The sequence below is a fragment of the Somniosus microcephalus genome, chromosome 26 (genome assembly GCF_052327205.1).
Source record: "Somniosus microcephalus isolate GS21.2 chromosome 26, FLI_Smic_1.0, whole genome shotgun sequence".
Taxonomy (NCBI): Eukaryota; Metazoa; Chordata; class Chondrichthyes; order Squaliformes; family Somniosidae; genus Somniosus; species Somniosus microcephalus.
Window position 1 is genome coordinate 36,623,102 of NC_141012.1, and position 72,089 is coordinate 36,695,190.

Sequence of the window (72,089 nt, forward strand, 5' to 3'; positions counted from 1 at the left end):
CAAATCAAATGTCGATGATCCCACACCCTGCCCGAAGCCCGTTCGGACTTAAAATCTGCCCCTACGTGTCTCAAGGATAGAGTGGGTGCGAGAGAGACACACGTTGACATATGTTTGCTTTAGGAAGTGAGCAAGAATATGTGAGTACAAAAGCAAAATACTGCACATGCTGGAAATCTGAAATAAAAACAGAAAATGCTGGAAATACTCAGCAGGTTAGGCAGCATCTGTGGAGAGAGAAACAGAGTTAACGTTTCAGGTCGATGACCCTTCATCAGAACTGGAAAAAACTGGCGATGGAACAGGTTTTTAAGCAAGTGTGGGGGCAGGGAAAGGGGGGAGGGGAGGAAAGAACAAAAGGGAAGGTCTGTGATAGGATGGAAGGCAGGAGAGATTAAGAGAGATTAAGAGATGGTGCAAGGCAAAAGGAGATGGTAATGGGATAAGTTAAGAAACAAAAGATGGCTCTGGATGAAGTGTAAATGGCACTGGCAGAAAGAAAGACAGTTGCCATGTGGGAGAGAGAAAAAAATAATACTTAAGCTTGGCCCAGAAATTCGGGTCTCCACGGGTGAGTACGCACGGGGTACTCACCCGTAGGCCCAATGGAAGTGCCGGTTTCCTGCATGCACTGCACATGCGTGGGAAACCGGCACTTCCATTCCCCTGAAAGAAGGGCTTCAGAGTTCGAACGCGTGTGCCGGAGAGGCAGCGCGTGCGCATCGAACTTAGGTTTTTTTTGCAGGTTTTCCCGGGAGGGTAAGTCTCCAGAAGTTACACATATAAAAAGCAGGTGTAAGGCCTGCTTTTTACAAGGTAAGTGGTGAATTAATTAAAATAAAAACATTTTTTCCACAGGTTTATTATTTTTAAATACTTTAAAGCAAGGTAAGTTTATTTTTAACCCTGTTAGGAAATAAAATTATTTTTTTCAAAAATTTAAATTATTGTTTAAAATAGTTATTTCATGTAATTTATAGTTTATTTAAAAAATGTGATTTAAAAAAAATGTATTTCAAGATTTAGTGATGTTTTGGGTCCCGTAGTATTTATAAGTTTTGACAGGTCTTCCTGTCAAACTTATGAATGGGCATTCCCTTCTACCATTGGCTCTCCATGGCCCACGTGATCCCAGGGGACGCATCGAACTAACTGCGCCCCTGGGATACGCAAGCACTGCACGCCGGCAGTTGGAGCAGGCCCAGGATCGGAATTCCACGCGGGCCCACAGCTCAACAGCCGGCGCGCAAGGTAAGTACAGGTCGGGGGCTTTCACCCGCAGGAAGCCTCCGACCCGAATTTCTGGGCCAATATGTAATAATAATATGAGTGTTCTTACCACCATTCCATTGCCTGCTTAAAGAAAGAAAAATTATCCTGTTTTCAGTTTGGAGTTAGTTTAAAACTAGGACATTGTACGGTGCCTGAAATAGAACAGACAAGATAAGGGTGCGATCCAGGAGGATGTAAATGAGCATCACCAAACCAATAATTTATAATGCTTGGGGCACACTACAGAAATGGCACTTGCAGGTTAATGAGGTATGCCAGTCTCAATCATATGCAAATATTGCCTTGCATTAGCAAAACATTTGAAAAAAGACATTCACAAAGCCTGGTGTCAGCTATTTCTTGATTTACTGGGACCAATTTTAGTGTCTGAAAGATTTGTTGAAATTATACAACGTTGTTTCCTGTCTCAGCGGGGGTGATTTTCTCACTGGAGGCGAGATGGAGGCGGGCTTCGGTTTGGGCATGTCTGAAACTCGCCTCCACTGATAGTTTTCAAAAAATTGTGATTTTACCATGATTGTCCACTTGATTTCAGAGGTGTGGGATGCCTTGCTTAATTAGTGTTTTGGGACTGAAACTCGCCTTTGTTGGCAGGACATTTCCAGTCTGATTTTATGGCTTCTTACTCCCTTGGCTCACTCCACAGCATTTCTGCATCTCCTGCACCACCTCCAACATCTTTTGAGATACGTATATCCAATTCCAAGGCAAGGGCCTGCCCGGGGCTCTCGGATGAGGTGCTGCAAATGTTGCTTGAGGGGGTGAGAACTAGCATGGAGGTGCTCTTCGACTCATCTCGGAGGAAGAGGCCTGCCAAAGAAACCAAGGCTGTGTGGGTACAGCTGGCAAGGGATATAAGCTCCAGATCTGTGTGTAGGTTGGGAGACTGTTTCTGTGTATTGATGAAGTGCCATCCCTGTTGGAAAGCATTAACATGATTTGATGCCAAAATGTTGGCGTTAAGCCATCTGTTACTTAGCCTTAGGCAGCTTCACATTGCGGGCAACGCCACACTTGCATTGTCAGGTTAGTGGCCTGACTGAAAGGAGGCCAGATAGTCATGTCCATTGTCAATGAAGTCCTGGCATGGAGCCAAGGACATGTGCCAACTTGGCCAACCTATACAAATCTGGCCATGATAAGTTCATTGCTTGCATCCCTGGCAGCCATGTTCTCGTGTGCTGCCACTGCCGCTGGTCGAAACACTGGCGCTCTGACCTCCTCCTGCTCCTCCTCCTCCTCCTCAGCTTCCTGCTCCTCCTCATCCTCATCCTCATCTGAGGAGGGCTGGAACTGAGCCGCTTTCTCATCAGGAAGCTGCAAGCCATGATGCTGTGTGATGTTGTGCCATGTACAGCAGACCACGATCACTCTGGAGACCCTGAATGGTGTATACTGCAGGGCTCCACCTGATCGGTCAAGGCAATGGAAGTGCATCTTCAGCAACCCAATGGTCTGCTCTATGATGGACCTGGTGGAAGTGTGGCTGTTGCTGTAGCGCTCTTCAGCCTCGTTATCTGGCCTCCTGATCAGTGTCATTAGCTACTTCTTTAGAAACATAGAAGATAGGAGCAGGAGTAGGCCATTCGGCCCTTCGAGCCTGCTCCGCCATTCAATGAGATCATGGCTGATCATCCAAATTCAGTACCCTGTCCCTGCCTTCTCCCCATATCCCTTGATCCCTTTAGCCTCAAGAAATATATCCAACTCTTTCTTGAATATATTTAATGAACTGGCCTCCACCGCCCCCTGTGGCAGAGAATTCCACAGGTTCACCACTCTCTGGGTGAAGAAATTCCTCCTCATTTCAGTCATAAATGGCTTACCCCTTATCCTTAGACTATGACCCCTGGTTCTGGACTCCCCGGCTATCAGAAACATCCTTTCTGCATCTAGTCTGTCCAGACCTGACAGAATTTTATAGGTTTCGATGAGATCCCCTCTCAATCTTCTAAACTCCAGTGAGTATAAGCCCAATCGACACAATCTCTCCTCATACGTCACTCCTGCCATCCCAGGTATCAGCCTGGTGAATCTTCGCTGCACTCCCTCCATGGCAAGAACGTCCTTCCTCAGGTAAGGTGACCAAAACTGCACACAATACTCAAGGTGCGGTCTCACCAAGGCCCTGTACAACTGCAGCAAGACATCCTTGTTCTTGTACTTGAACCCTCTTGCTACGAAGGCCAACATACCATTTGCCTTCTTAACCGCCTGCTGCACCTGCATGCTTACCTTCAGCAACTGGTGCACAATAACACCCAGGTCTTTTTGCACTTCCCCTTCTCCCAATCTATTGCCATTCAAATAATAATCTGCCTTCCTGTTTTTGCCACCAAAGTGGATAACCTCACATTTATCCACATTATAGTGCATTTGCCATGTTTCTGCCCAATCACCCAACCTGTCCAAATCATACTGGAGTTTCACGACATCCTCCTCACAGCTTACCCTCCCACCCAGCTTTGTGTCGTCTGCAAATTTGGAGATATTACATCTAGTTCCCTCGTCCAGATCATTAATATATATTGTGAACAGCTGAGTTCCTAGGACCAATCCTTGTGGTACCCCACTAGTCACTGCCTGCCACTCGGAAAATGACCCGTTAATTCCAACTCTTTGCTTTCTGTCCGCCAACCAGTTCTCTATCCAAGTCAATACCTTGCCCCCAATCCCAAGTGCCTTAATTTTGCATGCTAATCTCTAATGTGGGACCTTATCGAAAGCCTTCTGAAAGTCCAAATACACCACATCCACTGGTTCTCCCTTATCTATTTTACCAGTTACATCCTCAAAGAATTCCAGTAGATTTACCTTTTGTAAATCCATGTTGACTTTGTCCGATCCTGTCACTGCTTTCCAAGTGCTCTGCTATTACATCTTTTATAATAGACTCTAGCATTTTCCCCACTACTGATGTCAGGCTTACTGGTCTATAATTCCCCGCTTTTTCTCTACCACCTTTTTTGAATAGTGGGGTAACATTAGCTACACTCCAATCCATGGGTACTGTTCCAGAGTCTATCGAGTTTTGGAAGATGACCAGCAATGCATCTACTATCTCTAGGGCCACTTCCTTAAGTACCCTGGGATGCAGACCATCAGGCCCTAGGGATTTATCGGCCTTCAGTCCCATCAATTTTCCTAACACCATTTCCCTACAAATACTGATTTTTTTCAGTTCCTCCCTCTCATTAGACCCTATGTTCCCCGGCATCTCTGGGAGGTTATTTGTGTCCTCCTTTGTGAAGACAGAACCAAAGTATGTATTTAGTTGGTCTGCCATTTCCTTGTTTCCCATTATAAATTCCCCTGATTCTGACTGTAAGGGACCTATGCTTGACTTCACCAATCTTTTTCTCTTCACATATGTATAAAAGCTTTTACAGCTAGTTTTTATGTTCCCTGGTAACTTACTCTCATATTCTATTTTCCCTTTCTTAATTAATCCCTTTGTCCTCCTTTGTTGACTCCTAAACTGCTCCCAATCCTCAGGATTATTGCTTTTTCTAGCCAATTTATATGTCCTCTCCTTGGATCTTATGCTATCCCTAATTTCCCTTGTTAGCCATGGTTGAGTCACCTTTTTTGTTTTATTTTTATGCCAAACTGGGATGAACAAATTCTGTAGATCATCCATTCGGTCTTTGAATGTTTGCCATTGCCTATCCACCGTCAACCCTTTGAGTGCCATTCCCCAATCAATCCTACCCAACTCGCTCCTCAGACCATCGTAGTTTCCTTTATTTAAATTGAGGACACTTGTCTCTGAGTCAACTACTTCATTCTCCATCTTAATGAAGAATTCGATCATATTATGATCGCTCCGACCCAAGGGGCCTCATACAACAAGATTGCTAATTAATCCTTTCTCGTTACATAATACCCAGTCTAAGATGGCCTGATCTCTGGTTGGTTCCTCGACATATTGGTCCAGGAAACCATCCTGTAAACACTCCAGGAATTCCTCCTCCACAGTATTGTTACTAATTTGGTTGGCCCAATCTATATTCTGCAACTGGATCCTGGACTTCCTAACAAACAGACCCCAGTCTGTCAAATTAGGTAACCACACCTCCCCCCCCGACCCTGAACACGGGGGCCCCACAAGGATGTGTGCTGAGCCCCCTCCTCTACGCCCTCTTCACCCACGACTGTGTGGCTGTTCATGGTTCCAACACCATCATCAAGTTTGCGGATGACACCACGGTAGTAGGCCAGATCACCAACAACGATGAGTCAGCCTACAGGGAGGAGGTCCAGCATCTCGTGAAGTGGTGCGCCGATAACAACCTGGCCCTTAACATCAAGAAAACCAAAGAAATCATTGTAGACTTCAGGAAGTCCAAAGGCGGAAGTCACACCCCCATACACATCAATGGGGCTGTGGTGGAAAGGGTGGACAGCTTTAAGTTCCTCGGAGTCCACATCACGGAAGACCTCTCCTGGTCCCTCAATACCTCCTCTCTGGTGAAGAAGGCCCAGCAGCGCCTATATTTCCTAAGGAGGCTGAAGGGATGTAACCTGTCACCCCTGATCCTCTCTAACTTTTACCGCTGCACTATAGAGAGCACCCTGACAAACTGTATCACAGTATGGTATGGCAGCTGTAGCTACTATGACCAGAAAGCCCTGCAGAGGGTAGTCAAAACTGCCCAACGCATTACCGGCACCCAGCTACCGACCATAGAGCACATATACCAGAAACGCTGTCTACGGAGGTCACGGTCCATCATCAAAGACCCTACCCACCCCAGCCACAGTCTGTTTGCCCTCCTGCCATCTGGGAGACGCTACAGATGCATTTGCACCCGTACGACCAGATTTAGGAACAGCTTCTTTCCCAGGGCTGTCATCCTACTGAACTCCACAAATAAACTGTAAAGCCTGCACATCTGCCAATGCACTTTATTATGGTTATGTTATGTTAATATACTACAAGCCAAATGTATGTTGAATGTTTAAATGTCTTAATCCAAATGTACACTCTCGGGAGCCGCAAGCCTACATTTCGTTGTACTGCACTTGTGCACTAACAATGACAATAAAAGTTGATTTGATTTGATATGTAGATTAAAGTCATCCATGATGACTGCTGTGCCCTTATTGCACGCTTCTTTAATTTCCCTTTTAATGCCATCCCCAACCTCCGCCTTACTGTTTGGAGGTCTATATACAACTCCCACTAATGTTTTTTTCCCCTTAGTATTTCTCAATTCTACCCATACAGATTCCACATCATCAGGGCTAATATCTTTCATAGCCTTTGTCACCAAGGAGCCATCCATTAAGTTGGTTTGGCGGATTGAAAAGCAGAGGAACATTAGAGTGCCGCAGAATGAAAGAATCATGGCAACTGCCCGGGCACATGGCGCAAACATGCAAGAACTCCTTCTTGTGGTCACACACCAGCTGTACGTTGAGGGAGTGGAAGCCCTTTCGGTTGACAAAGATAGCTGGGTTGTGATGGGGTGCCCTAAGGGCCACATGTGTGCAGTCTATGACGCCCTGCACCATTGGCATGCCTGCCATATTTGCGAATCCAACCGACCGGGCGGTTATACTTTCTTGATCCCTTGTGAACTGGGTGTAATTGTGGGACTTAGCAAAAAGGGCATTGGTAACCTGCGTGATGCAACTGTGGGCGGCGGACTGGGAGATGCCGCTAATGTCTGCTGATGATCCCTGGAAGGAGCCTGAGGCAAAGAAGTTGAGTGCGGTGGTGACTTTGACAGTCACTGGTAAGGGGTGTCCACCCGTTCCTCTGGGCACCAGGTCTTGCTGCAGCAGGCCGCAGATCTCTCGGACAACCTCACGCAAAAGTCTCAACCTCCTTTGGCACTGCTGCTCACTCATGTTGAGGTAGCTCATCCATTGTCTGTAAACCCTCTGTGGGTGGTATCACCTGCGGCGAGGTGCCTTGATCCGCTGGTGCCTTCTGCCCTGTGCAGTATCAGGTGGCTGAGCAGGAGGTTGGGGCTGCAGCTGATGTTGCTGCTGAGCTGCCTGGTTCTGCTGCTGCCCTGGATGGTCCTCATCCCCATCTGAGGTCCAAGGTGAAAGGAAAAGAATGTTTCCCATTCTGCTTGCAGATGCCTCCTCTGGGGAAGCGCTTATTGTAAGCAGGGCGAGGGTCTTCACAGGAGGTCCCACAGTTGATGGATTCAAGCTGTAGCACCTCCGACTTCGGAAGGCCTTCTAAAACTGCTCAGAGACCTTTTAAAGCCAGGGTCTGGCACCTGCAAGTAATCCTTGCTGCAGTGAACGATGGCTTGTTAGACCTGCAGCAGTGGGGAGACCACCCACGAGTCAACCCGCCAGGTTTACCTGGCATGGTTCAGAAGTTGCGTGAAGCACGCCGAAATGATGGGAAATTCACGAGGGCCTCTCAAAATAGGATTAGAGAGGCCCTTAACAAGCATTTGCAGATGTTAATTAACGCAATGGCCAGCTGGAGGCGGGAGCGTTTCCCGACCTCCAAAACCGGCACCGGCAAAATCCCACGCAGGCGGGTTGGAGTCGGGTTTCGAACCTGACCTCATTGATTCTAATTTTCCCGCCTTTCCCAACTCCAAACCCGCCTCCTCCGGCATCAGAAAATCACCCCCAGCATGTCAGAGAGGAAACTAGGGATTATCTTATATTACATAGGATTACATAGAATATACGGCACAGAAACAGGCCATTCGGCCCAACCAGTCCATGACGGTATTTATGCTCCACTCAAGCCTCCTCCCGCCTTTCCTCGTCTAACCCTATCAGCGTAACCCTCTATTCCCTTCTCCCTCATATGTTTGTCCAGCCTCCCCTTAAATGCATCTATACTATTCGCTTCAACCACTCGCTGTGGTAGCGAGTTCCACATCCTCACCACTCTCAGGGTAAAGAAGTTTCTTCTGAATTCCCTATTTGATTTTTGGTGACTATCTTATATTGATGACCTCTAGTTTTGCTCTTCCCCACAAGTGGAAACACTCTCTCTGTGTCTACTCTATCAAAACCTTTCATGATTTTAAAGCCTTAATAGTGTTTAGTCATCAGCCTCAACTGGTACCAGAACTCCATGTGGGAGAACACCTGGGAAACAGGGACCACAATATTACAAGGTTTCAATTGGCTGGTAGAAACAAAGGGAGCGAAAATCTACAATTAATTCCGATTTCAGAAGGGCTTACTTTACCGAAATGACAGAGGATTTGGAGCAGGTTCAATGGTCAACCCTAGTGGGTGGGGATGAAACCAATGCAGAATATAAATGACAATTTTTTGAGAACAATATCAAATAGCTGGAAGCCATGTACGTGCCCAAAAGTGAAAAGAAGGGAGTGTGGTAATAAAAAGCCAAGATGGCTGACTGGTCATGTAGGAAGACAAATAAGACGTAAACAAAACTGTTTCCATAAATTAAAAAAAACACACGACAAAAACAAAGACAGATACTGGGAACAGTTAAAATAAAACTAAGGCTGCTATTAGAACAGCTAAAAAGTTAATGGAAGTGTGAATCATCGACAACGACGATAGCTATAGGGAAAAGATTTTTCAGCTATGTTAAGAGTCAGAGGATCGTTAAAGACTGTGCAGAACCATTGAAAGATGTTCAAGAACAGGTTAGAAACGACTGTCAGGATTTAGCAAAGATACTAACCGAGTACTTTGCATCTGTCTTCACACTTAAAGACGATGCACAACTGAATTACGTGGTGCTGTTGACAATAAAATTAATATTAAAATAGATGAGGATATTTTTTCCGCACATATTTGCCTGAAATTTCTTAATTTGCTGCCCGTCAGCCTTGGAAAAAGCAATTATTGGGTCGCGATGCTTTTGAAACTCTCCAACGGCTTCCCAATCATCATCTCGCTTTCATGACACTGTCCTTCAACTGTCCTCATCCCTTCAAATTTGACTTACATGCAATATGTCTGTCAATACTCTCAGTAGCAATGTATTCTCTGTACCTGTCCAAGTTTTCAGAAAAGCACCACTTTTTTTTCCCTACTATTTTCAACCCTGGTGCTGCCATGGATGATGAATTTTAATCTTTCATGTAGGCTTCCCATTTTCTGTGACTGATTGTGGTACATCATCTGTCCTCATCCTCCTTAACTGTCTGCAGGTTTCCACTTGGTCGATTACACCATCCTTCTCCAATTCCTTTCTTCTGTTGTCCAACTCAGTAGGACTGCCCTCATTTAGTTCTATACTTAACTATCCGATCATAGCCAGAGCATCTATACCAGTGGCTTCTCTACCCACCCCTGTACAATTACCACAGGAGTTCCCCCAACGATCCATGCCTGATCCCTCATCTAGTTGCTGCCATTTGGTGACATTATTTGCCAACATGAGATCACATTCCACATGTACCTGATGACACCTGGCTCTGCCTCGCCACCACCTTTCTTGACCCTTCCACTGCCTCCAACCTGTCCAATCTCCTGTTCAACAGTCAGTCATGAATGAGCTGCAATTTCCTCCTCTAAACATTGGGGTAATCAACGCCAACATCTTCAGTCTCCACCAGAATTCTGAATCCCAACCATTAATTCCATCTCCTTCCCTGGTTCCCAACACAGGCTAAACCAAACTGTTTGTAACCTCACTCATCTATTCAACACTAAACTGAACTTCTGGCCGCATATCCTCTTCATCACAAAGACCACCAACTTTCACCTCTGTAACATTGCCTGTCTTCACCTTATTTCAGCCCACATGCAGCTGAAACTCTCATCCATACCTTTTGTCACCTCCAGACTCGACTCCCACAATATGCTCTTGGCCAAGCTCCAATCCTGCACCCTCTGTAAAATTAAGCTCACTCAAAACTCTGCTGCATGTATCCTATACCACACAAAGTCCCGCTTACTCATCACCTCTGTCCTCGCTGACCTACAGTGGCTCCTGCTTCCCCCCAATGCCTTATATTTAAAATTCTCATCCACGTGTTTAATCCCCTTCATTGCCTTGCCCCTCGCTGTCTCTGTAACCTTCTCCACCAATACAAGTCCTCCTGAACTTTCAAGTTGTCTGACATTTAGCCTTTTGTACTGACTCACTTCCTTTCACCCTACCATTGGCAGCCGTGCCTTCAGCTGCCTCGGACCCTACATTTTGCAATTTCCTCCCTAAATGCTTCGGTCTCTCCCCCGAACTCTTCCTCCTTAAACAATCTACATTAAATCCACCTCTTCGATCAAGCTTTTGTCACTGCTTCTAATAGCTTCTTCTTTGGCTTGGCGTCCTTTCTTTCCTTATGCCTCTGTGAAATGCCTTGGGATGTTTTTTCTGCATGAAAGTCTCCAAGTTGTTGTTTCCGAAATCTGAAGAAAAATATTTCTTTTGGAGCATTTCTACTCTTCTGGGCTTATAGGAAACATTGTGCCGTCTAAAAGGAAATAAAGATCTGATCATGATCCAGGTTCAGTAATTGGGTAGTGATTTAATGACAGGTTGGCTATTTATTTGCACTCTAGACACTACAGGGCAACTCTGAGTAGTGATGGAACTACATGTGTGGCCATCAATGAAAGCGGCTTTTGTTATAAGCAATATCTCCATCACTATGGCAACACTAGGCTGCTGAGATTGTAATATTAGCTTCACAGAAGTGGGGCAGAATGTGGTATGAAGCCCAGTGCAAGGATCTATATTTTATATCAATATATTTATTGCCCTCCATTGCTTAAACAAGCTTGCAGGGAAAGGTGATTAGAACTTAATAGAAGAGATACTGAACAATGAAAGATCAAAACTTAGTGTTTACATATTGGCACATGCATGTGGATTCTGAGTTAGAAACATAGAAACATAGAAAAATAGGAGCAGGAGTCGGCCATTCGGCCCTTCGAGCCTACTCCGCCATTCAATATGATCATGGCTGACCCTCTATCTCAAGACCATATTCCCGTTCTCTCCCCATACCCTTTGATGCCTTTTGTGTCTAGAAATCTACCTATCTCCTTTTTAAATATATTCAGTGACTTGGCCTCCACAGCCTTCTGTGGTAGAGAATTCCACAGGTTCACCACCCTCTGGGTGAAGAAATTTCTCCTCATCTCAGTCCTAAATGTCCTACCCCGTATCCTGAGACTGTGACTCCTCGTTCTAACTTTGTTTGATATCAGTTGTGAAATTTAGATGGAATGGGAGAGTTATGTGGCTGAGAAAAAGGTCGACATCAAAATGTTTGAGCTGGATGTCATTTTGAGGGATACAGTGTGATAACTGGTACGGCACGGTGGCATGGAGTAATATAAATCCGAGGTATCTCTGCAAAATCTAGCGTCTCTAGAATTAAAGAAAGTCCTAATGTACGTCGCAGAAAGAGGGAGGAAAGTTTCACTGAGATCAGCTCCTGCTTTGTGGGATTGATATACTGGGGTAAATTTTCAACTTGCTGCCTGAGTGTAAAACTGACATTGCAAACCAGCTGCCAAATCTACCAGCTGATTTTCACTTCTACTGAAATCAATGGAAATTAAATCAGGCAGTTTCTATATCGGGTGGCCAATTCTCAACGCCAAGTGGCAAGTTAAAAATTGATCCCACCCTCTTTATTCTTCGATGTGTGGATTTCTTATGGCGTAGATCACAGGTATTGTGGTGTCTGAATCACAGTTATGATGTTTAGGTCCCGAGGTGGTCTGCTCCCTTAAAGACACTGATGGTGACCTGCCTATGAGGAAGTGGTCCAAATAAGCATTTCCAGTTAATTGTAGCCACTTGCAAATTTATTCCTGTAATGTATGTACCGTTAAGGGGAGAACTACTTTTTACAGCTCCTGTATACTGTAGTACCGGCAGTGACCACACCTGTATATAAACCCTGAGTAGTGATCTGTATACTTAGTTCTAGAGTAACCCTCATTCAGTAAACACCTGTTGATCGTTCCCTGCAGTCTTTTGTCTGATTATTGAAGGACACAACATTAAGATACACGGATCTAACATTGGCGACGACGCAGATTTGAACCTACCTGCAACTCTGCATCACCTCCCAGGGATTCGCTCCTGGAGAACAGTGGAAGGAGGTCAAGTCCAGAAGCACAGGCGTCGACCACGGGCAACCGCCCACTCATCCAGTGGAGATTTGAGCATCGCAGGGGAGGCTGTCGAGAGCCAGGCTTGGCTTTCCAGTCACGGTGGTCCAGCGAAACGAGCTGGCAACAGGTACTGCGAAGACCCTTCCCGGACAGCGGCGGCTAGAGCCCGATCGAGCGGCACAGAAAAAGGCCGAGCAGTGTCGACGGGGGAGAGAGAGAGGGCAGACTGCACAGGGCGCAGCCGGTGTTCAGGACCGAGCGGCATCAACGGGGAGAGAGACGAGAAAGAGCAGAGCGCAGCCGGTGTTCAAGGGCCGAGCAGCGTCAATGGGGGAGAGAGGTGAGAGAGAGCAGAGCGCAGCCGGTGTTCAAGGGCCGAGCAGCGTCAACGGGGGAGAGAGGCGCGTAGGAAAACGCGAGGCGCTGCCATTACCACAAGGACCGCAGAGAGTGGCATTGGCAGCAGCGCAGGAGCAGCGCATGAAACCCACAGGGCATCGCCATTTGCCACGAGGATCGCCGAGAGCGGCATTGGAAGCAGCGCGGGAGGCGCCATTTAAAGCCGCAGCGGGGAAGAAAGGAAAGCACGGGAGACGCCATTTTAAGCCATAGCGGGGAAGAAAGGAAAGCGCGGGAATGCCATTTTAAGCCAGTCGAACCACACTCAAAAATGCCGAAGAGTGGCAGTATCGCAGCGTTCGACAATGAAGTCGAATTGGACGACATATGTCGAACGCATAGAAGTATACTGCAAGGCGAATGAAGTGCCAGATGACAAGAAAGCGCTGGTATTGTTGAATTCAATGGGTACAAAAACGTATGGCTTACTACGAAACCTAGTAACCCCAGAGAAGCCAGTAGAAAAGGATTTTGAAAACACAGTGTCAATCCTACAGGACCACTTAGACCCCACACCGCTGCTGATAGCAGAAAGATTTAAGTTTCACAAAAGGAACCAGCATAAAGATGAAAGTAATGCTGAGTATTTAATTGAACTGCGCAAGCTATTGAAACACTGCCAGTTTGGAACGGGACTAGCAGATACTTTAAGGGACAAGTTTGTGTGTGGGCTTCAAAGTGAAGGAACCCAGAAACGGCTTCTATCAGAAAAGGATCTTACACTGGACAAGGCTTTCAGCATTGCAGTATCACACAAAGCAGCCGCACGGGACGCTGCAGAGATACAACGGAGACCGCAAGAATATGGCACAAATGAAATGTCATACGGAACAGTGAAGTGCTATCGCTGCGGCAGAACAACACATGACCATAATGATTGCTGGTTCAAGGACAAAGTGTGCAGACAGTGTGGAAAAGTAGGACACATAGCAAGAGTCTGCAGGTCGGGAAAGAAAACCAGCAGCAAGAAATCTCCACAGGAGAAGTACAAGAAGGTACATAAGGTGACGGAGAGTAGTTCAGACGAACAGAAAAGTGATACAGACTCCGGAAGCAAGGAGCTGGGTTGTCTGAAACTACATAATGTGATCAAAATGGAGGATCACCAAACTATCTGGGTCACGCTCAAGATAGCAGGAGTCCAAGTGCAAATGGAATTGGACACAGGATCAGCCCTAACAGTCATAAACCGAAGGGACTACAAGCGGCTATTCTCACATATACCCTTGCGAGATACAAAGATTGTCTTGAAGACGTACACGGGGCAAAAAGTCTACCCCAAAGGAAAAATAAGGGTGAACGTTATATATAACGGCAAGGAAACACCAAAAATGGACCTATATGTAGTGCCAGATGGAGGACCACCACTACTAGGACGTGAATGGATCCGGAAGATACAGCTAGATTGGCATTCCATACAAGCACTGACTGTAGATGCCAAAAAGGATGACGACGTCACACCTGGACGACTGTCAAAAATGCTAACTGACGCACAAGAAGTGTACCAGCAGGGACTCGGAACACTAAAAGGCATAATAGCGACGATCAAAATAGAGGAAAATGCAAGCCCAAAGTTTTTTAAGGCCAGACCGGTACCTTATGCGATCCGCCCAGCCGTCGAAGCAGAGCTGGAAGGTTTGGAACGTTCAGGAGTACTGTCCAAAGTGGACTGGAGCGAGTGGGCTACACCCATTGTTCCTGTAATGAAGAAGTCGTTGAGTAATACGCCTGGGGAACCAAAGAAGGTTCGCATCTGTGGGGACTTTAAGGTGACAGTGAACCCACTCCTTCACACTGTACAATATCCGCTTCCGCGGATTGAAGATATTTTTGCCTCGCTATCTGGAGGGAAACACTTCACTAAGATTGATCTGGTCCAGGCGTACCTGCAAATGGAGGTAGAAGAAGCCTCGAAACAGTACCTCACGATCAACACTCATAAAGGTCTCCACCAATACAACCGGCTGGTGTTCGGGGTAGCATCAGCTCCGGCTATTTGGCAAAGGGCAATGGAAAAATCCTGCAAGGGATTCCAGGGACCCAGGCCTAGAAATTCAGTTGGCGCCGCGCCAGGGCTTTAGCGCCGGAAAGTTAGCGCCGGCGCTAAGTCCCCCTGCGCGCGCCAAAAATTCAGTAGCGCCGTGCCCAAACAGCTGCCGGCGCTACTGAAGGGTGTTTGCGCCTGAAAATGGGCGCTACCTGCCGCATTGCGGCGCTATTCCGGTGCTGCGGCGCCCGATGCGGTGCGGCAGGCTTGGGAAGTGCAGGCCTCCTCCTTCAGTTAAGGAGGAGCTGCCTGCACCCGCCCGCTGGCCGGTAAAATCTTCACAAAAATGAGCCCGGCACCTCGGGGAAGTGCCGGGCTCACAGCCCAGAAGCATCTGTTCCGCGGGGGGGGGTGGAGGAGTCCGGGGAGGGAGGTGCGGGCAGGCGGCCGGCGGGAAAGCGGCCGGCCGCCGCGCGACCTTAATGCGCCGGCGCAAACTCCTGTAATACTCGGTTGCCAGAGTCTTAGTTGCGGCTGCCACGGGCGAGGCGGCCGCAACTCAATTTCGGCGCTGGGGCCCGTCACCACGGCAACCGGGACGCTGCGCACACCGATGACGTCATCGGTGCCGGCGCAGCGCAACCGGTCTACCGCCGATGGTAGGGCCCCAGGGAATTTCTGAACCGGCTGTAAGTCCAGCGCAATGACCTCTAGCGCCGCAAAATGGGCGCAAAGCCCACTCAATTTCTAGGCCCCAGTGTTATTTGGATGACATCCTGGTCACGGGCGAAAATGACAGCGATCACCTCGCCAACCTGGAGCAGGTGCTCACTAGATTGAAGGAATATGGGCTCCGAGCTAATCACCACAAATGCGAGTTTTTTCAGAAGCAGATCTCGTATTGTGGCCACATTATTGATAAAGAGGGGTTACATAAGTCCCCTGAAAAGATTGAGGCAGTAGTCAAGACTCCAGCACCGGAAAATGTGTCACAACTGAGGTCGTTCCTCGGGCTGTTGAACTACTACCATAAGTTCTTGCCGAATGTGTCTACCGTACTACACCCACTGAACACCCTACTGCAAATGGGGGTACCATGGAAGTGGAGTGACGAATGTAAACGAGCTTTCCAGAAGAGCAAAGCATTGATCACATCAAAAGACGTGTTGGCTCATTTCAACCCAGCACTACCAATTCGGTTGGCGTGTGATGCATCATCCTATGGCATTGGAGCGGTGCTGTCGCACTAATTCCCGGACGGCTCAGAGAGGCCAGTAGCCTTTCCGTCTTGGTCACTAACCTCAGCCGAGCATAACTACGCCCAGATTGACAGGGAGGCCCTCAGCCTAGTGTGGGGAGTAAAAAAGTTCAATCTCTATCTGCACGGGCAGAAGTTAACCTTGCTGACTGACCACCAACCACTTGTCTCCATCTTTAATCCAAAGAAGGGCGTTCCGGTGATGACTGCACAACGGCTAGAAAGATGGTCCCTTTTTCTAGGAGCGCACCAATATGAAATCGAGTATAAAGGCACGAAACAGCATGGAAACGCTGATGGGCTATCACGCCTGCCACTGCCTACTGCGGAGGAAGCACCAGCAGTGGATCCTGTCGAAATATTTCATTCGACTATAATTGAATGCTTGCCAGTAACTAACGCTGGTATAGAGAAGGAGACCCGAAATGACCCGACGCTGTCTCGGGTATATGATTTGACGGTGAAGGGATGGCCAGCACATAGCGACTCACTGTTGCCAGCATTCTCATCCAGAACAGCTGTCAGTATGCCAGGGGACCTTGATGTGTGTATCCCGAGTGGTAATTCCACCCAAGCTAAGGGAGAGAGTGCTCAATGAGCTTCACAAAGGTCATCTGGGAGGGGTGAAAATGAAAAGCCTTGCTAGGGCTTATGTGTGGTGGCCGGGGATCGATCAGCAAGTCGAGGACCTGACAAAGAGCTGCTCAGGATGCCAGAAGGTCCAAAATGCACCACCACATGCCCCTCTACACCCTTGGGAGTGGCCCTCATCTCCATGGCAACAGGTGCATATTGATTTTGCTGGTCCATTCATGGACTCAATGGTTTTAATAGCTGTGGATGCGCACTCGAAATGGCCTGAGGTGATCAAAATGTCCTCCACCACCACGGAGAAAACTATTGCAGTCCTACGGACCATCTTTGCCAGGAACAGCTTGCCAGAGCAGATTTGCTCTGATAACGGACCACAGTTTGTGTCCGAAGAGTTTCGAAGATTTATGAAAAGGAATGGGGTAAGGCATTACACATCCGCCCCGTATCATCCAGCCACAAATGGATTGGCTGAGAGGTTCGTACAAACCTTCAAAAAAGCAGTAAAGGCCATGTGCGATGACGACATTCCACTGCAGCATAAGGTGGGCAATTTCCTGTTAGCCTACAGAAATGCGACACATGCAGTCACCAACCAGGCCCCGGCCATGATGTTCTTTAACCGAAGGTTGAGATCTCGTCTGGATTTGCTCAGACCAAATGTACGAAGAGATGTTGAGAGTAAGCAATTCCAGCACATCAATGAGAAGCCGACAAGGAGCTTCAATGTAGGGCAACCAGTCTTAGCCCGCGACTACCGAACAGAGAAATGGCAACCAGGAATGATATGCACACGGCAGGGGCCACTAATGTACTCAGTGGATGTTGGGGAGAACATTGTGAGACGCCATGCTGACCAGATCCTAGAGTCACAGGAACGAGTCAACCCCATGTCTCGGCCATACGCACCTGGTGAGGAACCCGACGTACAGGTCGCATCTACCTCAGAAACAGTAGCATCGGAAGCTGATGAACCAACCGACGACAGGGGGCCAGAATCACCTCCGCACCAAGAGCAAGACACTCGGGAAAGGCGTTATCCACAAAGGATCAGGAAGCCTCCCCAAAGACTGAATTTATAAAAAGACTATTTTCAGCTAATGTTGCATGTTAAAAGTGGTAATTGTAATTAGTTTGATATTTAATTGTTAAATGAGTGTTATGTGTAGTGTATGTACCTTTAAGGGGGAGAACTACTTTTTACAGCTCCTGTAACCTGTAGTACCGGCAGTGACCACACCTGTATATAAGCCCTGAGTGGCGCTCTGTACAGTCAGTTGCTGTTTGATCTTCATCCAGTAAACACCTGTTGATCGCTCCCTGCAGTCTTTGTCTGATTATTGAAAGGACACAACATTAAGATACCCGGATCTAACATTGGCGACAAGAAGATTCGAACCTACCTGCAACTCTGCATAAGGAGGTCGAGTCCAGAAGCACGGGCATCACAGGGGAGGCTGTCGAGAGCCAGGCTTGGCCTTCCAGCCACAGTGGTCCAGTGAAACGGGCTGGCAACAGGTACTGCACAGACCCTTCCCGGACAGCGGCGGCTAGAGCCGACCAAGCGGCACAGAAAGGGCCGAGCAGCGTCGACGGGGAGAGGGGGCAGAGCGCACGAGGCGCAGCCGGTGTTCAAGGGCCGAGCAGCGTCAACGAGAGAGAGCAGAGCGCAGCCGGTGTTTGGGACCAAGCGGTGTCAATGGCAGAGAGAGGCGAGAGAGAGCAGAGCGCAGCCGGTGTTCAGGGGCCGAGCAGCGTCAACGGGGGAGAGAGGCGCGCAGGAAAACGCGAGGCGCTGCCATTGCCACGAGGACGGCAGAGAACAGCATTGGCAGCAGTGCAGGAGCAGCGCGCGAGGCCCACAGGGCGTCGCCATTTGCCAGGAGGACCACCGAGAGCGGCGTTGGCAGCAGCGCGGGAGACGCCATTTTAAGCCGCTGCGGGGAAGAAAGGAAAGCGCGGGAGATGCCATTTTAAGCCGCAGCGGGGAAGAAAGGAATGCACGGGAGACGCTATTTTAAGCCAGTCTAACCACACCCAAAAATGCCAAAGAGTGGCAGTATCACAGCGTTCGACAATGAAGTCGAAGATTGGACGACATATGTCGAACGCATAGAAGTATACTGCAAGGCGAATGAAATGCCAGATGACAAGAAAGCGCTGGTATTGTTGAATTCAATGGGTGCAAAAACGTATGGCTTACTACGAAACCTAGTAACCCCAGAGAAACCAGTAGAAAAGGATTTTGAAAACACAGTGTCAATCCTACAGGACCACTTAAACCCCACACCGCTGCTGATAGAAAGATTTAAGTTCCACAAAAGGAACCAGCATAAAGATGAAAGTAATGCTGAGTATTTAACGGAACTGCGCAAGCTATCGAAACACTGCCAGTTTGGAACGGGACTAGCAGATACTTTAAGGGACAAGTTTGTGTGTGGGCTTCAAAGTGAAGGAACCCAGAAACGGCTTCTATCAGAAAAGGATCTTACGCTGGACAAGGCTTTCAGCATGGCAGTATCACACGAAGCAGCCGCATGGAGCGCTGCAGAGATACAACGGAGACCGCAAGAATATGGCACAAATGAAATGTCATACGGAACAGTGAAGTGCTATCGCTGCGGCAGAACAACACACGACCATAATGATTGCTGGTTCAAGGACAAAGTGTGCAGACAGTGTGGAAAAGTAGGACACATAGCAAGAGTCTGCAGGTCAGGAAAGAAAACCAGCAGCAAGAAATCTCCACAGGAGAAGTACAAGAAGATACATAAGGTGACGGAGAGTAGTTCAGACGAACAGAAAAGTGATACAGACTCCGGAAGCAAGGAGCTGGGTTGTCTGAAACTACATAATGTGATCAAAATGGAGGATCACCAAACTATCTGGGTCACGCTCAAGATAGCAGGAGTCCAAGTGCAAATGGAATTGGACACAGGATCAGCCCTAACAGTCATAAACCAAAGTCATATACAAGCGGCTATTCTCACATATACCCTTGCGAGATACAAAGATTGTCTTGAAGATGTACACGGGGCAAAAAGTCTACCCCAAAGGAAAAATAAGGGTGAACGTTATATATAACGGTTAGATTCGCCTCCGCACCAAGAGCGAGACACTCGGGAAAGGCGTTATCCAGAAAGAATCAGGAAGCCTCCCCAAAGACTGAATTTATAAATAGACTATTTCCAGTTAATGTTGCATGTTAAAAGTGTTAATTGTAATTAGTTTGATATTTAATTGTTAAATGAGTGTTATGGTACTGTTAATCTAAAAGGGGAAGAATTGTAGTGTATGTACCTTTAAGGGGGAGAACTACTTTTTACAGCTCCTGTATCCTGTAGTACCGGCAGTGACCACACCTGTATATAAGCCCTGAGTGGCGCTCTGTACAGTCAGTTGCAGTTTGATCTTCATCCAGTAAACACCTGTTGATCGTTCCCTGCAGTCTTTGTCTGATTATTGAAAGGACACAACATTAAGATACCCAGATCTAACATTATGGTACTGTTAATCTAAGAGGCGAGGAATTGTAATGTATGTACCTTTAAGGGGAGAACTACTTTTTACAGCTCCTGTATACTGTAGTGCCGGCAGTGACCACACCTGTATATAAACAATGAGTAGTGATCTGCACAGTTAGTTCTAGAGTAACCCTTATTCAGTAAACACCTGTTGATCGTTCCCTGCAGTCTTTTGTCTGATTATTGAAGGACACAACATTAAGATACACGGATCTAACAATTCCTGTGATCAAACAGTGGATATATGTAACTCTTGTAAATATTAGGTTCCAGACCAATGACTAGTTTTTTTTTAAATATTGTTTTCTCCCTCTAACAAAGTGTAATATCTAGAACATAAGAAATAGGAGCAGGAGTCGGCCATTCGGCGCCTCAAGCTTGCTCCGCTATTCAATAAGATCGTGGCTGATCTTCTACCTCATCTCCACTTACCCGCCCTATCCCTATATCCTTTGATTCCCTTAGTACTGTATCCAAAAACCTATTGATCTCTGTCTTGAATATACTCAACAACTGAGCCTCCAAAGCCCTCTGGGGTAGAGAATTCCAAAGATTCACAACACTTTGAGTGAAGAAATTTCCCCTCATCTCAGTCCTAAATGGCCAACCCCTTATTCCGAGACTGTGACCCCTGGTTCTAGACTCCACAGCCAGGGGAAACATCCTCCCAGCATCTACCCTGTCAAGCCCCTTAAGAATTTTATATGTTTCAATAAGAGCACCTCTCATTCTTCAAAACTCTAGGGAATATAGGCCTAGTCTACTCAATCTCTCATAGGACAATCCCCTCATCCCAGGAACCAGTCTAGCGACCCTTAGTTGCACTAAGGCAAGTATATTTTTCCTTAGCTAAGGAGACCAAAACTGTACACAATACTCCAGATGTGGTCTCACCAAGGCCCAATATAATTGTAGCAAGACTTCCTTACTCTTATACTCCAATCTCTTTATATTAAAGGCTAACATACCATTTGCTTTCCTAATTGCTTGCTGTACCTGTATGTTAACTTTCTGTGATTCGTGTACAAGGACACCCAGGTCCCTCTGAATAACAACATTTCCTAGTGCCTCACCTTTTAATGTACTTAGAATGTGAGGGCCACAGTGAGATAGAAGATTTTTATGTAAGTAAATGTAAATTTTATAATGGCCCCGAATTTCCGATCGGAGGCTTCCTGCGGGCGGATGCCTCCGATCGCAAAAAAAATCGACGAACTTACCTGCTGGTTCCGTAGATCCCAAGGCTTGCAATCCTGGGCCAGCCCTCTTTGAAATGCGCAGGGCCCAGGTATCCTGGGGGCGCATGCGGTTCGCAAGCAGCCCTGTGATCAGGCGGGCCAGGCGAACCAATGGAAGAAGGGAATCCCCCTTCTTACTTTTAACAGTTCTCTACGCACAGAACTGTCAAAAGTATGAATGGGGATCACATTTAAAAACACATTAAAACATTAAATACATTTTTTAAATTACATAATTAAAATTAATTAAAATGCCATTTAATATTTTAATATTTTAAGTAAAAATGTAATTATTTGAAAAAATTTAAATGTTCTTATGGGGCTAAAAATAAACTTACCTTTATGAAGAGTATTTTTAATTTATAAATGAGTTATCAGATCTCATTTTTCTATTTTTTAAAACTCTTAAGCTGGTAATGGCAGGCCTTACGCCAGCTTTTACCAGGCATAAGAATTTGACAGTCATTCAGCGGGCGGATGTTGTGCAAAAAGCGCAACTCTCCACCCGCAGAGGCCCTTCTCCTGGGCAGGCGGATGATCTGTCAAGAGAATTCTTGACGGATCGCAAGTGCTGGGTTTTCAGCGCATTCGCTTCACATGCCTGAAGCCGGCACTCGCGCGGCCCCTTATGGGCACGTGCGCACCCCGTACGCACCCGTGGGGGTCAGAAAATCCGGCCCATTATAATGGTGAAAGGGAAGAGCTTCGCAGACCAGAGACATCAATCAGGAATTTGGATGCTGAGGTCAACACGCATGGCTCACACCCTGCACAATTGTCTGTCTATTGATGGAATGTCCCATAATCTAATGCACCTTCTGGTGCCATGATTCCATTGAGCCACTCTACACCCATCTCCAGTTTGGAATTGACGTACTCATTCGGTAAATGCTGTGCCAGGCGGTAACACTGATTAGATGAAGTTAGGTGAAGTAGGGTGGGAGGAGGCTCGTGTGGAGCATAAACATCAGCAGAGACCAGTTGGGCCGAATGACCAGTTTTGTTGCTGTAACTTCCATGTCATTTTATGTAACAGCTGTGTTGCAAAGTTATTCTGACCTTGCAGAATGCATACATGGCTGCACATGTTCCAGGAGTTTTGGAGGAAGTGAGAGTGTCAAGTTGTTTATGAGCTGGCTGCAGTGAGTGAGACAATATCCTTTAATCCATCTCACCCTCTCCAGCAGGTTTGTTAATAAGGGCATGAGCGCAAATGGAGCATTGATCCCCATGAAGTCACTTTAACGGAAATAAATGGTTTGAAGCATTAAAAGCAGATGGCCATGTCGCAGTGGAATGAATTGTTTATATATTTCCAGGACATGCTCTTAACTGGATGTCAACCAAGGGCAGTAAAATCTCACCCTGGAAAATCAATAGAGTGTTTAGCAAAGTGTGAACACACTGAATGGCTGGCAGTGTGTGGAATATGTCGATACTAAGGAGATTGCGATAAGAACAGGTCTTGACCCCGTAAATGTGCCAAAAATAATGATGATTGCAATACCGTTGGTTATGGCACAGGCATCAGTTAAGTAGTTAAACCAAAGGAAACATAATAATGTTTTATTCTAATAAAATGGCTTCTAAAACCCGTCTGAATGCTTTCTTTAACATTGTTAGGCATCTCAACTAACTTGTCACAGTTTTCACCCAATTAGTGCACTCATTTTCGAGCAATAGGACGATACTGATTCCTGAAAACACTTCACTCATAATTATTGTTAAACGGTGCATTTTATTTCTCCAATTTATGTTATTGACCAGAATACAAGCTGTTGTGATGTTGTTTTTGGCATCCGCTCTGCTTTACTGTTTAACTCATTGTATCAACTTGTGTTAATAATGGCTCTTGAAGTGAAAAATATAAAGCGTCACAACTTTGAGATTGAAAAAAAAGATAATTTGCAGCTATAGTCCATGAACACACGATCCTTTCCCCTCTGGGGCCTCGGGTTAAATCTAACTCAGGCTGATAACCTTAATGTCCCCCCTCTTTAGGGCTTTGTAAGAGTTCTAAATAAATGAGTTTGGGCAAAATCAATATTTACAAGTGGGTTTGAGTCCACAGCATAAAAGTGTCCGTAATTGGTACTGAACTGTTAATTTGGCTCAGAGAATACATGGATGAGTGATGTGGGAGATAAAAATGTTACACTGGTACAATCTTCTGGGAGTAGGCTGAAGACAGATTGCTAAGGAAAACTAAACTGCTTAACTTTAAATCTAACCTATGATGTGTTTGAATTGGGAATACTTAATGATGAAACTAGGTGCGAAACGATAGAAAGTTCTGTTTCTCTACACTGAAAATTCATCAAAAATAAAATAATTACATGATAAGTCATCACTGAGACTGGTGGAGAAATTTGTAAACAAACCATATCTAGTCATTGCTGCTGGAGGGAAGATCTGTAAATGTCCAGATATCGCACCAATCATCGAGAGCTGCAGATTATGGCCCGGATTTTGCGGTCAGTGGCAAATGAACGTGCCAGCCGTTACTTACACTTACACTCACCCACAGGCTTTCTGTGGGTTTTTGAATTGGAACTTGCGGGGATTAGAAATCAAAAACAGCACAGCACCCTCTACAGGGGATCTGTGACCTGTGTGAACAGGGCAAGCAACGGTTTATCTCCTTAACCAATCAGATTGAAGAATCGTTAATGAGGCACGCAGAGTCTGAGCCAGGAAGTGCAAGTGAGAATTCAACGCCAAATCATGTACAGAAAGCAAAATAAAAAGAGGGAAAGAAAGATGGGATTAAGAGAGAGAGCTAAAAGAGACAGAAAGAAAATTTAAATAAATATTTTTGTTTTTACATGTTGTAATTTAAAAAAATCTCCAACAATAATTAAAATCTGAGTGACTGAGACTCCACACTTGTAAAAGTAAATTTTCAGTGCCAGAGAGGTTGTTTGGCAGTAATTAAGACTCATCATGCTGTTAAAAATTCACTTACACTGGATTGGACAAGCCCTAACTTTTTCAGGTGCGTTTAGTGGGTATCTATCACCTAAGTACCCAGTTCAAAGCGTTGCATGTATTTGAATGCTGAGTATCTCGGCAAGACACTGTTATAGCGCAGCTTCTGGAGGAGCAGGGCAACTTGGACAGCAACTTCTTGATTTCCACGTTTAACTGCCCGTGTGCAGGGGCAAGATGTTGCTGTCTGATTTACTCCTGAATAATGGTGAGCACTGATAGCCTGGCCGTTATTTATACTGCAAAATCCGAGCCATTGGGCAATCTCATCATTGGCAGCCAAAGAGTAAAGAGATTTGGCTTCATTCAAAATTAGGCCAGCTCTATGTTACAGGTCCACACGCAACCTCGGTCTGCATTTCTTCTCAATTCTGCGCAGCAACAGTCACATAGATTTGTTTTGCATTTTAGTTGCTCTCTGTCGTGTGAAAAAGATTACAGGAACATTTGCATGTTGCAGCAGATTGCTAATGATTTCTATAGGTTACAACAACTATTTGTCATCAAAAGCATGCTTTTTTCAAACAACTATTGGGTTTTTTTTTCAGAAAAGGATGACATTTACCAAATCTTTGATCTGCTCCCCTGAGCCAGTTTATAGTGCTGTGTACAAACTGGCAAGTGCCATGTTGAAGGCTGAATGAGCTCCATCCAATACCGTAATAGCTGAGCGCACTAGAAGCAAGCCGAGATGTTGAAGCTGAAATGTCTGCACATGCCATAATGGATTTCATTAACTGTACTTGTAATTCAAGTCACAGAGTGTACAGCAGGGCAAAATTACAGTGCGGCACACCAACAAGAAAACAGGAAACTTCAAGGTAAAAGGAAATCTAATTCATTATGGTCATAAATCATAAATCCGGTGTCAACTGTCAACTCATCACAAATCATGAAAGACAACATTTATTCTGTTAAGAGAGTCTACTCCCCTGACTGCAGTGGTGCAGACCTGGCAATATCATTTCAAAGAAAGGGGAGGGTTGATAACTATCCTACTGAAACCTTCAATTCTGTGTAAGTGGATCTTTTACAAGTAAATATGTCAGTAACAGCTAGTGACACATCAAAACCGGTGAATACTGGAAACATCTAATAGAAAAAGGAAGTGCTGGAACACACATGCAGTATCTGGAAGGATGAGATAGGTTACAGTTTGGGCTGAAACTCCTCCATGAAGTATTGATGAAGGATCCAACCCGGAGTGTTAGCCTGTCTTTCTCTTTCAAATCCTGACTTGACATGTTTTTTTTTCCTTTTCAGGCCTCCTGCATTTATGGCATTTGTTTTCATATCTATTTGGAGAGAACAGCAAGTCGTCTGGAGGAGCTGGGCAACTCGGACAGCAACTTCTCGATTTCCACATTTTACTGCACATGTGTGGTCGCTGGAAGTTGCTGTCCGATGCTGAGGTGCTCAGAGGCCATGTAGCAATGTAGTGATCATAAGATATTGTAGACTATTGTAGGCTTTGTTCTGCTCTCCTTGTTGTAATGTATATACCTTTAAGGGGGGAACTATCTTTTACAGCTCATGTATACTGCAGTACCGGCAGTGACCACACCTGTATATAGCACTGAGTAGTAATCTTTACAGATCAGTTCCAGTGTGAGCCACATTTAGTAAACACCTGTTGTACCGTTCTCCTGCAGTCTGTGTCTTATTATAAACAGACACAACACTGGCGACAAGGCAAGTTCGAACCTACCTGCAACTCTGCATCACCTCCCGGGGATTCATTCCTGGAGATCAGTGGATTGGAGGTCAAGGCCAGAGACTCGGGCGTCGACCACGGGCAACCGCCCAGTCATCCAGCAGAGACTCGAGGATTGCGGGGGAGGCTGTCGAGAGCCAGGCTTGGCTTTCCAGTCGAGGTGGTCCAGCGAAACGGGCTGGCAACAGGTAGTGCGCAGACCCTTCTCAGACAGCGGCGGGTTAGAGCCCGACCGAGCGGCACAGCAAAGGGCCGAGCAGCGTCGACGGGGGAGAGAGAGAGAGGGCAGAGCGCACAGGGCGCAGCCGGTGTTCAGGGGCCGAGCAGCATCGAAGAGAGGGAGATAGAGGTGCGCAGAAACCCGCGAGGCGCCGCCATTGCCACGAGGACCGCCGAGAGCGGCGTTGGCAGCAGCGCAGGAGAAGCGCGCGAAATCTACAGGGGGCAGCCATTGCCACGAGAACCGCCGGGAGCGGCGTTGGCAGCAGCGGGGGAGGAAGGAAAGCGCGGGAGATGCCATTTTAAGCCATTGGGAGACGCCATTTTAATCCACACCCAAAATGCTGAAGAGTGGCAATATCACCGCGTTTGACAATGAAGTCGAAGATTGGACTACATATGTCGAATGAATAGAGGTATACTGCAAGGCAAATGAGGTGTCAGATGACAAGAAAGCGTCGGCATTGTTAAATTTAATGGGTGCAAAGACGTATGGTTTATTACGAAATCTAGTAACCCCAACGAAGCCAATGGAAAAGAGTTTTGAAGACATAGTAACGATACTACAGGAACATTTAAACCCCACACCGCTGCTGATAGCAGAAAGATTCAAGTTTCGCAAACGGAACCAGCATAAGGATGAAAGCAATGATGATTATTTAACAGAACTGCGCAAACTATCGAAACACTGCCAGTTTGGAGCGGGACTGGCAGATACCTTAAGGGACAAGTTTGTGTGTGGGCTTCAAAGTGAAGGAACCCAGAAACGGCTTTTATCTGAAAAGGACATTACGCTGGAAAAGGCATTCAGCATTGCGGTATCATATGAAGCAGCAGCACGGGGCGCTGCAGAGGTACAACAGAGACCGCAAGAATATGGCACAAACAAAATGTCATATGGAACAGAGAAGCGCTATCGCTGCGGCAGAACAACACACGACCAGAATGATTGCTGGTTCAAAGACAAAGTGTGCAGACAGTGTGGAAAAGTAGGACACATAGCACGAGTCTGCAGGTCGGGAAAGAAAACCAGCAATAAGAAACCTACCAAAGGAAAGAACAAGAACGTACATAAGATGACGGAGAATAGTTCAGACGAACAAAAGAGTGATAACGACTCCGAAAGCAGGGAACTGAGTTGTCTGAAACTACATAATGTGATCACAACGGAGGATCACCGAACCATTTCGGTCACTCTCAAGATAGCAGGAGTCCAGGTAAAGATGGAATTGGACACAGGATCAGCCCTAACAGTCATAAACCGGCAGGACTATGAGCGGCTATTCTCACACATACCCTTGAGAGACACAAAAATTATTTTGAAGACGTACACGGGGCAAAAAGTCTACCCCAAAGGAAAAATAAGGGTGACCGTTATATATAACGGTAAGGAAACACCAAAACTAGACCTGTATGTATTGCAAGATGGAGGACCACCATTACTGGGACGTGAATGGATCCGGAAAATACAACTGGATTGGCATTCCATACAGGCACTGACTGTGGCTGACAAAAAGGATGACGACATCACACCTGGGCGACTGTCAAAGATCCTAACTGACGCGAAAGAAGTGTTCCAGCAAGGACTCGGAACACTAAAAGGCATGACAGCGATGATTAAAATTGAAGAAAACGCAAGCCCCAAATTTTTTAAGGCCAGACCGGTACCTTATGCGATCCGCCCAGCCGTCGAAGCAGAGCTGGAGAGTCTGGAACGTTCAGGTGCACTGTCCAAGGTAGACTGGAGCGAGTGGGCTACACCCATCGTCCCTGTGATGAAAAAGTCGTTGAGCAGCACGCCTGGGGAACCAAGGAAGGTTCGCATCTGTGGGGACTTTAAGGTAACAGTGAACCCGATCCTTCACACCGTACAATATCCACTTCCGCGGATTGAAGATATTTTCGCCTCGCTATCTGGAGGGAAACGCTTCACTAAGATTGATCTGGCCCAGGCATATCTGCAAATGGAGGTAGAAGAAGCATCAAAAAAATACCTCACAATCAACACCCATAAAGGTCTCTACCAATACAACCGGCTGGTATTCGGGGTAGCATCAGCTCCGGCTATTTGGCAGAGGGCAATGGAACAAGTCCTGCAAGGGATCCCAGGGACCCAGTGTTATTTGGACGACATCCTGGTCACGGGCGAAAATGACAGTGATCACCTTGCCAACCTGGAGCAGGTGCTCACTAGATTGCAGGAATATGGGCTCTGAGCTAACCGCCCCAAATGCGAGTTTTTTAGAAAACAGATCTCGTATTGTGGCCGCGTTATCGATAAAGAGGGGTTACATAAGTCCCCAGAGAAGATTGAGGCAGTAGTCAAGGCTCCAGCACCGGAAAATGTGTCACAACTGAGGTCGTTCCTCGGGCTGGTAAACTACTACTTAAGATCTTGCCAAATTTGTCTACAATACTACACCCACTGAACACCCTACTGCAAACTGGGGTGCCATGGAAGTGGAGTGACGAATGTAGAAAAGCTTTCCAGAAGAGCAAAACACTAATCACATCGAAAGAGGTATTGGCCCATTACAACCCGGCATTACCAATTCGGTTGGCATGTGATGCGTCACCCTACGGCATTGGAGTGGTGCTGTCGCACAAATTCTCGGACGGCTCAGAGAGGCCAATAGCCTTTGCGTCACGATCACTAACCTCAGCCGAGTGTAACTACACCCAGATTGACAGGGAGGCCCTCAGCCTAGTGTGGGGAGTGAAAAAGTTCAATCACTATCTGCACGGGCAGAAATTCACCTTGCTGACTGATCACCAGCCTCTTGTCTCCATTTTTAATCCGAAGAAGGGCGTTCCGGTGATGACTGCGCAATGACTACAAAGATGGTCACTTTTTCTCGGGGCGCACCACTATGAGATTGAATATAAGGGCACGAAACAGCATGGAAATGCTGATGGGCTATCACGCCTGCCACTGCCTACTGCGGAGGAAGCACCAGCAGTGGATCCTGTCGAAATATTCCATTCGACTATAGTTGAATACCTACCGGTAACTAACGCTTGTATCGAAAAGGAAACCCGAAATGACCCGACACTGTCTTGGGTATATGATTTGACGGTGAAGGGATGGCCAGCACATGGCGACTCACTGTTGCCAGCATTCCCGACAAGGAGAGAACAGCTGTCAGTGTGCCGGGGGACCTTGATGTGTGGATCCCGAGTGGTAATTCCACCCAAGTTAAGGGATAGAGTGCTCAATGCGCTTCATGAGGGTCATCTGGGAGGGGTAAAAATGAAAAGCCTAGCCAGGGCTTATGTGTGGTGGCCGGGAATCGATAAACAAATCGAGGACCTGACCAAGAGCTGCTCAGGATGCCAGAAAGTCCAAAATACACCACCACAGGCCTCTCTACACCCATGGGAATGGCCCTCATCTCCATGGCAATGGGTGCATATTGATTTTGCTGGTCCATTCATGGACTCAATGTTTTTAATAGCCGTGGATGCGCACTCGAAATGGCCTGAGGTCATCAAAATGTCCTCCACCACCACGGAGAAAACTATTGCAGTCCTACGGACCATTTTTGCCAGGAATGGCTTGCCAGAACAGATTTGCTCCGACAACGGACCACAGTTTGTGTCCGAAGAGTTCCGGAGGTTCTTGAAAAAGAATGGGGTAAGGCATTACACATCCGCCCCGTATCATCCAGCCACAAATGGGTTGGCTGAGAGGTTCGTACAAACCTTTAAGAAAGCAATAAAGGCTATGTACAATGACAACATTCCGCTGCAGCACAAGGTGGACACATGCAGTCACCAACCAGGCCCCAGCCATGATGTTCTTTAACCGAAGGTTAAGATCTCGCCTGGATTTGCTCAGACCAAACGTACGAAGAGATGTTGAGAGTAAGCAATTCCAGCACATCCATGAGAAGCCAACAAGGAGCTTCAATGTAGGGCAACCAGTTTTGGCCCGCGACTACCGAACAGAAAAATGGCAGCCAGGAACGATATGCACACGGCAGGGCCCAGTAATGTACACAGTGGACGTTGGGGAGAGCATCGTGAGATGCCATGCTGACAGATCCTAGAGTCACAGGAACAAGTCAACCCCATGCCTCGCCCATACGTACCTGGTGATGAACCCAACGTACAGGTTGCATCTACCCCAGAAACAGTAGCATCGGAAGCTGATAAACCAACCGACGACAGGGGGCCAGAATCGCCTCCACACCAATAGCAAGACACTCGGGAAAGGCGCTATCCAGAAAGGATCAGGAAGCCTCCCGAAAGACTGAATATATAAATAGACTATTTTCAGCTAATGTTACATGTTAAAAGTGTTAATTTTAATTAGTTTGATATTTAATTGTTAAATGAGTGTTATGGTACTGTTACTCTAAAAGGGGAGGAATTGTAATGTATATACCTTTAAGGGGGGATCTATCTTTTACAGCTCCTGTATACTGCAGTACCGGCAGTGACCACGCCTGTATATAGCACTGAGTAGTAATCTGTACAAATCAGTTCCAGTGTGAGCCACGTTTAGTAAACACCTGTTGTCCTGTTCTCCTGCTGTCTGTGTCTTATTATACACAGACACAACACTTGTGGGGAGCCACACTCGCAGGGAGTGTAAGTTGGAGAATCAGGCCTATATGCTTGCAGCCTGATCTCTGACCCATGCTCCCATCAAGCATGGCTTCCCTGCTGGGAGCTTAGGATCACAGAGCTAGCACATAACCCCCAATTAATGCTAATAGGAAATTAGTTATTAATGAAGAAATCATTCGTTCGATGATGTGAAAGTGGTCAAATTCAAATGTCAAACAAGAGTGTGGTTTATTTTAACTAGTTGTCAGGATTGGTGCGAGGCTGGCCATGTCAAGTATCTTACATGGATTTACAAAAAGTAAATCGTGCTTGACTAATCTACTGGAATTTTTTGAGGATGTAACTGGTAAAATAGATAAGGTAGAACCAGTGGATGTGGTGTATTTGGATTTTCAAAAGGCTTTCAATAAGATCCCGCATAAGAGATTAGCGTGTAAAATTAAGGCACATGGGATTGGGGGCAAGGTATTGACTTGGATAGAGAACTGGTTGGCAGACAGAAAGCAAAGAGTTGGATTAAACGGCTCTTTTTCCGAGTGGCAGGCAGTGACTAGTGGGGTAACGCAGGGATCGGTCCTTGGACCCCAGCTCTTCACAATATATATTAATGATCTGGACGAGGGAACTAGATGTAATATCTCCAAGTTTGCAGATGACACAAAGCTGGGTGGGCGTGTGTGCTGTGAGGAGGATGCCGAGAAACTCCAGTATGATTTGGACAGGTTGGGTGATTGGGCAGAAGCATGGCAGATGCAATATAACGTGGATAAATGCGAGGTTATCAACTTTGGTGTCAAAAACAGGAAGGCAGATTATTATCTGAATGGCAATAGAATGGGAGATGGGGAAGTGCAATGAGACCTGGGCGTCCTTGTGCACCAGTCGCTGAAAGTAAGCATGCAGTTGCAGCAGGCAGTTAAGAAGACAAATGGTATGTTGGCCTTCGTAGCGAGAGGGTTTGAGTACAGGAACAATGATGTCTTGCTGCAGTTGTACAGGGCCTTGGTGAGACCACATCTTGAGTATTGTGTGCAGTTTTGGTCGCCTTATCTGAGGAAGGATGTTCTTGCCATGGAAGGAGTGCAGCGAAGATTCACCAGGCTGATACCTGGGATGGCAGGAATGACGTATGAGGAGAGATTGGGTCGATTGGGCTTGTACTCACTGGAGTTTAGAAGAATGAGAGGGGACCTCATCGAAACTTATAAAATTTTAACAGGACTAGACAGACAAATGCTGGAAGGATGTTCCCGATGGTCGGGGAGTCCAGAACCAGGGGTCACAGTTTAAGGGTATGGGGTAAGCCATTTAGGACAGAGATGGAGGAGGAATTTCTTCACCCAGAGAGTGGTGAACCTGTGGAATTCTCTGCCAAAGAAGGCAGTAGAGGCCAATTCATTAAATATATTCAAGAAGGAGTTGGATATATTTCTTAAGGCTAAAGGGATCAAGGGATATGGAGAGAAGGCAGGAACAGGGTACTGAATTTGGATGATCAGCCATGATCTTATTGAATGGCGGAGCAGGCTCGAGGGGCCAAATGGCCTACTCCTGCTCCTATCTTCTATGTTTCTATGTTGATACAAGAATCAACAAGCTAGTTTGCACTGGGGAATGGGGTAGTCATGCCTGGATAGACATATTCCTTTCACTTGAGGACATTAGTCGGGTTTTTACAATAATCAAGCATCTTTCATGGTCATTTTTCTTGAAACCAGTCCATGAATAACCGGATTGAATTTACTTGACCTCATAAGATTTAAACTCACACCGTTTGGGTTACTAGCCCAGTACCATAACAACACATTTGTTGGCATTGTGTTGACATGCGAGGGCACTGCTGGCAGTTTACCTACCTGCTCCAGGGTTTCTGTAGGTCGTATCATTGACCTTGCATTCGTGTAACTGTTCAAATACTCAAGCCTGCAAATATATAATGGGCCGTACCGTGCTGGAAAAATAATGGTGTGATAACGATGCACACCGTTACTAATGTGCAAATCGACCAGCAAATTCAGGGGGTTAAGGTGAGTTGCGAATCTCCAGAACTTGCTGGTCGAATTACGCCACTCCGCCGTTAACTTTGCACAAATGGCATCGGGCCCTTAGCGTCCCCATTTTTTGTTAAGAACGATCTGGATTTGCACATTAATTGCCCATTAAACTCGCCACAGAATGTCAAGTCTGGTAATTAATAGCGCAAGTATCCATTTAACAACATGATATTTGTTTATGCCAATCAACCTCTTTGGCCCATAAGGGGGACGATCAAAACTTTGGAGTCTCATTCCCTCAGGTAGTGAATTGTTCTTAGCGATTTTAAAGGCAACATTTTTTAAAAAAGACCTTTGTCTTTTTTCTCTCTCTTAATCCATTCTTTCTTTCCCTCTTCTTCTGTACCTGATTTGACTCTAATTTGCTCCATTTCCTTCTCAGCCATTCCTCTGTTTCTTTCTCAATCCTTAAATCTCATTGGTTAAGGAGATACACTGTTGGTCCAGCCATTCACTAAGGTCCCAGATGCCCCGGTGCGCTCACTGCGCCGTTATCAGCTCACACTTCCAGCAAGTTACAGCACAAACATTCTTTGAGCTGAAGGGTGCAGGAAAAAGTCAAACTAATGATGTACGCCGTGAGATGACCCGCTCCAGCAAGATCCAGATGAATGGTATATCTCTCATATAATCATATCACATAGAAACATAGAAGATAGGAGCAGGAATAGGCCATTCGGTCCCTTGAGGCCACTCCGCCATTTAATGAGATCATGGGTGATCATCCAAATTCAGTACCCTGTCCCTGCTTTCTCCCCATATCCCTTGATCCCTTTAGCCTCAAGAAGTATATCCAACTCCTTCTTGAATATATTTAATGAATTGACCTCAACTGCCATGTGTGGCAGAGAATTCCACAGGTTCACCACTCTCTGGGTGAAGAAATTCCTCCTCATCCCAGTCCTAAATGGCTTACCCCTTATCCTTAGACTGTGACCCCTGGTTCTGGACTCCCCCGCCATCGGGAACATCCTTCCTGCATCTAGTCTGTCTAGTCCTGTTAGAATTTTATAAGTTTCAATGGGATCCCCTCTCATTCTTCTAAACTCTAGCGAATATAAGCCTAAATCGACCCAATCTCTCCTCATACGTCATTCCTGACATAGAGTCATAGAGTCATAGAGTTATACAGCACGGATAGAGGCCCTTCGGCCCATCGTGTCCGCGCCGGCCATCACGCCCTGTCTAATCTAATCCCATATTCCAGCATTTGGTCCGTAGCCTTGTATGCTATGGCATTTCAAGTGCTCATCCAAATGCTTCTTGAATGTTGTGAGGGTTCCAGCCTCCACAACCCTTTCAGGCAGTGAGTTCCAGACTCCAACCACCCTCTGGGTGAAAAAGTTCTTTCTCAACTCCCCTCTAAACCTCCCGCCCTTTACCTTGAATCTATGCCCCCTAGTTATTGACCCTTCTACTAAGGGAAAAAGCTCCTTAGTATCCATCCTATCTATGCCCCTCATAATTTTGTACACCTCAATCATGTCCCCCCTCAGCCTCCTCTGCTCCAAGGAAAACAAACCCAATCTGCCCAGTCTCTCTTCATAGCTGAAGCGTTCCAGCCCTGGTAGCATTCTGGTGAATCTCCTCTGCACCCTCTCCAAAGCTATCACATCCTTCCTGTAGTGTGGCGACCAGAACTGCACACAGTATTCCAGCTGTGGCCTAACCAGTGTTTTATATAGCTCCATCATAACCTCCTTGCTCTTATATTCTATGCCTCGGCTAATGAAGGCAAGTATCCCATATGCCTTTTTTACCACCTTATCCACCTGTTCCGCCGCCTTCAGGGATCTGTGTACTTGCACACCCAGATCCCTCTGACCCTCCGTCTTGCCTAGGGTCTTACCATTCATTGTGTATTCCCTTGCCTTGTTAGTCCCCCCAAAGTGCATCACCTCGCACTTTTCCGGGTTAAATTCCATTTGCCACTGTTCCGCCCATCTGACCAACCCATCTATATCGTCCTGCAGACTGAGACTACCCTCCTCGCTATTTACCACCCTACCAATTTTTGTATCATCCGCAAACTTACTGATCATACCTTTTACATTCATATCCAAGTCATTAATGTAGACCACAAACAGCAAGGGACCCAGCACCGATCCCTGTGGTACCCCACTGGCCACAGGCTTCCAGTCACAAAAACAACCTTCGACCATCACCCTCTGCCTTCTGCCACTAAGCCAGTTTTGTATCCAACGTGCCAAGGCACCCTGGATTCCATGGGCTCTTACCTTCTTGACCAGTCTCTTGTGCGGGACTTTATCGAAGGCCTTACTGAAATCCATGTATACCACATCCACTGCGTTACCCTCATCCACACACCTAGTCACCCCCTCAAAAAATTCAATCAAATTAGTCAGACATGATCTTCCCTTGACAAAGTCATGTTGACTATCCCTGATTAATCCTTGCCTCTCCAAGTGGAGACTAATTTTGTCCCTCAGAATTTTTTCCAATAATTTTCCCACCACTAATGTTAGGCTCACTGGCCTGTAGTTCCCCGGTTTTTCCCTACTCCCCTTCTTGAATAATGGTACTACATTAGCGGTTCTCCAGTCCTCTGGCACATCCCCTGTGGCCAGAGAGGTTCTGAATATGTGTGTTAGAGCCCCCGTAATCTCTTCCTTTGCCTCACACAGCAGCCTGGGATACATTTCGTCCGGGCCTGGGGATTTATCCATTTTTAGGCCAGCTAAAACCACCAATACCTCCTCCCTCTCGATGTTAATATGTTCGAGCATATCACAGTCCCCCCGCCCTATTTCTATGTCTACATCGTCCCTCTCCATAGTGAAAACAGATGCAAAAAATTCATTTAGAACCCCTCCTACATCTTCCGGCTCCACACACAGAGTTCCACTTTTGTCCCTAATGGGCCCTATTTTTTCCCTAGTTATCCTCTTACCCTTAATATACTTATAAAACATCTTAGGATTTTCCTTTATTTTGCTCGCCAGTGTTATTTCATGGCCCCTCCTTGATCTCCTAATTTCTTTTTTAAGTATCCCCCTGCACTTTTTGTACTCCTCTAGGGCTTCCTCTGTCTTTAGCCTTTTGTATCTGCCAAAAGCCCTCCTTTTTTTTCTAATCCATTCTCGTATATCCCCTGACATCCAAGGTTCCCTGTGGTTTTTGGAACCACCCTTGACCTTTACGGGAACATGTTGCCATTGTATGATCTCAATCTCCCTTCTGAAAGCCTCCCATTGCTCCGATGCGGATTTACCTACAAGTAGCTGATCCCAGTCCATTTTGGCCAGATCCTGCCTTATCCTATTAAAATCGGCCTTCCCCCAATTTAGAACCTTTATTTCCGGCCCATCCCTGTCCTTTTCCATGACCACCTTAAATCTCACCATATTATGGTCACTGTCACCAAAGTGCTCACCTACTAGCACTTCTTCCACTTGGCCGGCCACATTCCCTAGAATTAGGTCCAGTACCACCCCCTCTCTTGTAGGACCTTCTACATGCTGGCTCAAAAAGCTCTCCTGGATGCACTTTAAGAATTCTACACCCTCTGTGCCTTTCACACTCTGACTATCCCAGTTAATATTGGGGAAGTTGAAATCCCCCATTACTATTACCCTATTATTTGCACATTTCTCTGAGATTTGCCTACATATCTGTTCCTCTATCTCCCCCTGACTGTTTGGAGGCCTATAGTACACTCCCAGCAAAGTGCTTGCCCCCTTCTTGTTTTTAAGCTCCACCCATATGGCCTCATTAGAGGAACCTGCTAATATGTCATCCCTCCTTACTGCAGTAATTGACTCCTTAATTAATATTGCGACACCCCCTCCTCTTATACACCCCCTCTGTCTCGCCTGAAGATTCTGTACCCTGGAATATTGAGCTGCCAGTCTTGCCCCTCCCTCAACCATGTCTCCGTGATAGCAACAATATCATACTCCCATGTGTTTATCAACACCTTCAGTTCATCCACCTTATTTGCAAGACTCCTTGCATTAAAATAGATGCCATCCAGCCTTGCCCTTGTATATTTGCCCTGTCTACCAAGCTGACTTGTTTTTTTCTCTATAATTGGCAGCACATCACCCCCTATTTCAGCTCCCCTCTGTATCCCATCCCCCTGCCAAGTTAGTTTAAACCCCCCCCAACAGTGCTAGCAGGTATCAATCTGGTGAATCTTCGCTGCACTCCCTCCATGGCAAGAACATCCCTCCTCAGATAAGGCGACCAAAACTGCACACAATACTCAAGGTGTGGTCTCACCAAGGCCCTGTACAACTGCAGCAAGACATCCTTGCTCCTGTACTCGAATCCTCTTGCTATGCATGCTTACCTTCAGTGACTGGTGCACAAGGACACCCAGGTCTTGTTGCACTTCCCCTTTTCCCAATCTATTGCCGTTCAGATAATAATCTGTCTTCCTGTTTTTGCCATCGAAGTGGATAACCTCGCATCACACCAAGGCCTAGAAATTGGGTTTTGGCTTAGCCAGGGCTTTAGCGCCGGAAATTAGTGCCGGCGCTAAGTCCCCTGCGCGCGCCAAAAATTCAGTGGCGCCGCGCCCAAACGGCTGCCGGCGCTACTGAAGGGTCTTAGCGCCTGGAAAAGGGCGCTAACTGCCATTTCGCGCCGCAATTCCGGCGCTGCGGCACCCGATGCGGTGCGGCAGGCTGGGGAAGTGCAGGCCTCCTCCTTCCGTTAAGGAGGAGCTGCCTGCACCCGGCCGCGGCCCGCGCAAATCTGCTTAAAAATGAGCCCGGCACCTCGGACAAGTGCCGGGCTTGCATCTGTTCCGGGGGGGGGGGTGGAGAGAAGTCCGGGGAGGGAGCTGTGGGCAGGCGGCCGGCGGGAAAGCGGCCGGCCGCCGCGGGGCCTTTAATGCGCCGGCGCTAACTGCAGTAAGGCACCTCTGACAAAACGCTGGTTGCGGCTGCCACGGGCGAGGCGGCCGCAACTCAATTTCGGAGTTCGGGCGGGTTACCACGGCAACCGGGACGCTGCGCACACCGATGACGTCATCGGTGCCGGCGCAGCGCTACCGGAGCAACGCCGATTTAGGGCCCCAGGGAATTTCACTACTGGCCATAACTCCGGCGCAAGGCCCTCTAGCGCCTCAAATGAGGCACTAAGGCTACTGAATTTTCAGCCGCAAGTCTTTTCCACTTATACCTCCTCGTCTTTGCTAAATGAAGAGTACATTTGTGAAACAAACTATGCACAATTATGGAGAGGACCACATAAGAACATATGAACATAAGAAATAGGAGCAGGAGTCGGCCATTTGGCCCTTTGAGCCTGGTCATGTCTGATCTTTTACCTCCTCTGCACTTTCCTGCACTATCCCCATATCCCTTGATTCCCTTAATATTCTTTCTGCCTCGGTTTCTGTGCTGTCTCGGGTCCAGGCAGTGAAATGGGTTCACTCGAAATGTGCAGACTCCAGCACAGCAGAAAAAAAGAGATTCTTCAGTCAAGTGGAACATCTTAAGCTTTCTTTGATTCCCTGCGTTTGTCTATTACAGTTAACCCAGATAAATGGATGTGTAATCCATGCGTCATAAATAAACTGCCCATTCACTCCCATCCATTTTAACAATAATATACAATCTCATTTGCTCTAGCTCGAGTGGCCAAGGTAGAAATATTAGAAATTGATATTTTGTTGAAATGATTCAATCTTTTTTCTTTTACTGTTACCTTAGGTAACTCGTAGTGGTTAGATTGGAGTAGTCTAAGTACAGCAATACAAGTTTTGACAGCTAAAATATAAAACAGGCAATGGATTAATGTTGCTGGAAGGAGCAGTGCTACTGAGTGAATACGTGAGTAATATCACATCAGCTAGAGTACTGCGTGCAGTTCTGGTCACCGCATTACAGGAAAGATGTGTTTGCACTAGAGAGGGGACAGAGGAGATTTACAAGGATGTTGCCGGGAGTAGAGAATCTTAGTTATTAGGAAAGACTGGATAGGCTGGGTCTGTTTTCCTTGGAACAGAGGAGATTGAGGGGAGACCTTATTGAGGTGTATAAAATTAGGAGGGGCCTAGATAAAGTGGATAGAAAGGACCTATTTCCCTTAGCAGAGGGGTCAAAAACCAGGGGGCACAGATTTAAAGTTATTGGGGGACGGTTTGGAGGGGATTTGACAGGAAATTTCTTCACCCAGAGGGTTGTGGGGGTCTGGAACTCACTGCCTGAAAGGGTGCTAGAGGCAGAAACCCTAACCACATTTAAAAAGTGCTTGGATGTGCACTTGGGATGCTCTAACCTGCAGGGCTACGGACCAAGAGTTGGGAAGTGGGATTAGGCTGGATAGCTCTTTGTTGGCCGGCGCGGACACGATGGGCCGAAATGGCCTCCTTCCGTGGTGTAACTTTCTATGATTCTACATCGGCCCGGATTTTGCGGGTCCGATGACAGTGTATGCCATCGTAAGCCTTGTAAAAAGCCTCGTAAGTTCTGGGTTCCTGCACGCACCATGCATACGTGAAAACCATAACTTGCGATCTGTCAAGGTTCGCCTTGACGCATCATATGAACCGACCCGAAAATCCGTTTCGCTGGCGTCGTGTCGGGCGATTTGCCCAGCTACTGCCCAGCAAATGCCCATGAAACCCTTACATCTGGTAAAAACAGGCATAGGGCCTGCTTTCACCAGCATAAGAATGTTAAATTAAAAATTTTTAAATCAAAAATCATCCACAAACGTTTAAAAGTAGTTTATGTAAATTTTGGCCCGGATTACTATAGTTAAAATTATTTTTCAAAATATTATATTTTTATTGTAAACGCTGCATTCAAGGGACTTTTAATTAAATGTGAGAATGGGAACATTTAATTGTAATGTATATACCTTTAAGGGGGGGAACTATGTTTTACAGCTCATGTATACTGCAGTACCGGCAGTGACCACACCTGTATATAACACTGAGTAGTAATCTGCACAGATCAGTTGCAGTGTGAGCCACGTTGAGTAAACACCTGTTGTACCGTTCTCCGCAGTCTGTGTCTTATTATACACGGACGCAACATTATTTTTATTCCAGTTGTGTAAATTCTTTAATTATTTTGGAATTCCATTGCCAATTGTCATTCAGGGATTCCTTTCGGAAATGACAGCAATGGAATCCTCCATTCTGATAGGAGGACCCGGCCCATGTGATCCCAGATACGCTTCCGAGCCGCCTGCGTTCCCTGGGACCCATGGGCCTTAACACAGGGGTACGTCTGCAGGCCCAGGACCCAAAGTCTCTGAAGCCCGGGAGACAGCAGGTTGGTTCGGATTTTTTTTTACGGGTGGGAGGCGTACTCCGGAGGGACACCTCCCACCGCAAATTCCGGCCCATTATACTGCAGTGTCAAATCACTGAAAGTTTAGTTTGCTTTGGCTTGCTACTGGAAACAACAAGAACTAGTTTATTCAGATAATAAAGCGCTAAAGCCTTTGCTCAGTTTGCTTTATGAGCTCAATGGTACCAGCCTTGGCAGAGTGGTGGCAGTGTCACCTCTGAGGCGGAAGGTTGTGAGTTCAAGCCTCACACGAGAGGCTTGAGCACATAAGGAAGTGTAAATTAGAATAGGTGAATTCAATGTCAAATCAGGTAAAGAAGAGAATAAAGAGAGCGAAAGAAAGATTAGATTAAGAGAGATAGAAAAATGAGACAGAAAGACAAAATACATATTTTTTTAATTTTACATTTTTAAAATCTCAAACAATTAAAACCTAAAGGAATGAGACTCCATACTTATAATAGATCATTTTCTGTGCCAGAGAGGGTGTTTAAAAAGGTACTTAGATTGGAATGGACAAAACATAACTTTCTGTGGCGAGTTTAGCTCGTACCTACCTCCCAAATAGAGCAACTTCATGCCATTCCATGCATTTCAATGGTGAGCCCCTCAGCCCCTCACCTGAGGTTGCTGTACCACTTGTGCATAAATAACAGCAAGCACCATTAGCCTCATTGTTACTTTGACAGGAAAAACTGCGCCATTATATCGAGGCCCCACTGCCCTCTTAGCTGCAGGGAAGAGAGGATTCGAAGAGGATATGGGGAGTTTTCCGGGCCAACGTGGATTTCCTCCACCAACGCCCCCAAAATCAGTTTACCTGGTGAATTATCTCATTGCTGTTTGTGGGAGCTTGCTGTGTGCAAATTGGCTGCTGCATTTCCTATATTACAATCTGACTACTCTTCAAAAGTACTTCATTGACTGAAGTACTTTGGGATGTCCTGAGATCATGAAAGGTGCTATATGAAGGCAAGTTCTTTCTTCTTTGAATACATTGCTCAAGCACCAATTTACATTGATGACTATCAAAGCAGATTTCATATTGACAGATATGGCTGCCGCCACCTTGCTTGCAATGGTGTCAATCTCTCGCTGACCTTGCATAATTCAAACATTTAAAACCTTGCTCAAATAAAGTGGGGCTATTTACCACAGCAGAAAGGAGAGTTCTCAAAGTGACTTCCCTTGAATCAATTCATTGTAAGAGCATGCAAAGGTTTTGGTTCTCTAGTTTGGGTTGAGAATCCATTTTAGGGTTTGATAATTATGAGTAAGATTAATAGACGGGTGTACCCTTGTTGATATGGAATCAATGGGCAAATTATTAAAAGATTTATGTTTCTCTGCCATAATATTGAACAATGAATGAGCATCAACATGAATTTAGGAGATTGACGGCAGAAGCTTCCTTCTTCTCATTTGTGTCCCATTATTGAAATACAAGTTTCCCACAATTCTAATGAAGGTGTCATGAGACTTGGATATTTGGGGGGGGAAAAAAACCCATTAAATTGGTGACTTGTCTTCGAAATGAATTGCTACACGTTGAATTCTTTTAATTAACAATGACAAATAAAAGATAAATAAAAAGTAATCTGTTGAAGATAAATTATTGTCAGAGTTACGCACTGACAAGTAGGTACATTTTTGCATTCAACGTATAATAACTGCAAATTACTGTGTGATTTTTTAAGAGCATTTAGATGCGAGCCTGAGCTGGTAATGATGCAGTGCTTGTCAGCGTGTCAGAGATTCAGTTTACTTCCTATGGACGTGATGTGCAGTACCAATGATGACTCCTGAAGGTATCCTTTCACTCCCGGACCACACAGCCTGCCATGTAAAAACGACATACTGTCTTCAAGTAACAGCAGGGAATAGAGCTGTGTTGACTACCGTTTGTGAGGTTGTAAAATTGTAATTATGGAATGTTAGATTTATGTACAATTATGAATCCGATATTGGCTAATTAGCCCCAACTGCTTCAAGAATTTTTCCTTCTGATGCCCTAGTCTTTACTTCTTGAAATATTTTGATCTGTAAAGTAATTAGGGAAGAGCATCAAACTTAAGGAAAATTGCTTTAATTTCAATAATGCCCATGACCCCTGCCTCAGAATTCTCAAAGTGCTATGAAATACTTTTCAAGTGTAGTCACCGGTGCTATATGGGTAAATAACAGCCAATTTTTTGCACATAGAATGATCCCACAAAAAGCAATAAGTTGATAAAGCAACGTTTTGCCTATTCCACCCTCGTAATTATGCCAAAGCAAAATACTGTGGATGCTGGAAATCTGAAATAAACACAGAAAATGCTGGAAATACTCAGCAGGTCAGGCAGCATCTGTGGAGAGAGAAACAGAGTTAACGTTTCAGGTCGATGACATCGACCTGAAACGTTGGGCTAGATTTTCATTGAGGGGGCGGGTAGGAGGTGGGGCTACAACTTTCGGGGATATAGTCCCGCCTCCATCGAGTTCTAGCCAACCCACGTGATTTTGACTTGATTGACCTTGTTGAGCCCACCCAGCGGGCTCAGCAGGCCAATTAAGGGCCACCCGGCAACAGGTGATGTCACAGATTGATATTTCATCTGTCAAGACCTTTTGACAGATGAAATATCAGCGTTTCACAGCGTTTGAAGCCGTCAAACACTGACAATCTGTACTCCAGGTTAATTCCTTCCTCTCAGGCTGATTTAGAGATCTCTCCGGAACAGAAAGCTGAATGCTGGAACGTTTGACAGCTCACAGCCATTTTGCTTTCTGTGCCGGTGAGATGAGGGACTCCCGAGACCTGAAGGAAGGAAGGCTGTAAAGGTAAGTACATGTAAGTAAAACTTCTTTAAACACTTTACACACACCAAACACACTTAACTTTGCACTCATGCACCCATCACTCACCTGAACACCGGACATCTCGACCCCTCCACGCCCTTCATCCCGACGGCCTGCCTCGCTAACTTGGCGTGGTTTGGAGCTGTCGGGAATCCCACATTTCACCAATGAAAATAGGGATTAGGCTAAAAACTGCCTGTTAACTACCTGTTAACAGGTAGTTAATTGGCACTAATCCCCTTTCCGCTTCGGGGAGGAGGGTCCCAGCGCAGGTCGGGTACCCGCCTCCTTCAAAACTAGCATGGAGGCGGGTTGGGGGCGGGATGGGTTTGTGCCCCCCGATTTCGGGATTTTAACCCCCCACATGCCTCCAATCCCGCCTCCACGGCCCAATGAAAATCCTGCCCATTAACTGTTAGATACTGTGGAGGAGGAATTCCTGGAGTGTATACGGGATGGTTTCCTGGACCAATATGTCGAGGAACCAACTAGAGATCAGGCCATCTTAGACTGGGTATTATGTAATGATAAAGGATTAATTAGCAATCTTGTTGTGCGAGGCTCCTTGGGTCGGAGCGATCATATGATAGAATTCTTCATTAAGATGGAGAGTGAAATAGTTGACTCAGAGACTAGGGTCCTGAATTTAAATAAAGGAGACTATGATGGTATGAGGTGCAAGTTGGGTAGGATTGATTGGAGAATGTCACTCAAAGGGTTGACGGTGGATGGGCAATGGCAAACATTCAAAGATCGCATGGATGAACTACAGAATTTGTTCATCCCAGTTTGGTATAAAAATAAAACAAAAAAGGTGACTCAACCATGGCTAACAAGAGAAATTAGGGATAGCATAAGATCCAAGGAGAGGACATATAAATTGGCCAGAAAAAGCAGTAAACCTGAGGATTGGGAGCAGTTTAGGATCCAATAAAGGAGGACAAAGGGATTAATTAAGAGGAGGAAAATAGAGTATGAGTGTAAGCTTGCAGGGAACATAAAAACTGACTGTAAAAGCTTTTAGAAATATGTGAAGAGAAAAAGATTGCTGAAGTCAAGCGTAGGTCCCTTGCAGTCAGAATCAGGGGAATTTATAATGGGGAACAAAGAAATGGCTGACCAATTAAATACATACTTTGGTTCTGTCTTCACAAAGGAGGACACAAATAACCTCCCAGAGATGTTGGGGAACATAGGGTCTAATGAAATGGAAGAACTGATAGAAATCAGTATTTGTAGGGAAATGGTGTTAGGAAAATTAATGGGATTGAGGGCCGATAAATCCCCAGGTCTTGATAATCTACATCCTAGGGTACTTAAGGAAGTGGCCCTAGAAATAGTAGCTGCATTGCTGATCATCTTCCAAAATTCGATAGACTCTGGAACAGTACCCATGGATTGGAGGGTAGCTAATGTCACCCCACTGTTCAAAAAGGGTGGTAGAGAGAAAACGGGGAATTGCAGACCGGTAAGCCTGACATCAGTGGTGGGGAAAATGCTAGAGTCCATTATAAAGGATGTAATAGCAGAGCACTTGGAAAAAAGTGACCGGATCGGACAAAGTCAACATGGCTTTAAAAAGGTAAATCGTGCTTGACTAATCTACTGGAATTTTTTGAGGATGTAACTGATAAAATAGATAAGGGAGAACCAGTGGATGTGGTGTATTTGGATTTTCAAAAGGCTTTCGATAAGGTCCCGCCTAAGAGATTAGCGTGTAAAATTAAGGCACATGGGATTGGGGGCAAGGTATTGACTTGGATAGAGAACTGGTTGGCAGACAGAAAGCAAAGAGTTGGAATAAACGGCTCTTTTTCCGAGTGGCAGGCAGTGCCGAGTGGGGTACCGCAGGGATTGGTCTTTGGACCCCAGCTATTCACAATATATATTAATGATCTGGACAAGGGAACTAGATGTAATATCTCCAAGTTTGCAGATGACACAAAGCTGGGTGGGCGTGTGTGCTGTGAGTAGGATGCCGAGAAACTCCAGTATGATTTGGACAGGTTGGGTGATTGGGCAGAAGCATGGCAGATGCAATATAACGTGGATAAATGCGAGGTTATCCACTTTGGTGTCAAAAACAGGAAGGCAGATTATTATCTAAATGGCAATAGATTGGGAGAAGGGGAAGTGCAACGAGACCTGGGCATCCTTGTGCACCAGTCACTGAATGTAAGCATGCAGGTGCAGCAGGTGGTTAAGAAGGCAAATGGTATGTTGGCCTTCGTAGCGAGAGGGTTTGAGTACAGGAACAAGGATGTCTTGCTGCAGTTGTACAGGGCCTTGGTGAGGCCACATCTTGAGTATTGTGTGCAGTTTTGGTCGCCTTATCTGAGGAAGGATGTTCTTGCCATGGAAGGAGTACAGCGAAGATTCACCTGGCTGATACCTGGGATGGCAGGAATGACGTATGAGGAGAGATTGGGTCGATTGGGCTTGTACTCGCTGGAGTTTAGAAGAATGAGAGGGGATCTCATCAAAACTTATAAAATTCTAACAGGACTAGACAGACTAGATGCTGGAAGGATGTTCCCGATGGTCGGGGAGTCCAGAACCAGGGGTCACAGTCTAAGGATAAGGGGTAAGCCATTTAGGACAGAGATGTGGAGGAATTTTTTCACCCAGAGAGTGGTGAACCTGTGGAATTCTCTGCCAAAGAAGGCAGTAGAGGCCAATTCATTAAATATATTCAAGAAGGAGTTGGATATATTTCTTAAGGCTAAAGGGATCAAGGGATATGGAGAGAAGGCAGGAACAGGGTACTGAATTTGGATGATCAGCCATGATCTTATTGAATGGCGGAGCAGGCTCGAGGGGCCGAACGGCCTACTCCTGCTCCTATCTTCTATGTTTCTATGTTTCTCTCTCTGCAGATGCTGACTAACCTGCTGAGTATTTCCAGCATTTTCTGTTTTTATCGTAATTATACCCCCTTACTGTTTCCATTAATCCTCAGCATTATTTACTTTGCCCCTTATTTTAGTAATATCTGCAAATTCGGATGCACCTTCCTAGCTCTATATGCAAATTATTGATGTACGGAAGGAACAGAAACAGTCCCAAAATAGAACCCTGTGCTGGAACCGCATCTGTTCACTGTACATTAATATAGGGCTAGAGGGAGTGGTCATCACTTCCAACCACTGACAAACTGCCCTTAACTCCTAACTCTTGTTTTCTCCCTTCCAACCGTTTTTCAATCCAATTTACTACCCTCCCTCCAATTCCATACTTCTTAATTTCTCCAATAGTCTCTTGTGTGGTACCTTGTCAAAGACGTTCTGAAAATCCATGTACACCACATCTATTGCATTTCCCCATCCACCATATCGGTCAGCTTTCCAAAGAACTCTACCAGGCTTGCCGGGCATGATCTTATTTTTTGAAATCTGTGTTGGCTGTTTCTCATTATTTTCTCTTCTCCTTTTACTGATATATTTATAGAAAACATTACCGGTTAATATTTTTTGACATTCTCCCACCTTGCTTTCCTTATCCTTCTCAATGTATTTCCTTATTTTCTTGTACAGTCTCTTATTTTTAAATCAATGTTATAGGTCCCATATGCCCTCTTCAATTTTAGTTTGTTTCTAACCTTTTATTTATCTATAGCACCTTGAAACTTGAAGTGGTCTCTTTTCTTTAAATAAAGGTCACAGGGAGTTTTAAAAAAACCAATTTGAACAAAATGATTAAATATCTCGTTGGAGAGAAAATAACTCATCATGTTTATTTTCCACTCCTGACCAGTTTGCAATAATGGTTCCTGCAGAATTTGAAATACCATTTAATTTAATAAAATGGTGGGCCCCACGTTCCTCAACTCCATTTAGCAGTCTCACTGCTCAAGTGTTTCTCTACAGTTCAAGAGTGTGGTTTTGCACCCTTCTTTATCTGGTCAGCCTCATGCTTCTGCTGATTCTCCTTCTCTCTGGCCTCAAATTCATTTCATTCCCTCTGTTCTTAGGTTGCTCAAACTCCAATTGAAACTCACCTTTCTCGGCAAACTCCCCAACTCAAAGCTCGCTTTCTAAATTATTACTGCTTCTGTTCCATTCACCGTTAAATTTTAAACTTTTCAAATCACAGTCACCACTGAAACTCAGTACCCCATCGCTGCCAGCAATTTTTATGAGATCAAGTGGGCCATAGATACCTTCTTGGGTTCAAAGGAGTCGGTCATTAACTTACGCAGTCTGAGAATCCACCAGTTACAGGAGTTGACTCATGCTGTCCTATATCTACTTTCATTATGTAATTCTACCTTCATCATTTACCTTGTAATCTAGACCAGGCATCTGTACATTTCATCAATTTACTTGTAGACAGACCAAATTAAAACTAAATGAAGGAAAGAAAGAAAGCAAAAAAGACTTGCATTTCTATAGCGCCTTTCACGACCACTGGACGTCTCAAAGCGCTTTACAGTCAATGATGTACTTTTGAAGTGGAGTCACTTGTAGGGTTCTCAAAATTCCCATATTCCCCAAAAGTTTTCAACAAAAGGGACCCTGAATGGACAAGTTATTAAAAAAGGGTACCCAAAAGAAAATGGCTTCTGAAACCTCGTGACAGAAGCCTGCAGGATTTTAAAAAGCCAGGCCCTGCAAAAAGCAGGCCCATTCAAATCTTGAAACAAAACCTAACATGCATGGATCTGTGTGAAAGACTTTGTCATTTCTAAAGCCAGACAGCTAGGTAAACACAGAATATGCATTCTTCATCTTGAAACAGATCAACTCAGGATAGATGTAATCTTGAGGACATTAACTTTCTGCATAAATAATCGGTAACAGCTCAAAGTAGCCACCAAGACAGGAGAACGCCGATTAAAATTCATAAATGACAAACAGCCAGGATATTGAAGCCGTTAAGCAAGGAGACAACCGCCCCAAAAACAGTTAAAGTGAATGACTGTAATCACGTTAGACAAGCCCACCAAATTTAAACAAAGAACTGACCTGATTTGGCACGCAGATAAGGGGTGAAGAACCGGTATAATTGTAGGCCCACCGGTAGCCAAGCGCTCTCTCTCTTCCTCTTCCTCCTCTCCTCCCTTCCCACGCTGCTCGACACTGAGGACGCCCATTACAACACCGGGGGCCAAACGCGGGAGGAGAACGGGACCCGACTCAACACACACAGGACACATGGGGCCACAAGCGAGCAGGCAAGACGAGACGAACGGAAAGGCTGATAAGCAGAGAAGGGCAGCGTAAAGAAGCGTTGGGGACAAACAGGTACACACCCTGGAGCAGCTGACGACCACGACCACCGCGGTGACAAATTCAAGCCAACACCATAGACCGCCAACCGAACCCCAACCGCAACAAAACCTTCGACGACCAGACCACCACCAGAAGAACAACCATTCTGCAAGGTAAAGTACCCAACAAAGACTTTACTCCCTATCTCTAACGGGGGAAAAGAGGGTACTTTACTCAGACGACTCCACTGCCGCGCCCTGGGACCACGTGACGACGGCAGGCTCCAAAGGACACAAAGCGCGAACCCCAAAACCACAACCGGCTTAATCGACAGGTTTCGAACCGTAAAAAGGAACCCCATTGGTGAGCATAAATCCCTGGCCCCTCGTAGCTCAATCTAGTTAGGTATTGGGGGTGGGACAAGGGTAGGGGGATTATTAATGTGTTTGTTTCCTCGATGTGCCGTGTGTTCCCCATTCCCAAATAAGTGTACTTTTATATGCCTGTAATTATTCTAGCAATTTTCAGTGTTGTGATTTTATTATGCCTTTAATAAAATTACGGTTTTCTTGCACCAAACCAGTTGTCCACTCTATTTCTGTATCGCCACCTGTACCTAAGCCCGGTGTCTAGAACCAGGGGTGTGGGAGCGATTCGAACCGCTCAGAGACAGTCAGGGGCAGAGCTGACTGGGCACACGCCACCCCCTACACACTGTTGTAATGTGGGAAACGCGGCAGTCAATTTGCGCACAGCAAGCTCCCACAAACAGCAATGTGATAATGACCAGATAATCTGTTATTTGTTATGTTGGTTGAGGGATAAATATTGGTCAGGACACCAGGGAGAACTCCCCTACTCTTCTTCGAAATAGTGTCCGTGGGATTTTTAACGTCTACCTGAGAGAACAGACGGGGCCTCGGTTTAACGTTTCATCCAACCGACGGCACCTCCGACAGTGCAGCAAATGAGGCAAAGTTTGGTTTGAATCGTGAACTGCTTTATTCCACAGTAAGTTGAGACAGCATTCGGAATAATAAGTATGATGCTGAGGGTTGTTCAGTTCAATGACTTAGCTTTGTGCAGCGATATATATATAAAAAAGAACATGCCTGCTTTCCCACTTTGACGGGTCATCTTACTTGCGCGACTGCCTTTTAGTGTCTGTGGGGGGAATTTTCTGGGGTGTCAGCGGATGGGATCGGTGGTGGGTTGGGTGGGAAAATGTTTTTTTTTACAGCGGGTCAGGACGTCGCTGTCAACCCGTCGCCACGTGCCTTTCCCAACGTCGGGTCCGTCAGTGTTGAGCAGACCCGACAGGCAGCGGCAGGGGACCCAATTAATCTCATTATTGCCTTGTTGACAGAACATTAACAGGCCTTTTTTAACTTACCTTTTGACTTTAGCTTCATGGCCACGGGAACCATACTGTTCGGGGACTACAGCTGTCAACCTGAGGTGGGAGTTCAGTGGCCATTGCTCCAGCTGATTACTTGACAGCTTCAAATGTACAATAAAAGCTCCCACCTGACAAATCTTCACTTTTCTCAGCCACAAGCTGTTTCTCAGTCCATTTCCAGCACAGATTCTGCAGGCTTTCCACTTTCCATCCAGTATCACCTCGTTGGAAGAACTCTCTCACCATTGACAGAAAGCTTCTGTCATCTCTACTTCACCTGCCATCTATTCCATCAACATGGGTGCCGTTTGTACGCTCTCACCTTGGTCCTCAGAATTCGACCACGATCAGCAGCAGCTCCAGGCTCACTAGCAGCACCAACAACAACACCAACCTTCTCCACAATCACCTGATGCTGCACAGGGTAGAGGGCATCAGCACCCGAGCACATTGCTGCCTGGAGGCCAGGGATGGCCTCACCATGGCCAGATTTACTTCACTTGATGCTGCACACCCTGGCTGCTACATGATGTGACAGCTTGGCACCACCCCACACCAACACCATAAAGCATCCCTGCAACATCGAAGCCATTCCTTTCACACTTATCACCATTGCGGGGGGTACCGTTATGTCTCACCATTCACTGCAACTCACTAAGCCACTTCCAAAGGTGCACACACATCTGTCCAAGAACGCAAAGCATTGAAAATAAAAGTTTCAATGTTTGATACCACATTAACAGAAACTTTACATGAACATTGGATAAAACACCCAAGTGCCTACTTTTGCATGTTGTTAATTGGTATGATTGCACTAGGTTGAGGGTGAGTGTGAAGGGTGAAATGAGATAGGGATGTGATAATGTAGATAGAGAGGGATGGCTGGAGTGCAAGGTAAGTTGGTGTGAGTAAGGATGTGCAGAAGTAGGGTAGGGAAGGAAGAGTGATGGGGATGTGATGAGAGGCACAGCAGGATGAGGTTGAGTGTGGCTTTGTACTAACGTTTCCTGATCTAATGAGTTCATTGAAATGTTTGCGGCACTACACCCAGGTCCTTCTGACCACATCCCTGCTTGTGCCCTCCTCTGCAATGTGCAACCAAGCTGTGTTGATCTCCTGGGGAGGTCTCTTCCGCCCATGGGAAGGGAAAAGGACCTCCCTGCATGCGGTGACTCCCTCCATAAGCATATGGAGGGAGTCATGGGAGAACCTGGGTGCAGCCCTCTGCCTCTGTGCAGTGCTTGACAGTGTTTGCAGTACTTCAATGCTGTAGAACACCGACAGCACAAACATCAAAATAAAGTTGGTCAAGGTCCCTTTAAGGAAACCGGCTGATGACGCGTCAAGAAATTATGTCACCAGACCCGCTTCCTCTAATTGGCCCGGGAAACACGCTGGGCGGGCTTAACAAGCCACATCAATGGAAAGTCATTTCACAGAGCGGGATGGAGCCAGTAGCGGAGTCGGGACCCGCCATCAATATTACCCGCCGAAGTGAGCAAAATCGCAGCCTGTGTCGCTTTGTTTGAATAGCCTGAGTGTGGTGTCAGTTTTTAAACATAACTGACCATCTGCCTTTCCCCTCTTGCCCCCACCCAGAGCAGAGTCCACGTGCCTAAAATTGGTAACGTGCACTACGGAGTTCAAATGAATAGAATTGTTAGAGCAATGAGTGTGAACCGTCTTTGCAATGTCAAACTATCCCTCATTACCTCCAGGTTTCAGACAGTTCACCTGAAACTCAATACAAACCTGAATTTAATCTCATTAAAGTAAGCTTTAACTTAAAAGTACAGTTAAAAATAACCGCTACCGAGGTCACTTCCAGTGTTAAAATACCCAGAAATGTGACATACAATTTATACAATAACTCAAACAGGGAGTCTTTCATGTCGACCTGAACAAGTGGATGGGGAACTGATTTATTTGATCCAAAGGACAGTACAGCACTCCCTCGCTACTACAATGACATATTAGGTGAGATCATAAGCTCAAGTCTTGGAGTGGGACTTCCACCATCAACCTTCTGTCTCACAGTCAAGTCAAGCTGACACACAAATGAAATGGCAAAGGAATCACTTTGAGTCGGGTCTGTGTCTGCTCTTTGAAAGAACTATCCAGTTAGTCCCACTCCCTAGTTTTTCCCCATAGCCCTGCAAATTTCTCCTTTTCAAGTATTTATCCAATTCCCTTTTGAAAGTTACTATTTAATCTGCTTCCAGATCAGTGCATTCCAGATCATAAAAACTCTGTAAATAAATTCTCCTCATTTCTCCCATTGGACTTTTTGCCAATTATCTTAAATCTGTGACCTCTGGTTACTGAACCTCCTGCCAGTGGAAACAGTTTCTCCTTATTTAACCTATCAAAACCCTTCATAACTTTGAACACTTCTATTACATAGAAACATAGAAGATAGGAGCAGGAGTAGGCCATTCGGCCCCTCGAGCCTGCTCCGCCATTCAATGATATCATGGCTGATCATCCAAATTCAGTACCCTGTCCCTGCCTTCTCCCCATATCCCTTGATCCCTTTAGCCTCAAGAAATATATCCAACTCTTTCTTGAATAAATCTCGTCTTAACCTTCTCTGCTTGAAGGAGAACAATCAAAGCTTCTCTACTCTCTCCATACAACTGAAGTCCCTCAACCTTAGTACTATTCTAGTAAATCGCCTCTCCACCCTCTCTGAGGCCTTGACATCCTTCCTAAAAGGTGTGATGCCCATAATTTAACAACTATTGTAGCTGAGGCCTAATCAGTGATTTATAACGGTTTACTGTGGCAAAACCACCAATGATCTTCTGTACAAATGCATAACTGTCTTTAACCCAATGCTACAGCATCTGTGTTTGTTGGCTGAGTGTAAATAAGCTTTCTGCAAAAGCCCTGAAACAACGTGATGACGTCATCACGTTGGTCACGTGATGCCCCGAACGGCGGGAAACGTGATGATGTCATCACGTCAGAGAGTGGGAGGTTCTAAGCCCAGACCTCGTGTAACAAGCTGCTGAAAAGACCTGTTTGCTGTTGCTCCTGCATGTTTTTGTTTTGTTCACTTGTTTGATTAAATTCAGTTGAATTATTGAACTGACTTGACTTCAGTGCTTCAGTTAGGGATAGATCGATTCCTACATTGGTGACCCCGAAGCTTCGTGGACGATTTTCGCGGAGGAAAGCTCGAGAACAAGATGGATGTGAACGCAGCGAGTTTGAAGCTCCCTCAATTTTGGGAACGACAGGCAGCCTCCTGGTTCATGCAAGCGGAGGCTCAGTTCCAACTTTGGAACATCGTGCTGGATCAGACCCGTTACTTTTACGTGGTCTCCGCACTGGACAGCTCGACGGCTTCCCGAATCATCAGCCTGCTGGAGAACACGCCCGTGGATGACAAGTATGAAACGCTTAAGGTGCGCCTTATGCAAATATTCGGTCTCACGAAAGCAGAGCGCGCACGACGTTTGCTCGCACTCCCCGGGTTAGGCGACGCTAAGCCTTCCGAGTTGATGAGCCAAATGCTCACACTCCTCGGGTCTGAGCCACAGTGTTTTCTGTTTTGGGAACTGTTCCTGAGCCAACTCCCTGAGCAGGTACAAGCAGCCCTCGCCAGGTCGGAGGCTACGGACGGCATAGCGCTCGCGGCCGAAGCCTACACCGTTCACGCGGTGATGCAACAGTACTGTGCCACTTCGAAGCGTCCCGCCTCGAGGAACCCCGCCTCAGCGCCTCCACAGACCGGCCTCTGTTACTATCACGCCCGGTTCGGACCGAAAGCTAGATACTGCCGACTCCCATGTAGTTTCGTGCCACCGGCACCGAGAAAGCAGCAAAACCGTGCGCGAGAACGGAAGAATGACACCGAGGTTGGGTTCGCGTCCACAATGACAGGTGGTGATTCCGGGAAATTGTTGTATATCACCGACTCCATTTCGGGCCGGCGGTTCTTGTGCGACACGGGCGCCCAGTGCAGCATCCTCCCCGCTTCGCCACTCGACGTTGGGTCAGGGAGGCGTGGTACTTGTGGTAAACCACTGTTTGTATTCCTGTTTGTCCTGTTTGTATTCCACTGTGTACATGCCTGGACATGCCTCGGCTGACTCCTCCCACAGGTCCTAGTATAAAGGTGACTGCTCCCCAGCCCTTAGTATCATGGACCAGTCGACCACGCGAGGCAGACCTCCATTCTGTTGTTAATAAAAGCCTTTGGTTACTCTTCTAACTCTCAGTCTTTTATGAGTAATTGATAGCGCATCAATTTTATTAACAACATTTTTATAATGGAGAAGATCCTCACACCAGCATGCCTGGACTTAGATCATCGGGAGGCGGACTCATCCACCAAGTTTACTCACTGGCTTAAGTGTTTCGATAAATTCCTGACCGCCTCCGAAGCAATCAAATCGGACGAGGACAAACTGGACCTCCAAAGTGAACCACCGAGTGTACTCGGTCATCCAAGACGCGACCTCGTACGCGGACGCTATCAAGCTCCTCAAGGACCAGTACACGCGCCCAGTGAACGAAGTGTACGCCAGGCACCTCCTGGGGAGTCGTAAACAACAACCTGGGGAATCGACCGTGGAATACCTTCAGGCACTGTCTGTGCTTGGCCGGGCCTGTGGTTGTAAGGATGTAAAGGCCGCCGTGTACACAGAGGAACTTATCCGGGACGCTTTTGTAGCGGGCCACAGATCCAATTACACCCGACAGCGACTGTTGGAGCAGAGTAACCTCGACCTCAACAAGGCCTCTGAACTCGCACTATCGTTGGGTGCAGCCTACCAGGGCATGGATGCCTACTCCTCTGCACCGTGGACGCCGCGGGGAATGACAGCCTGGGACACGGTAGGACCGCCTCATAGCGCCGTGCCACCCCAGCCACACCCCAACAACGGCCCAACTACCGCAGCAGTGTCCCAAGGCCAGACAGCAGTGCCCCAAGGCCAGAAATGCTACTTCTGTGGCCAGGCAAAACACCCCAGAGCGCGCTGCCCGGCGAAAAACGCGATCTGCTCGGGCTGCGGGAAGAAGGGACACTACGCTAGCGTCTGCAGGGCCAAAGCCACCCAGAACCCCAGCAGCGCCGCGTGTGGGCCATGCGGGCCGCCATCTTGGACCTCCCCGGCCATGTGCGAATCACCGGTACAGCAGCCATTTTGGACGCCTCCAGCCACATGGGGATCATGGACGCCGCCATCTTGGACGACAGCCGGGACGCAGCAGGCCCCCGACACCGCCTCATCTGATACCCGCAGCGACACACCGACCCCTACGCTGGCATCCGTTACACTGGACCAAGCGAGACCGCACCAACTGGCCAGTTCCACAATGGACATTAAGGTAAATGGTCACGATACAATCTGCCTTTTTGACTCTGGGAGCACGGAGAGCTTCATCCACCCCGACACGGTGCGGCGTTGCTCTCTCCCAGTCCTGCCTGCGCAACAGCGGATTTCTATGGCCTCCGAGTCCCAGTCGGCGGACATCGGCGGCTACTGCGTGGTGACACTCGTAGTAGACGGGACCGTGTACGATCATTTTAAACTTCTGGTCCTGCCTGACCTCTGTGCTGCCGTCCTGCTGGGGTTAGATTTTCAGTGCCACCTTAAAAGTGTTACGATGGCGTACGGTGGACCCCTCCCCCCACTCACAGTCCGCAGCCAGCAGCTTCCAAACTGCCTGCCGCGCACCAGGTGCAACCTCTCCACACTCAGAGTCACCCCCCCCAACTGTTTGCTAACCTCACCCCCGACTGTAAGCCCATCGCCACAAAGAGCAGGCGATACAGTGCCGGGGACAGGGTTTTCATTAAAACCGAAGTGGAGCGGCTCCTGAAAGAAGGGATTATTGAGGGCAGCACCAGCCCCTGGCGAGCCCAGGTTGTGGTCGTTAAGACCGGCGAGAAGCAGCGCCTGGTCATCGACTACAGCCAGACAATAAATCGCTACACCCTGCTGGACGCCTACCCACTCCCCCGTATAGCTGATATGGTCAACCAGATCGCGCAGTACCGCGTCTTCTCGACCATTGACCTGAAATCAGCGTACCACCAGCTCCCCATCCGCCCTGAGGACCGCCAGTACACTGCCTTTGAGGCAAACGGCCGCCTCTATCACTTCCTTAGGGTTCCCTTTGGCGTCACCAACGGGGTCTCCGTCTTCCAAAGGGAGATGGACCGGATGGTAGATCAAAATGCGTTGCAGGCCACTTTCCCATATCTGGACAATGTGACCATCTGCGGCCGTGACTTGCAGGACCATGACGCAAACCTCGAAAAATTCCTCCGCACCGCCCAACTCCTAAACCTGACATATAACAAGGAGAAGTGCATATTCCGCACAAACCGCCTCGCCATCCTTGGCTGTGTTATGGAACACGGAGTCATCGGCCCTACCCCGACCGGATGCGTCCCCTTATGGAACTTCCACTGCCCCACTGCCTCAAGGCCCTGAAGAGGTGCCTAGGGTTTTTCTCCTATTACGCCCAGTGGGTCCCCTACTATGCGGACAAGGCCCGTCCACTGATCAAGTCCACCTCTTTTCCCTTGACGGCAGAGGCCCGCTTAGCCTTCCACCGTATCAAGGAGGACATTGCCAAAGCCACCATGCACGCAGTGGACGAATCCATCCCCTTCCAGGTGGAAAGCGACGCGTCTGACTTTGCCCTGGCCGCTACCCTCAATCAGGCGGGGAGACCCGTGGCCTTCTTTTCACGAACCCTCCAAGGCCCGGAGACCAGACACTCCGCTGTTGAGAAGGAGGCCCAGGCGATTGTGGAGGCTGTGCGTCATTGGAGGCACTACCTGGCCGGAAAACGATTTACCCTGCTCACTGACCAGCGTTCAGTTGCTTTTATGTTTAACAACAAGCAGAGGGGCAAAATCAAAAATGACAAGATCTTGAGGTGGAGAATCGAACTTTCCACCTACAACTACGAGATCTTGTACCGGCCCGGGAAGCTAAATGAACCCCCGGATGCGCTATCGCATGGCACCTGCGCCAGCGCGCAGATCGATAGACTGCGGGCCCTCCACAATGACCTCTGCCACCCGGGGGTCACCAGGTTCTTCCACTTCATCAAGGCCCGCAACCTGCCTTACTCTATTGAGGAGGTCAGGACCATGACCAGGAACTGCCAAGTCTGCGCTGAGTGCAAACCACACTTTTATAGACCAGACAGGGCCCACCTGATAAAAGCCACTCACCCCTTCGAGCGCCTGAGCGTCGATTTTAAAGGGCCTCTCCCCTCCTCCGACCGCAATGTGTACTTCCTCAATATTATTGATGAGTACTCCCGTTTCCCGTTCGCCTTCCCCTGCCCGGACATGACCAGTGCCACGGTCATTAAATGTCTGAACAACCTCTTCACCCTGTTTGGCTTCCCCAGCTATATCCATAGCGACCGGGGCTCATCGTTTATGAGCGACGAACTCCGTCAGTACCTGCTAACTAGGGGTATTGCCACAAGCAGGACCACCAGTTACAACCCCCGGGGGAACGGACAGGTGGAAAGAGAAAATGCGACAGTTTGGAAGGCCGTCCTGCTAGCCTTAAAGTCTAGGGGCCTTCCAACCTCCCGCTGGCAGGATGTGCTCCCCGATGCGCTCCACTCTATTCGGTCACTGCTCTGCACTGCCACTAACGCCACCCCTCATGAGAAAATGTTTGTCTTCCCAAGGAAGTCCACATCGGGGACATCGCTACCGCCATGGCTGACGTCCCCAGGGCCGGTCCTACTGAGAAGACACGTGAGGACCCATAAAACGGACCCCCTGGTCGAGAGGGTCGACCTCCTCCACGCCAACCCCCAGTATGCTTACATCGCATACCCGGACGGGCGGGAGGACACAGTCTCCATAAGAGACCTTGCACCCTCGGGGGCCGCAGTAACCCACTACCCACTACCACCCCCCCCCACGATCCGATATCCAGCCCCAGCAGACGGCAGGCCTGGGCCCCACGACCCGCTCGACATCTACGAGGACGACACGCCTGTGCCACAGCCTACGCTGGACTCGACGCCGGAAACTTCACTACCCCTGCCGTCGCCACGCAGATCACAGCGGCAGACAAGACCTCCGGAGAGACTCCAATACACTAACTTTTAATACACTTCACCCCGCCGGACTCAATTTTAAACAAGGGGTGAATGTGGTAAACCACTGTTTGTATTCCTGTTTGTCCTGTTTGTATTCCACTGTGTACATGCCTGGACATGCCTCGGCTGACTCCTCCCACAGGTCCTAGTATAAAGGTGACTGCTCCCCAGCCCTTAGTATCATGGACCGGTCGACCACGCGAGGCCGACCTCCATTCTGTTGTTAATAAAAGCCTTTGGTTACTCTTCTAACTCTCAGTCTTTTATGAGTAATTGATAGCGCATCAGTACTCCACTACAGGCCGCCAATGGCAGCGCTATCCGTACTTTTGGGATGCGGCGAATCCGGTTGTGTCTCAGCGGGCAACTCTTCCATTGGGAGTTTATAACCGCCAAAATACCACTAGCAATCCTCGGCACTGACTTTTTCTGTGCTAATAACCTACTGGTCGACGTACATAAACGCCGCCTGATTCACGCCACCTCATGGGCCCCCATCCCCTGTTTTCGGGGCTCAGGCGCGGCCCCCACGCTCGCCTGCGCCGAGTCGACACCCAATGACTTCACCCCGCCTGCTCAAGGAATTTCCGGAGCTCACTCAACCCACCTTCGCGGCAACGACCGCCAAACATGGTGTTGAGCACCACATTGCGACGACCGGCCCCCCAGTTTATGCCCGCGCTCGACGTTTGGAGGCCAGTAAACTCGAGGCCGCGAAGGCGGAATTCGCTACCATGGAGCGGTTGGGCATCGTTCGCCGGTCCGATAGTCCCTGGTTGTCCCCGCTGCACATCGTGCCAAAGCCAGGCGGTGGGTGGCGGCCCTACGGCGCTTAGCGGCGCCTCAATGAGGTCACGACTCCGGAACGGTACCCGATACCGTACATCCAGGATTTTTCTGCTCATTTAGCAGGCAATTCGCTTTTTTCCAAGATAGACCTCATCCGGGGGTACCACCAGCTGCCCGTCCACCCCCAGGGCGTCCAGAAGACGGCGGTCATTACCCCGTTTGGACTTTTCGAATTCTTACGAATGCCTTTCGGTCTCAAAAATGTGGCGCGGGCGTTTCAACGCCTCATGGATTCGGTGCTACGGGACCTCAAATTCCTTTTCATGTACCTTGATGACATCCTCGTCGCCAGTGCTTCAAAGGAGGAGCATCTACGACACCTGCGCATCCTTTTCCGCCGCCTCCAGGAGCATGGCCTTATAATTAATCCACACAAGTGTCAATTCGGACTGAGGCAGATCGATTTTCTGCGCCACTGCATCACGGCAGAAGGGGCACTGCCACTCTGGGCGAAAGTGGCAGCCATCGCTGCGTTTCCGCGGCCACAATCCGTCAAAGCGCTCCAAGAATTCCTCGGAATGGTAAATTTTTACCATCGATTTGTCCCCCGGGCCGCACAGCTCACGCGGCCGCTCAACGAGGCACTCCGAGGGAAGCCGGGGAAAGAACCTGTGTCGTGGACGCCGGAGATGGACTGCGCTTTTGGGGACACGAAGGAGGCCCTCGCCAACGCAACCATGTTGGTGCACCCGCTGCCTGGCGCCACCATCGTGCTCACGACGGATGCGTCGGACTACGCCGTCGGCGCCGTGCAAGAGCAATGGGTCGATGGGACATGGCAACCGCTGCCGTTTTTTAGTCGCCAGCTGCGTAGTAACGAACGTAGCTACAGCACGTTCGACCGGGAGCTGTTGGCGTTGTTCCTGGCCATCCGCCACTTTTGCTTTTTATTGGAAGGGCGCCAATTCACCGCGTTTGTCGATCACAAGCCCCTGACGTTTGCCATGGCCAAGACGACTGAGCCATGGTCAGCCCGGCAGCAACGACAACTCACCTTCATTTCTGAGTTTACCACCGACATCCGGCACGTGGCTGGGAAGGACAACGTGGTGGCCGACTGCCTCGCATGTGCGACCGTCCAGGCTGTCCAACTGGGGCTCGATTATTCGCTCATGGCAGCTGACCAAGCGACTGACCCAGAAACACAAGCTTTCCGCTCTGATTCGTCCTGCCTGCAACCAGCAGATGTGCCTTTCCATTCGGCCGGCACCTCCTTGCTCTGCGACGTCTCCCTGGGAGACCCACGCCTGATCGTTCCGTTGTCCTGGCGCAGGAAAGTATTCGATGTCGTTCACGGACTTGCACACCCGGGCGTGCGGGCTTCACAGAAATTGTTAATGTCCAAATTCGTCTGGAGGGGAATGAGAAAAGATGTGCGCGACCGGGCCAAGACCTGCGTTGTGTGCCAGAGGGTGAAGGTACAGCGCCACGTCAAAGCTCCTGTCGCCGTTTTTGAGGTACCGGAGCGGCGATTCGATCACGTTCATGTCGACCTCGTGGGCCCACTACCGCCGTCACAAGGGTTTACGCATCTTCTGACAATCGTCGACTGTACCACCAGGTGGCCGGAGGCCATTCCTTTAACGTCCACCACCTCCGCAGATGTCGCCCGAGCTTTTCTTTCATCCTGGGTTGCTCGTTTCGGCGTTCCATCGGACATTTCGTCGGACCGCGGGCCGCAGTTTTCGTCTGCTTTGTGGAACGCCATGGCTTCAGGTTTGGGCACCAAGCTCCATCGGACCACGGCTTACCATCCGCAGGCCAACGGGTTATGCGAACGCTTTCACTGCTCTTTGAAGGCGTCGCTGCGGGCCACCCTCCAAGGGACCGCATGGGTGGATAAGCTGCCATGGGTGATGCTCGGGTTGCGCACAGCGCCTAAAGAGGACCTGCAGGCATCGGCCGCTGAACTAGTTTATGGCCAGCCGCTCAGGGTGCCCGGCGACTTTCTTCCGTCACTGACGCATCCGTGGTCAGCAGCTGAACAACTGGAGGCTCACTGGGCCGCAGCGCACTCTTTCCGGCCCATTCCGACTTCACAGCACGGATTGCCTGCATCACATGTTCCGCTGGAGCTTATGAGGGCTAAATTTGTTTTCGTCCGACAGGATGCCCACCGTAGTCCTCTCATGCCTCCATACGCAGGCCCTTTCCGAGTAGTGCAGGCGGGCGCCAAGAGTTTTCTAGTGGATGTCGGAGGTAAACCCGACCACATTTCCGTGGACCGCCTCAAGGCTGCACACCTGGATCTCGAGCAGCCAGTCGAGGCAGCGCAGCCGCCATGTCGTGGCCGACCGTCCGCGAGCGCCGCGCCTGGCCCGTTGGCCCCGCAACCCAGCTCATCTCCTGCACCATCCACTCCTCTCCGGGAATATCGGAGTCGCTCCGACAGGATTGTCCGACCTCCTCTGCGATTGACCTTTGTGGTTAAAGACACTTCTGGGGGGGCGCATGTGGCAAAACCACCAATGATCTTCTGTACAAATGCATAACTGTCTTTAACCCAATGCTACAGCATCTGTGTTTGTTGGCTGAGTGTAAACAAGCTTTCTGCAAAAGCCCTGAAACAACGTGATGACGTCATCACGTTGGTCACGTGATGCCCCAAACGGCAGGAAACGTGATGACGTCATGACGTCAGAGAGTGGGAGGTTCCAAGCCCAGACCTCGTGTAACAAGCTGCTGAAAAGACCTGTTTGCTGTTGCTCCTGCATGTTTTTGTTTTGTTCACTTGTTTGATTAAATTCAGTTGAATTATTGAACTGACTCGACTTCAGTGCTTCAGTTAGGGATAGATCGATTCCTACATTACCATAATTTCCTTGCTTTTGTACTCTTGTGCATCTATTTATAGTGCCCAGGATCCCGTATACTTTTTTACAGCTTATCAACTTCTCCTGCCACCTTCAAAGGTTTGTGTATGTGAACCCCCAGGTCTCTCAGTTTCTTAAAATTGTACCATTTAATTTATATTGTCTCTCCTCATTTTTCCTTCCACAATGCATCAGTTCACACTTCTGCCCATTAAATTTCATCTGTCATGTGTCTGCCCATTTCACCAGTCTGTCTATGTCCTCCTGAAGTCTGCTTCGTGTCATCTGCAAACTTTAAATTTATGCCCCCTATACCCAAGTCAAGGTCATTAGTATAGATTCAAAAGAGCAGTGGTCCTAATACCAACCCCTGGGGGATACCACTGTATACTCCCTTCCAGTCTAAAAACAACCATACACCACTACTCTCTGCTTTCTGTCTCTTAGCCAATTTTGTATCCATGCTGCCACTGTCCCTTTAATCCCATGGGCTTCAATTGTCAGTCTAGGTCAAACCTACCCAAAAATTTCAAGGCAAGAATAATTCACTAGGCACAGTCAATCAACTTAGTACAACCTTCTACTTGGGCTATTAATCACAGTCCTGCCAAGTCTCATTAACGGTGAGTGTGATTCACTCATCTTGGACACAAACAATCTATTTTAAGAGTCCAGGGGCTAGATTTTCAGTATAGACAGTTTTGGGGCGCTAACCTTAGCGCCCGCCCGAAGTTAGCGCCCGCCCCAAAGTAGCGCCCCGTTGCCGGAAATTCAGTGGCTTCGCCCTAAGAGAGTGGTGGAGCGCTAAAAGAGGCGTTGCACTCCTACCTTTAGGCGCTAAGCCGGCGGTCCAGAGGGATAGCGCCCAGGCGGGGCGCAGCACGGGTGCGGTCATTTTTGCACTGACAGCAGACCCCGTGGTGCCGACCAGCTCTTAAAGGGGGAAGGGACGAATTGGTCTGCTGCCACGCCCTGCACACTGCAGCCTTGCAAAGAGGCCTCAACACTGCTGCTCAGCCCCAGGGAGTCATGGCAACGCCAGAGAAGGCCCGTCAGCGTGCCCTGCGCTTCTCAGAGGGTGATCTGGACATAATGGTCACAGCTCTGGAGGTGAGGCGCAAGATCTTGTTTCCAGAGAGTGGGAGGAATCCAACCCACCATGACTACACCAAAGCCTGGAAGCAGATCGCCCAGAGGGTGACGTTCACCGGCGAGGCCCCCAGGACCCACAAACAATGCCGTAAGAAATACAACGATCTGACCAGGATTGTGAAGGTGAGTAGCCTTTCCAGTCTCCTCCTCATTCTTGCATGTACACCTGACATGATGGGCAAAGGGACCTGAAAGTCCTATTGGCCAGCCCTCAGCCAGCAGCATTGGGACAGTCATGAGCATCAAATGGCCATTCGGCACTCTACACTTTGGCCAAGCTATTCCACCATGGGAGGCAGTGCACAGTACATCAGGGCTTCACTCTGTCCAAGCTATTCCACCATGGGAGGCAGTGCACACTACATCAGGGCTTCACTCTGTCCAAGCTATTCCACCATGGGAGGCAGTGCACAGTACATCAGGGCTTCACTCTGTCCAAGCTATTCCACCATGGGAAGCAGTGCACACTACATCAGGGCTTCACTCTGTCCAAGCTATTCCACCATGGGAGGCAGTGCACACTACATCAGGGCTTCACTCTGTCCAAGCTATTCCACCATGGGAGGCAGTGCACACTACATCAGGGCTTCACTCTGTCCAAGCTATTCCACCATGGGAGGCAGTGCACACTACATCAGGGCTTCACTCTGTCCAAGCTATTCCACCATGGGAGGCAGTGCACACTACATCAGGGCTTCACTCTGTCCAAGCTATTCCACCATGGGAGGCAGTGCACAGTACATCAGGGCTTCACTCTGTCCAAGCTATTCCACCATGGGAAGCAGTGCACACTACATCAGGGCTTCACTCTGTCCAAGCTATTCCACCATGGGAGGCAGTGCACACTACATCAGGGCTTCACTCTGTCCAAGCTATTCCACCATGGGAGGCAGTGCACACTACATCAGGGCTTCACTGCGCACTTACAGCCCGTCCTTTCTCTTGCAGGCTAAAGTAGCGTTTAATCACCAGGCCCGTGCCAGGGGTGGCCGCGCCAAGCTGCAGAAGCTCACTCGGCTGGAGGAGCGCGTGTGTGTGCTCATGGGAGCCCGTGTGATTGTCCCCACAGCGTGCGGTGTATCCGACCCTCCACTGCCCGGCAATGGTAAGGACCTCGCCTTTTGGCCCTCTCGCGTCGCACTGGCCCATCTGAGCTACCTCCTTTGCCACTGTCCCACCAATGCGCTGAATCCCACCAGTCCTAACTCCCTCGCTGACGCCGTCTCCTCACTCTGAAGCTACTCTTGTGCATTCCTGCTTTCAGCTGGTGACGACCAGGACCCTGAAGCTGCCAGTGACAGCACCTCCGACCAGGAGGAGGAGGAGGAGCAAGCCGGACCTTCGGGGGAACAGTCACGTCCCGCAGGAGAGGAGGAAATGCTTGACACCTCCTCACTGGACGAGTGCCTGGAGGAACTGTCGCAGGGCAATGCAGCTTCTGGGACCAGTGGCGTCCAGCCACCCAGGAGCCGTGCGCGTGGCCCGCGGCCTTCCCCCCAAAGGGGGGAAGGATCAGAGGGGAGTGCTGCTGCTCGGCACACTCGCCGTCACCAACGCGGCAAGGGTCCCCTAGTTCGGCCCCCTCCTCCCCAGCGGGAGAGTCGCGACTCCAGTCCGGACACCTTCACTTCGGAGGAGGTGCGGAAGCTGGATAAGATGGCCGACGACTCGGACCGGCGCCTCACGGAGCTCATGAGCGTGGTGGGGCGCATGCCTGAGGCCATCGAGTCGCTGGCGACCAGTGTGCGCGAGTTCGGGGCAGCAACTGCCGCGAGTGGCCGCATGCTGACTGATGCCGTCAAGACCCTGGCGGATGTGATGCGCGCGCACACCAGGACCACAGGGCCACTCACTGCTGCCACACGCGCTGTCTCAGGCAGGCATCGCCAGGGCAGGCGCCGCGCTGGACCATCCCAGCAAGCCGCCCGTCGGCTGATTGCTGCGGATCCTGCAGTGCGGGCCCGGCCGAGTGCCACCGCGCCACAGCACCAGCCAGCGCATCCCAGACGCCAGCTGGCCCACATTGCGCCATCCGTCGCCGCCATTCCCCCTCTGGGGCGTCAACGGCAAGCGGCTGCAGCTGATGGTGGCCAGGCTCAGGTGCGCCACTCAGCAGACGGCCCCTCGAGGCCCAAACGCCGTGTAGGCCGCCCCCCAGCGGCATCTGGCGGAAGGGCATCTGAGCCTCAGGCGCCTTCCCCCAGCCTCGCAGCAGCCACTGGGCAGAGCTTGCGAAGGAGCAGCAGGCAGGGCAGGGGAGGCAAAAAGCTGGCCAAGGTCTCGCCCTCGCGGGCCACTCAGTAGAGGGTGTGGGCAGCTTTCCTTTAATATGGCGGTGGCCATCTTTATTTTGCCCATGGTTGTGCTTTTGGAGGGCTTATTTTTTGCGTTAGGCCGACGTTGAGGCCCGGTTTGAATAAAGGTGGAGTGGCTCCTCCCCAGTTTGTGGGAGTGAGTCGTTTGTTGGGCTTTTTGTGGGACCCGTTTATTGTTTTTGGGGATTCATGTGGGAAGGGCTTTTCATTTTTGTGCAATAAAAAATTATCTTTATTCATGCAGTCTCCATGGTTGTTCTTCTTAGTGTTTGTTGGCTTCGCCGGCTGAGGGCTTGCGGAGCAGCTGCATTCATCTTCCCTCATGGCCCCTGGCCATTCCCTGACAGGGGGCTTAGAAGTACCGTGTAATAAGGTGGCGTCGTGCGGCCCTTGGCCCTGGTCGCTCCCTCCTGGGAACGTACTCCTGCTCCTCCTCCTCCTCCTCATGCTCCTCCTGCTCCTCCTCCTGAGGTGCTGGTCCAACGTCAGGTGGCAGTGCCCGAGTCCTGCGGATAGCCAGGTTGTGTAGCATGCAGCAAACCACCACAAATTGGGAGACCCGGTCCGGCGAATACTGGAGAGCTCCTCCGGAGTGATCAAGGCAGCGGAACCGCTGCTTGAGGACCCCAATAGTTAGCTCGATGATGTTGCGGGTGGTTTGATGGCTCTCGTTGTAGGCCTCTTCAGCAGCGGTCCTGGGCGCGCGGAGCGGGGTCATGAGCCAGGTGCACAAAGGATAGCCTTTGTCCCCGATGAGCCATCCTCTTGGGGGAGGCTGTGCCTGGAACATGTCATGCACAGTACTCTGCCGCAGGATAAAGGCATCGTGGCTGCTGCCTGGGAAGCTGGCATTGACTGCCATGATGCGCTGCTTGTGGTCACATACCAGCTGCACATTCAGAGAATGGTAGCCCTTCCTGTTGCGATACTGCTCGCCATGCTCCAGAAGGGCCCGCAAAGCCACATGCGTACAGTCAATGGCGCCCTGCACCAAGGGGAATTCCCCGAGTCTGGCAAATCCCAATGCGCGCTGATGCTGGCTCTCGAGGGCCATGGGGAAGGAGATGAATTGGCTTCTCCTTCTGAACAGTGCTTCGGTCACGTGGCGGATGCAGCGATGCGCGCCATACTGGGAGATGTTTGCTATGTCCCCAGCAGCGTATTGGAAGGAGCCGGTGGCATAGAAGTTCAATGCCACCGTCACCTTCACTTCCACCGACAGAGACGTCCTGCACCTGAGCTTTGGCCGCAGATCTCGGCGAAGCAGGTGGCAGATCTCTGCAATCACCTCCTTTCGGAATCGGAGCCTTCTAACACATCGCGCGGCACTCATGTTTAGGTAGGAGCGCTGCTGGCGGTATAGCCTGACTGGGTAAGGCCTACGTGGCCGACGCCTGTAGCCCCCTCTGCCTCTAGCCAGGGCTGCCCCTCTCACAATGCGTCTGCGAGCCCTACGGACATGGCGCTGCAGCTGCGCGTTGGCACCCCATGCAGCCCCCATCAAATCCTGGCAAACAGTCTAATTTCCAAATGGCCACTTGCAGCGCTATTGCCTGAGTCCAAAAATACCTGGCTCTTGCTGCTTGAAACCAGTTAGCTATCCTCCTTGTTGTGTCTCCAGAAATGCGTTGCACAAGACTGTTTTCTGAAAAAAGGATGGCCTTTATACTGGAGAGGACGTTCCCTTTAATTAGCGCCCCCCGGGGCCCGCGCTGGTTGTGTTGCGTTCCTTTTTCCAAACGCTCCGGCCGCCCGCCGCACAATGGGGCGGTCCGACTGAAGTTTGCAATCGGGGCGGCCAAAGGGCGTTGCACGAGGATGTGACGTCATTTTCTGCGCGCGCATCCGGGCGGGCGCTAAACTTTGCGCCGGCGCTAACGGGCAACTTAATTTGGGGCGGGGCGCAAACTGCGCTGCGCCCGGGCGCTACACGCATAGCGCCCGGAAATCACTTCTCTTAAGGCGCTAACTGCTGGCGCAAGCTACTGAAAATCTAGCCCTTGATCTTTTGATAAGAAATACTTCTCTTTTTGAATTAGTGCATAGGAAGCCTTATTTTTATCGAAGACAAATTTTCTTTGCTGGTAATACCTAGATTCAGGACATGTAGGCATTGGGCTAGAGTTACTGTCGACAAATTGTAAAGACACAACATTTTGCAATCAAAGGAATGCAAGATTTATGTTCTCCTTGTGCACCACGGAAAATTACTCCCTGGTGTTAGCACTTTTATCCATATTCCCATAAATCTCATGAATAATTTGGGTTTAGCTTGTTAAAATTCATCAGAATCTCCATCATTCAATTTTACATCATACATTTTGACCCAAAGGTGCAGCTGAAAAATTTGTTGAAAATATACAAGACTGTTTTCTGACTCAACATGTCAATGAAGTAACCAGGGACAATCACAGATTTAGATTAAGGGTAAAGTTCCCATTTTTGGGCACAATCAGCGATTTCGCTACAAATTGCGCCAATTTGAATAGTCTTCCCCTGCCCCCCCCACCCCCCGAGTTTCCGCTCAAACTCATTTATATATCGGCGAATGCAAAATTTGCCATTAACCAATGCAATCGGGCAGCATTTTATAAACATCATTTTTAAAAAATTGCTTTAAAAGATATTCCTTGATATATTGAAGAGTGGTAACTTGGTGCAGTTTGATTAATACAGATGGAAATGGGTTTATCACAAAAAAATAAGCATTTTAAATCAGTGTCCAATCCTCCACCTGTGAGTAACCCGATTTTAAACGACTGAAGATGACTTTTAGAAAATATACAAAACTATATTCTAGTTTTATTGGGGTACAGTAGTCAGTTCCTGAGTAAAGTTTTTTTTTAAATCATTCAAAACGTTTCAAAACATATCTATTGGTGCCCTTGCACTCAAAAGATTCAGCTTAATTATTGGAGCCTCCGTGAAGGCCCCGCAAATGAGCGCAATTAGTGGAAACTCCCAATGGTGATTAATTCACCCTGGAGGCGTGGCCAGTTTTGTGGGCGGATCCGGCTCTAGTGTGATGTTTTTCAAACTAGCGCAAAAGATCGCGGAAACTTGAGTTGCGCTGAACGCAATTTGCACTTAAAATTCCACGATCTTTTTCACCGGTTACGCTGAAATCGAGTGCATCGTGCTGCAAAATCCAGTGCAATCGAGCGGAAACCCCAGGCCCTTGTGTTTAGTAGTGAGCCTGACCCTTTTTAAAAAATTCATTCATGGGATGTGGGCGTCTCTGGCATTTATTGCCCATCCCTAATTGCCCTTGAGAAGGTAGTGGTGAGCCACCATCTTGAACCACTGCAGTCCGCGTGGTGAAGATACTCCCACAGTGCTGTTAGGGAGGGAGTTCCAGGAATTTGGCCCAGCGACGATGAAGGAATGGTGATATACTTCCAAGTCAGGATGGTGTGTGACTTGGAGGGGAACTTGGAGGTGGTGGTGTTCCCATGCGCCTGCTGCCCTTGTCCTTCTAGGTGGAAGAGGTCACGGGTTTGGGAGCTGCTGCCAAAGAAGCCTTGGTGAGTTGCTGCAGTGCATCTTGTAGATCGTACACACTGCAGCCATGGTACACCAGTGGTGGAGGGAGTGAATGTTTAAGGTGGTGGATGGGGTGCCAATCAAGCGGGCTGCTTTGTCCTGGATGGTGTCGAGCTTCTTGAATGTTGTTGGAGCTGCACTCATCCAGGCAAGTGGAGAGTATTCCATCACCTTGTAATGTACCTCTGGGTGGGGTAACATCTGGGTAACAGTAGCCACAACATTATGGGCCAGAATTTGCAGTGGGTATAACGGTGTACTCTCAGTGTACGCCATTATACCACCTTTGAAATCCACAGCATGTTCGAGATTTCCGCATGTGCATGCACTAAATCCTGAACTTACGATCTGTCAAGTTCCGACTTGAGTGATCATCGACACCGACACTGCACCGACATTGAAAACCTAATTGCTGGTGCAGAGTTGGACTAATTGCCCACCAACTTGCAAGCAATTATGTACGAAAATTTTGTGGCTGGTGGAAACAGGAGCAGGGCCAGTTTCCACAGCGTAAGGGGACACCTGACTCTTCATCTGATGCTTTATTACTGTATTGGAATTTTTTTTAATGCTTTTTTTTTCCCAATTAGATGACATCCAGGAATGTATAACATTGCAGAATCTGAGGCCGTGATTTCACTTACCGAGGCAGGCTCAGTGCAGCCGAGGTAGGTGACGAGTTGCGACCCCACTCCCAGAATTTTCCATTGATTGGTCTTGTTAAGTCTGCCCTGCGAGTTTCCTGGCCAATTAAAAGGAAGCGGGTCTGATGACATCATTTGATGACATGTCATCAGCCGCTTTCCTTAAAGGGACCATGTCCACATTCATTTTGACAGTTGTGCTGTCAGTGTTCTACAGCATTGAGGTGCTGCAAACACTGATAATCACTGCACAAAGGTACACGACTGCACCCAGGCTCTCCCATGAATCCCTCCATATGCTTATGGAGGGAGTCACAGCATGCAGGGAGGATATCTCCCGTTCCTATGGGCAGAAGAGACCTCCCCAGGACACTAACGCAGTCTAGTTGCACATTGCACAGGAGGGCACAAGCAGGGATGTCGTCAGGAGGACCAGCCTGCAGTGGTGCAAACCTTTCAATGAGCTCAGTAGATCATGAAATATTACTGCAAAGCCACACTCAACCTCATCCTGCTGTGCCTCTCATCACATCCCCATCACTCTGCCTTCCCTAGCCTACTCCTGCACATCCTTACTCACACCAACTTACCTTGCACCTCCACCCATTCACTCTCTATCTACATTATCACTTCCCCATCTCACCAGCCACCCCACACACTCACCCTCATCCTTGTCCAATCCTACCAACTAACAACGCACTTGGGTGTTTTCGCCAATGTTCATGTAAAGTTTCTGTAAAGTGTTGTCAAACATTGAACTCTTTGGGGGAGAAATTCGGTATCGCCCCATTTGGGGCGTAATTATTAGCTGGGCGCAAAGTTTAGCGCCTGTCACAAGTTATCGCCTCAGACTGCAAACTTGGCTTCTATCGCCCCTGGAGGTGATTGGAGCACTAAATCAGGAGCTACACACCTCTCTTAAGGCGCTAACGCAGAGGAGCGAGGTGCTAACTCAGAGCGTTGGCGAAGCTCAGGTGATATCAGTTAGCGATGGAACACAGACACACTGGCACCGGCCAGTTCTTAAAAAGGAGGGTTGATCTTGCTCTCCACAGCCACACCCTGCTCATTGCAGCCTTGAATCTCAGCCTGGAGAGACCTGGGCAATGGCGAGGCCCAGGGAAAGAGCTCCTACTGCAGCCCCCATAGTCTCTTCTAAATCGATGCAAGGAAGGTCAAAGCAAAATGAACCTGCAAAGTGCTGTTCAGTACCCAAAACTCCTTCACACAGCGTTGAATCTCTCCAGAAGTCTCTCTCTCTCTCAGAATTTCTAACTCTCTCTCAGAATGTGTGGTGCAAAAATGTTGCCGACAAGAAAAGGCAGGAAGTGGCCGCCTTTAAATAGCGCTCCCCCAGCCCCTTGCTGACTGGAATAGATGGCAGCTGAAGTTGAGATGAAAGAAGCGATCTGTCAATGGTGAGAGAGGTTGCTCCAAGGAGGTGACAGTGGATAGAGAGTTTACTTCAAACACTTCCAACCTGTGTAAAGCTGAAAAGTGTATTCCAAATCCTGAAGGCTCCAGCTTCTAACATTGGAAAATGAATAGCTGTGAAATGGTAGCTTTTATACCACCTTTGCAGCTGTCACCTATTCAGAGCAATGGAGAGTCATTGAAAACCTGACGTGATCCCCGAGTGCCGTGAAACTCATCAAAAAGCTGGAGAAATGGTAAGTACATGGTAAAATGCTGTTTAAGTACCTTTTAACAAGCTCTTAATTATGTCAATTGGCTCCCCCACCGCTTGGTGTTGAGTCTGTAAAGTGCAGACAGACCCAGCACTTGGGAAAGTGACATGGAAGCAGGTTGACAGCTGGGTTCCCGACCCGATGTCAATATTTTCTATTTTGACAGTGGACCCGCCTCCGAACCCGCCCTCTGAGTGCCAGCAAAATTCCGTCCCGAGTGTCTCATTTGGGATGGCACTCGGAGAAAATGTGGAATATTAGTACAAATTGACAGGCATACACACATCATCATCATAACTTAGTGGATGTTGTTAAATTCATGTTTTTTAAAAAGAAATAGGCATGTAGCAGATGTTAATGCAACTGAATTTCACCTTGATTCTCCTGAGTGTCATTAAACTACTGGAATCTGCCTCCTCTTTTCCTTGAATTTATTTATTCTTTTCCTGTTTTTATTTCCTTTTATTCTTTCTCTGAGAAAGCTTCAAAGATCAATTCTCCAAATACATATTCCTTCTGTTTCCTGATTGGCGCACCAGCCCACGTGATCCCAGGTATGCTTTTGCACATGCTGCACCCCTGGAATCCATGGGCCATTATGCTGCCCTCTAGTATGCAGTGTCTGTCAGCAAGTTTGCGAAGGAGGGTCCCCTTCAGGTAAATGCGCATTCTGTTCGGATGTCGCTGCCGTACTCCGTAAGTACGCCACCGACCGCAAAATCCAGGTCTATATGTTTTCAATTGGTTGGTAATACTAAAGGTACTGAATATCTACAATTCGTAATAGATTTCACAAGGGCAAACTTTGCTAAAATGGCAGACAATTTGGAGCGGGTTAATTGACTTACCCTACTGGGCGGTGATGAGACCGATGTAGAATGCAAATAGAAAGTTTTTAAGAACAAGATAAAAAAATGTGGAAGACAAATGTACCCAAAGCCAAAAGAAGGAAGTGTGGTAAGAAAGTGGTCATGTACAAAGATAAATAAGAAGTAAACAGACCTTTCCATAAATTAATGGTCTATAATATTCAATTAAATAGAGTTAAGTAAAAGGAACAGCTAAAGAAAATGAAGGCTGCTATTAGGTCAGCTAAAAGGATAATGGAAAAGAGGATTGTAGATAATTGTGGAAGTAATGGGAAAAGCTTTTCCAATTATGTGAAGATTCAGAGAAATGTCAAAGACTATATTGAGCCATTGAAGGATGTTCAAGGACAGGTTACAAAGGACTCACTGGGTAAGGTGAAAATATTAAATGAGTACTTTGCATCAGGCTTCATCTTGAAGATAATGCTCAACTGTAAATAGATAGCCAGCTGGGCCGGATGATATCCAGCAGAGGTTCCTCAGGGAGATAGGACACGTGCTGTGCAACACCCTTG